General features: G+C 34.3%; 2 protein-coding genes across 2 annotated transcripts; both read right to left on the bottom strand.

Moving 5' to 3' along the window:
• Positions 1-5,789: 5,789 nt before the first annotated feature.
• On the bottom strand, positions 5,790-7,043 carry LOC129227898 (uncharacterized). The gene has a single exon (XM_054862519.1). The coding sequence runs from the start codon at positions 7,041-7,043 to the stop codon at positions 5,790-5,792; it is 1,254 nt and encodes a 417-aa protein (XP_054718494.1).
• Positions 7,044-53,116: 46,073 nt separating this feature from the next.
• On the bottom strand, positions 53,117-55,256 carry LOC129227820 (zinc finger protein OZF-like). The gene has a single exon (XM_054862433.1). It carries the CDS (start codon positions 54,884-54,886, stop codon positions 53,285-53,287), a length of 1,602 nt encoding a protein of 533 aa, XP_054718408.1. The 5' UTR covers positions 54,887-55,256; the 3' UTR covers positions 53,117-53,284.
• Between the last annotated feature and the right edge of the window lie 16,833 nt (positions 55,257-72,089).

Raw genomic sequence — 72,089 nt, 5'->3', positions numbered from 1 at the left:
TCAACGCTCAATTCATACCTGAAAACGAAGGACTCACTCCGGTTCAAAATATTGGTATGGAAAAATTCAGGAAAAAAGAAAACGAGGTCACGCAATGTTTCAAATGCCAAGGATTCGCCCATTCTTCTCATTCATTCAAGAAGACCCCGGCCTGCAGACTTTGCGCTAAACCCCATGACTCCCTCTACTGTACCCAGAAAAAAAAGTAGCTGTGCACTAACTGCGAGGGAAATCACTCCGCTTCAGATTGGAATTGCCCCAGGAAGCCAAAAGTTCCGGCCTTCCACTCCCTCCATGAACCAGTATACTGAAGTAAATCTAAGAAAACGCATTCCAGCTACCCACAAGCTCAACTACTATACTCGGATGAAGGGCCTCATAGAAGGATTTATCTTCAGTCTGAAGGATCTCAGCACCAGCCTCCCGCCACCTTAGCCTCACCCCGTGGTGTTGCTCTTTCGCCGTTTTACACCTGTTTCTTTCCTCTTTTCCCGCGCTTTCCCTTTTCCCTTTTATTTTGTTTCATTTCAGATCACAACTTCATGTCGATTAGTCGTAATAACTTCTTCACGCCGAGTAAAAGAGCCTCGCTCCGGTTGAACTTTATTTTTGTTCTGTATATGTAAATTCGTAGTACATTCCAGAGAATGTACAGTCATAGAAAAAAAAAAGAAACACTCGATCGTATTCGACAACTATTGACACTAGAGACACGTGTAAGGTGCTATTTTTTCAGGAATAATGTGTTCTACATAATTAAGTTGATAAACTGTTGTTAAGGGGTCGTCTTCATATTAAAACGAGCATCAACTTCAAATTTTTCAATGAGAACCTCCCTTTTTTATTACATATTTGTAATCAGCATCCTTTTTTTAACTTTATATACAAAATTTTGTTCAATTCGATCAAGCCGTTTCTTCAGTATCGAGTTTTGAAAAATTCCTCTCGTAATGTTAAAACGTATTTTGATATTTTTGCTCATAACACAAAAACTAGATTAGGCACGGCAAAGATTGTTTTTTTATATCAAAATATGAATCGACCCAATAATAAAAACATCATTTACAACACCAAAAATGTCAACTTAATTTTTTATGAATTATTATAATATTATTTGAAAAAAATGTGATCTGAAACCATATTAAATTTTAACAGAGAAACAATCTAGAATACCTCTTATGAGCGAATCCAAAATTTGAGCTCAAAATATTCAGTAGTTTTCGAGCTATGCTTAAAAATTCATTTTTTCCCACTTTAGGGGACCGTATACTTTTTTAAAACAGAAAAAACGAAAGTTAGTTTCTTCGTAAAAAAAAAAGAAAAAAATTGTTCAACAAAATAAGCAAACCAATTATAACGTGATTTTTCCACATTAGAGTTACTTCTGTGAATTTTTTAAATGAAAAATGTATTCGCTGTCTCTGCAGATGAACAACATAACATAGCAACCGTCAGTTTTTTTTGTGGATATTGTTCAAACGTCAATGTATAAATAATGCGAAACACTACTTCATTGTCTAATAAAAGAATATTTTATAGAACTTATAAAAATTAAAAGCTACACTTGATTTTTTTTTTCTTTCTGCGTTTAGCCATTGCCTTTTGCAAAACAATTACTCAGAAAAAAATTAACATGCACAACTTTTTCATAGAAAACATACAATAAAATCTCATTGTCTTGCCAGTCGTATTGCAAGAGGCAGCGTAGAATTAATGGCTCTTCCCGGTGATAATTTGCTAAAAGGAAAAACTATTGCCTTCTCCGAATCGGGAAAAGCACTCGAAAAATGTTCGACAGCGTGAAATTTCCTCTTTAACAGTATCCAGATGGGTCAATGGGTAATATTTGCTCTTAGATAAGTTTGCTGGTTTTTAGGATTTTTTTTTTTTTGTAAAGTGTTAGAATAATTTTCAATGTGTTAAGATCTAGGAGAAGAAATGTCAGTCGCAGTAGTGGGCCGCGTGCTTTGAGTCCGTATTCTGCACAAAGGTAGTAGTTGTGGCTATTTGTGAACTTTTTTTTCTTTTTTTTTGACTCCGTCAAAGATTTAACAAAACATTAATTTGGGTGTTAGATTAAGTTGCGTTTTTGTATATTCTTAATTGTAATTTAAATACTATTTTTCTACTTACTTTCTTGTCATTATCCGTGCATTTCACATTAAAAGCATTATCGCTAGACAGAGATAAAATTTCAAATTATTTTCTTCTTTTTTGAATGACACGGAATAATATCGAAAAAGAAAGTTATAATAAATTATTGTTATCAACTACTGAACGCGTATCTCATTAAATGCATATTTTTCAGAATCCAATATCTGAATATTCGGCTCCAACTTTATGCCATTGCCACAAATTCTGCTTCCTGATCTTATACTGTAAGCACGCAACACGCCACACAGACCAGCTTCGCGGGCTGAATGCGGCCCGCGTCTTCACTGCAATATAAATGCGGTTTGGTTTCCACATTCGAAGGTGGCTGTTGGTCCGAAGAATGAGCACAACAGGTTATATATGAACTAGGTTTAATCGAGCAATGAAGCTGATTTCATGTCATTGAAGCTGAGAGTGCCTACAAACTGGTGGATGAAGAAAATTTATCTCACCAGTGAGAGGCTGTAAACATACAGCAGATAAATTTACTTTATCTACCAGTTTGTTCGCACTCTCAGCTTCAATGAGGTGACTTCTGCATCAAGCACAATTAGTTACGATTTCAATCTGCGAAATCAGCAGCAAGGACAAAATTACATCCTCCGGATCGATTAAATCGCCTGTCGGGTATGCTACAGGTGCGACAGTCTAATGCCTGATACTACAGAAAATTTTCGCTTGCAAGTAAATGGCGCGTGAAACAAAATTAAATAATGCTAAGCTTTGCTCGCAAGTGCAAAATTACAAAATCAGAGAAATGACAAGTCTGATTTCGGTTCACTTTGGTTTAAGCTAAAATAACTTTTGTCTTTTTACGGTACTGGTTTTACCATCTCAAATCTAGTTGCTAGAAACAGAATTGGGAAATTACTTTCCAAAATTGCTTTTGAGAACTATTACTTGTTTAACTAAAACCACCAATTGTGTTATGCTTTTTTAATAATACCACGCATTATGATCTTCTGCATTGAATTTGGATTTGAAACAAATTCTCGTTTTTTGATCACAAAAATACCGCTAGAACAGTTACTGTGTTTGTCCACTGTGTTAATTCAAATAAACAAATTTTTCCCAAATAAAGTTCGAGTATGAACGGTTTGCTCATTAACGGGTATTTATATTCTGTTTATTTTTTTTTTTTTAGATTTTTACTTCGTTCATTTTATGTATTTAGAGCAAATTTTTACGAAATAAATGGACCGTGCTTCGCTCGAGTCTCCAATGTATTTAATGCTGCGTATTGTAACTACAGACTCGGCTTTTGTTTTTAAACACAATTTATTTCACAGCACAGGAAAGAAAGTTTGATGAAGATATTTACAGTGATGAAGATGACTCATTTTGATCTTATGATCCGTATATCTTAAAGATGAATATATAACACAAATCTTTTCTTAACGTATGCGTAACGTAATTCTACAAGAACGCTTATATTTTTGTTACCATTTTTTAAAACCAAAACTGGGTTGCCAGATCTCAAGTTTGAATATGATACAACGAAAACAGGAAATACAAAATTTGTTTGGAGTGACAACATCCTCCCACCTTTTGTATTGTGCACATATCGGCTAAACCAATACGAAATGAAAACCAGAAAATATAGTATAATGCAATAGACATGAAATTTCAATACTTATGAAAACATTTGACAAATAACTACTAATGAATATAACAATATCTAATACTAAACTACTTAGATATAACTATAATAATGAGATAAAATAAAATTAAAGTCTTTAGTCCAGTCTATAAGTCCAGGCGTTTCACAGGAACAACTCGTCGACCAAACCGCGTTTGTTTCACAGCCTGTAATTTTTCTTGAGGGAATGCTTCAGGTTGACAGCATTTTTCATTTGAAGCAACAGGTACTCCAATATCATCATCAATAATATCAGAAGCACCTTCCACATTTTCGGGCATATCTTTGGAGATATCAGGAGAACTAATTTCCAAGGGATAGACTCTTTGAACTGGACGGATGATTTCTCCATTAGCCACACGTAATCTAACTACTCGTTCGATGTTATCCTTACCTTGATATAGTTTGATGACACGTCCTAAAGGCCAATTTAAACGTTTTGTGTTTTCTGAGCCAATGAGAACAATATCACCTGGTGACAGGTTCTGTCGTTTGGTAGATAAATGAGGATTCCGTATAAGTTCTGCTAAATACTCCTTTTGGAATCGTTGACGGAGCTGATAACGTAGATTCTGCAGGTATCGAATGCGATTACGTAGATGTCTGGTATCTACGATGTCCAAATCCACAGTTTCATTTCCTTTTATGTCTTGTATAAAGTCAGAAGGTTTGATAACCCTCAACTCATTCGGATCATTATAAACATATGTGAGAGGACGTCCATTAACTATGCTTTCACATTCACATAGTAAAGTCACCATTTCTCGTAAGTGACAGAAGCACGGCTTAATACCTTTCTCAAAAGTTCTTTAACGGTGCGGATCATTCTTTCCCACCAACCTCCATACCATGGTGCTGTAGGGGGATTGAAGTGCCATTTAATCTGTTGGATAGCACATTCAGATGTTATTTCTTGCCAGTTGAGGGAGCTGAGAGCTCTAGTTGTTCCCAAAAAATTAGTTCCGTTATCAGTGTACATAATAGAACTACGTCCTCTTCTAGCAAAAAATCGTCTCATGGCTTGCATAAATGCTTCAGTAGACAGAGATGTCACCAACTCTAAGTGAATAGCACGATATACCGCGCACGTAAAAAGCACTATCCAAGCCTTTTGCCTTCCTTTCAAATAAACAGGACCTGCCAGATCAGCCCCAGTCACTTGAAATGCAGCTACACGATTGATCCTATCAATAGGAAGAGGAGCAGGAACAACTGGTACTACAGGTTACCTCTTACATGTCATACACTTCTGTAAAACTTCTCTAACAACTTTCCGTCCCCGAGGAATCCAAAATCGGTCACGTAGATGAGACAAGGTAGTTTGTACGCCTGCATGGTGAAGTGACTTATGAGTATATTCTATGAGTCTTCTGACAATTGGATGATCTGGCAAAACTATGGGTCGTACAAAATCTTCTGGATCTTGCCCTAGGATTAGCCTTGATCTAACTTTCAATATTTCATTTTCTTCGTAAAACTGAATTGTCTGAGAGTACTTCTCCCTAATGTCAGTTGGCCATTCTGACTGTATTATTCGTATCAGAGTTTCCTCACCCCTTCAAATTTTTTCGTATGACAGCTCCTTGGTCAACTTGGAAGAATTCACTTTGATATTCTGGCAAAATCTCAATACCCAGGCTGTCAAGCGGATGATCCTTGGATAACTGGAAAAGTATAAAAATCTATTTCTAAAATGCTCCTTTGCTTCAATATTTAGATTAACAGCTACTGACTTCCGTCGTTCTAACATCGCTTCGTCAGAAAGAATGATCTCAGTGTAAGGCCAAAATTCTGGACGTTCATAAAGCCACTTTGGACCCTCCCACCATTGACTCCGTAAAAGTTCAGCAAAGTACCCGCAATCACACGAGCGGGAAGGTAAGTCTGCTGGATTGACATCTCCAGGGACAAATCTCCAATCTTCTATGTTTGTAAGTTCTCGTATTTCTTTCACTCTGTTACCTACAAACGTATTCCAGGGTTCTGTTTTAGTAATTCATCCCAAAACTATCATGGAATCTGTCCAAAAATACGTCTTTAAAGGCAAATTAAATGTTTCTAATATTGTTGAAGCAATTCTAGCTCCAATAGCGGCTCCTAAAAGCTCCAATCGTGGAATTGTTGGTATCTGAAGAGGAGCTACTCTAGCCTTTGCTGAAACTAATGAGACTCTCACTTCTTCCTCTTCTCCACATCGTAGAAAGGCACTGGCCCTTTCGAAAGTTCCATGCAATATCCTACGAGGGATCCTACATTTCTGGATAAGATCTAAATGCTTTGCCCATCGTTGATAGCGTAACTGCATTTCGGAAGGCAACTGTTCGTCCCAGTCCAACTTATTGCGCCAAGCCTCTTGGAGTAACAATTTTGGTAACAGTGTCGCAGGAGATGTGAAACCCACAGGATCGTATATGCCGTTAACAACGGAAAGTAATTTTCTCTTGGATACAACTTCAACGGAACTTATATCAGGACCAACACAGTACAGCTCATCAGTCTTTGTATCCCACTCGAGACCAAGAGCATTTTGACATTCCTGGTTCTGATCTCCACTGTGAGCCCAACATCTTAATTCAAACGAAGCAGCATTCATTATCTTCATCGTCTGAGTCTTGAACTCCATCAACTCTTCTTGGTCCTCAACGCTGGTAGTCAAATTGTCTACATAGAAACCCTTCTTAAGTTTCTCGACAATCGGCTGAAGAGATTCAAGTTGGTATTCCTTTGAATTAAGGTGGTGACGAATACTAGCATTCAAGAGAAATGGACTCGAAGTCACTCCAAAGACTACTCGACAATGTCTCCAGAATTCTAATTTTGATCGATCTTTGAAATTCCACCACAAGAATCTTAAAAAATCACGATCCTCCGGTTTGACACTCAATTGTAAGAAAGCTTGTTTTATATCAGCAATCACTCCTATAGAACCATTGCGAAATCTTAACAGAAGTGGGGGAATCTGTTCCGAAAGACTAGGTCCAACACTCAAGCATTCGTTTAGAGAAGCATAACCTGGTCGTTTAAAGGAGGCATCGAAGACTGGTCGAACCTTAGTTGTAGCACTTGATGGTTTGATAACGGGCCTGTGAGGAAGATAATGACCAGGTTTCGAAATTTCGTCCTGCGGTACAGCTTCAATTATACCTTCTCTTTGCCACTGTCTCAAAACATCATCGTACACGTCGTAGATGTTTTCTTTTAATAGACGTTTTGTTACTGAACGTAGTCTGGATTCAGCGACATCGTACATATCATATACAGGTGGATGTCCAGACAACCAAGGTAAAGCTACTTCATATCGTCCGCCTTCTAGAACTTCTAAGGTTTCTCTGAAATGGGATAGAGTTTATTCTTCAAGAAGGATCTTATTTTTTATTTATATTGGATCTTTAATTCCTAAAACTTCTAAATCCCAAAATTTTGGTAACTCGGTATTCTGCAGGGTTAACGTGACCATGTTTAAAGTTTCTTTTCTGCTTCGCAGACCAAGTACTGTCCAACCAAGTTTGGTTTCTATTGCTGGAATTCCCGTCTTTGTAGCTTCAATTCGTCCAGTAAATAATGATCCCAGTATATCAGCTCCTAGAAGAACTTGTACAGTTGGTGTAGAATTTCCCAAATCCGTTAATCTTACTCCCCGAGATTCTAGCTCACAAATTAGATTTGTATCCCTAATACGGGGTAGAGTAGTACAAATTTTATGCTGGTCAAGAAATGATACCTTTTTTCTATATTTGCCATCTAAACTTTCAATAAGAACAGCGTATCTTCCGTGCTGCATTTCTGGAGTTATTCCTCCACCAAATAACCCTTGTGCTATGGTTTCTTGTCCAGAAGAAATGAGTTTAAGCTCTTGCACTAAACTTTTCTCAATATATGAACGATGGGATCCGTCATCCATAAGTGCACGAACACATGCTTGATTCCCTTTGTTTCGTATTCTTATCATGATAGTTTTTAAATAAATTTCATGAGCTGCTGGCTGCAAGGAAAATAAGGCTGTAGTGTTCCTTACATCTGTCATAGAATTATCTGTCTCAAAATTACGCTTCTCTTTCCCTGACAAATCCGGGCAAAGTAAGGCATAATGTCGGCGACCACAAATTTTGCATTTTACATTGCTGTGGCACCTTTGTGCCATATGACCTGGTTTGAGGCAAACGAGGCAGCATCTCTTACGCATAACTTGCGATTTTCTGCCCTCATAATTCATGTCCGATATTTTCTGACATTCCTGACTTGGATGAGAACGATCGCAGAAAACACAGCTGAATTGTCTTCCGGTTGTGCTTGAAGTTAGTGCAGCAGCTGTAGGCTCATCTCTCGGTACTGGTTTATGGGAATCTTTTTGCTTTATTCCACTTCCAAATGCAGTTTCTGCTAAAGCACGATGCTCTTCGCCTTCGACTTCATGACGTAAGAAAGTCATCAAATTTTCAAGAACCTTCTCCTTTGTGAGAACAGAATCCTCTTCTATGACTTCTCTGTTGAGTCTATACCTATCCCAAGCCTTTAAAATCTCGACAGGAAGACATGACTCCACAACCGGGAAAAGCATCGCTGCATAATTAGACGTTGTCACACCTAATGTTTCTAATGCCCGTAAATACGAACCAAGTTTATCGTATAAATCAGTTAGCTTAATGTTTGATTTACTGTTTACTAGTGATAAAAGATCCCGTATATAAACTTCTATCAGTAAATCCTTTCTACCAAATCTGGACTCTAAATGTTCAATAACTTTCGAATAATTGTCTTTAGATGGCGGATAACTTTCTACACTATCACGAGCTTTCGTTTTTGGCTTTAATGATGATAACAAATATTGAAATTTGTCTTCTTCTCTTATACTTTCATTCTCGTGAATATTACAAAATTGTCCCCAAAAAGCCACCCATGATCTAGGCATTAGTTCATATTCCTTTAGGCGTAATCTAGGCAATTTCAAATTTTCAGGTGTACATTTACTTGAAATAACAGAATTGCTTTCTTCCTGTTGATTATAATGTTTTTCATATATAACTCTCTTTTCTGTGAATCTGTCTCTGTAAGATTCCATCGTATCGTAATCTTCATCCGTGAAATTAATTACTTCTTTAATCTCTTCATCTACTTTAAATAAACGCTCCGCTTTCTCAACGACTTAGTTATACTGAGTGTGAATATCCTTTTCATTATCGGCCTTACTATGGATATCATCAAATGCATTTGCTGCTATTGTAAAAAGGCGCCGTAAATTAGTTCTTTCATTTCGTAATTTTTCTTGCTCAGCAATTAATTTGCGATCAGTCTCGTCTAATTTCGAATCTGTAGCTATTTTATTTATCTTAAAATCACCTTGAACACTAACTGCAATGAATAACAAACGATCACTCACTTACGTAATGCAGAGAACAAGGTCCTGTGACCGGACGCCAGTTATTGTAACTACAGACTCGGCTTTTGTTTTTAAACACAATTTATTTCACAGCACAGGAAAGAAAGTTTGATGAAGATATTTACAGTGATGAAGATGACTCATTTTGATCTTATGATCCGTATATCTTAAAGATGAATATATAACACAACTCTTTTCTTAACGTATGCGTAACGTAATTCTACAAGAACGCTTATATTTTTGTTACCATTTTTTTAAAACCAAACCTGGGTTGCCAGATCTCAAGTTTGAATATGATACAACGAAAACAGGAAATACAAAATTTTGTTTGGAGTGACAACACTGCGTCTTCCCACATTGTGAGTAACACTTTTTATATTCTTGTATGCGATGGCCCAAACTTCTGCCAATGTTCTGCGAAATTAAAAACGTGCAATTCCATTTTACATCAAAGACTTCCTATTCAGTCCAAAATAAACCTGTAACATACGTGCAATACATTTATCATATTCACATCATGACTGTAGGTATAAGGTTGGATATTTATATTTCTATGAGTCTTGAATGAATATATAAGCAATAAAATAAGTTCATATTAGGAAAAGTCAAAAAGTTCTATTATTTTAATTTGTCATTACTCGATTTATTAAACAACGATCTATACGATGGATCAGCCAAATCCCATCCGTCTTTCTTAAGTTAATCCAGATAGAAAAAATCAGTAAATACTTTAACCCTTTTTCAAAAAAAAACAAAAAGTTTTCGACCGTAAATCGCTTTGTGGCACAACATTATCGGCCAAAAAGTGTCGAATTACGGAAAAAAGAGAACTTTAAAAAAAAACAAAAAAGGAGTTGAGCTGGATTCCGTTACTTTATAAGCCGTGACCTTGAAAGATGCGTTTTCAATGTGGTGACGGTCCCTAAAACGTTTTCCGTTAATAACTCCTGTTCTACTGCTCGGAATGCAATGAAATTTCGTACCCTGGCTGCATTTTGCTGTCTAAATATAATTATGTTGCAAAAAGTAGGAGTTCCCATTTGAAAAATCAAGAGTTGGTGCTAATTTTGCTTTGTATATGGTCCCTTATCAAGATTTGACCTAAGTAGTTTTCAAGTAGACTTTAAACCAAGTCAGATAACACCTTTCTTTTCTTTCTAGCATGTATAATGGCCGAATAATTAAAGTGTTTCGTTTTTTTTTTCTATGACTGTACATACCGCTATAACACTAGCTAGGGAGGTCCCCCACTTTTTTTTTTTCAACTTTAAAGTTAATATTACTGAGTGTTGCACTATTTGTGGAAAGAATAAAACTGGAAAAAAAGTGACTTTCATTCTGAACGCCTATTTTACGAACAGGTTTTGATACCAAAATCTACTGCGCTGAGAGCGAAATGAAAAGTTGAAAGAGATTTAAATAGAGTCTCACTTACATTGAATTACATTGAATGCTTTTTACGTTTTTTTTTTTCTTTTTTTTTTTTTTTTGAAGCAATATGCCTGAAAAATTCATTAGGTTTACGATGGACCTAAAGGATCTTGTAATCTTAAACAATCTATTTACAGTTTGCCGTTTTCAAAGCAATTATTTAATTCCCTTGTATTCACCACCAGTTACTTTTCCTTGTCCTTTTGTTATATATATATGAGAAGCAATCATTTGCCACGTATTTAACTGCAACAAAGAAAAATACACTATTGGTGTCTTCTTCGATATTGCTAAAGCATTTGATAGAGTCTGGCATGCCGGACTAATACACAAGCTCATTCTACTTAAGTTCCCCAACTACATCATTCATCTCATACATAGCTACCTCCACAAACATACCTTTCAAAAAAATTCAGAACTACTTATCAAGTAAACATAATATCATGGCTGGAGTGCCCCAGGGGTCGGCGATAGGACCGACCCTCTACAACATTTACACTTATGACTTCCCCACTCACAACTCTCATCTAACTTGTCTCTTTGCTGATGATACCAGCATTCTCACCAGCGACCATTGCCGTGGCTTTGCCAGACATCGTCTACAAAAGTATGTTAATGTCATTCTAGATTACCTTAACAAATGGCGGATCGCCATAAATGCCAGTAAAACACAAGCTATTTGCTTTTACAATAACGACATCAAAAAATATCCTAAGCCCATCCAAGTTGGCGATGATATAATCCCTTACTCCAATACTGTCAAATACCTCGGTGTCCACCTCGATAAAAGCCTCACATTCAAACCACACATTGATAACGTTATAAAAAAGCTAACATTAAGATTGGCTATCTCTATGGTTTACTTAACAAAACAAATTCCCTTAGCACAAAAAACCGTCTCTTACTGTATACTACCATCATCAGACCAGCCCTTGTCTACAGTATACCTGCATGGGGGTATGCTGCCAAATCTAACATTGCAAAAATCCAAACAATACAAAATAAGATTCTTAGGAAAATATTTAAAGCCCCGTGGTACGTTTCCAACGCTACCCTACACAATGACTCTGGAGTCAATCACATTACTGACTTCATCATTGACACCTCTACTCACTTCTTCACAAATCTTGAAAATCACACCAACCCCCTTATTCATGAACAGGTATTATATACCTTTAACTCTGGCGGGAAAAATCTCCCGTCGGACTCGATGTTTATTCATTACACTCTCCATTAGTCTCCTATACCAGGGCTATCAACCCTAGTATAGCTAGTGACATTGTTCACTTGCTCCCCCTCGTGGGAGTTCGCTGCAAACTGCCAGGTTGGTCTGGCAGTTTGCTTTTCTCCATCTCATGACTTCGTTCATGTAAATTTTTGTATTATACTTCATACTTATTCTCAACTTCATGTTATCATTTATCCTAGTATTTCCTATTTATCCGGATTTTCATTATTCTTCTATTACACTGTCTTATCTCATGTTGTAAATATGTAAATATGTATATAGTGTGGCTCTGAAACGATTCCTTTTTTTTTCTTGTTTTTCCTCCTCCCCCCCCCCTCCCCTCATGACCTAACTAATGTCAACTCCATCACATCTTATCTTTCATACAGAGTAAAAGAGCTTCGCTCTGACTCAAAATATTTATGATCTGTATCTGTATCTGTAGCCACGTATTTAAGCAATCATTCTTTTAGTCTAATTTTTTTTCCAAGTCCCCCACTCAGGGGGACGAGATCAACGAAGGAGTTTGCTTTACAGTTCTTCCGATGTGATATCCCTGCCATGGAAGGATGGAAGTTTCAATTTGAATGAGGGAACATTTGGTTACCTCACTCTTGCGAATAAGTGCGATGCAACTCATTTAATCCGGCGAGTAAATATAGTACCGTTCTCTTGTCTCTGGAGAAGTGTTGCTAGCTAGCAGCTACGTGTCCCATTAGTTATTACAACTATTCCAGTAGCCATTTTTTTATGGAAAGGCTCATTTTTTCGTATTATGTACATTGAAATAATAATATATATCAAGAAATTTTTTGGTTTTTTTTTTCTCAAAATAATATTTCTAAGTAATGTATTGCACGGCTTCACAATCGCATTTAATATTCACTTCCTTCTTCCCAAAAGATATGTAATTTCATTTTTTTCTACGCACTTCGTTCTGCTTTTGGTTTCAATAGTTAGTTCTATCAAAAATTTTGAGTTTTCAAGAATGCTTTAGTTTTGTTACCAAAAATAATTTTTCAAAGTCATTCATTTATGTTACACATCCTCTCTTTTACTTTTACGTGAGTTGCTCTTCAGCAAAAATACGTTAGCGATGTATTATTTCCTTTGACTATTGCGTTCTACCTGTGACGTTACACAGGTAGCACTACCTTACACGGTGTGCTTCTTCAATGAATTCTTGTGTTTTATTTAATAAAATAAACGTTTGCATTTGATTTAATGCGTGCTGTCTGTAATTTTTTTACTATTTCTTAGTCTCCTACCATTTTGTGCTTTCTTTGATTCTTAAGAGATGGCGCTGCCTACACACCGAACTTCCTTTCAGACATTCTTTAGTTCGACTCTTAAAATTAATATTTCTGAGAAATGTTTATGTTAAAATTACATTTTTTCAGAAATGTTTCGTATGTATGTGTCTGCTCATTTGCTTTCAAGATTGGTTTTCAAGAATGTTTACGTTAAAATTACTCTTTTTTTTCAGAAATGTTACGTATGTATAGGTCTGCTCATTTGCTTTTAAGATTGGTTTTCAGCTTCTAAATCATCTCACGCAATATTTGCTTTAAGCATTGTATTCTTCCTTCAGCTTCTATCAGGTGTGCTAGAACGTAGATGACAGTTTTTATGGACAATGCTATGCAAATTAGTGAACCAATGATCTGTTGCAGGAAACTCAGTTTTCCTGCAGTTGCTTCAGACTCAGTTACTTTTGCATTTGTGTCAGATAGACTTGGCGACGAGCGACATGTAATCGGAATCTCACGACGCCAGAGGCGTTTTTCATCTGTACTTACCAAACTCTTACAGAATAAACTGGACCGGGAATTAGCAGAAATAAAGTCCCGCTTTGCCGATAACCGCTTCATGGAAGCGCATGAATTTAATTCATCCAACTATAACGCTGAATCTAAGTCGTGAAATCGAATGACACTTCCTTAATAACATTCATATATGTAACAAAATTTATACTTAAAATTAAAACCAATAAGAACACATTTTGAACCATTTTAGAGTAATCTGAATTGAAGGAACTCGAAACCTTTTTTTATGAAAACAGCAAAAAGTCTTCTTAGCGTCTTACCTTAAAAAAGGGTTCGCTAGGGAACTGTGGTTTCTGTCTGTGGTTTCCACTGGGGCTGTATAAAAAGCCATTTTGCCTTTACCAGACCTAGTGCGCTCCCCGACAAGGTATCACTCTTTCATGTGCCTCCATTAAGGCCCTGATACATGACTCAAGTAGTTTTGACGCATAGTTTCTAACAGATGGAGGCACTCGGGCTCTCTTCGATGCGAAACTGCACTTGGAATTTAAGATTCCGAAGGAATTCGAAGTCAATCGAATACCCATATCCACTAACTGGCCACCTCAGGTCAGAACCCGGATCGATGGCACTGAAGGCCAGCGTCTTATCATCACGCCACCAGCCGGCCCAAGGTTACTGTCAGTAATTAGTCAATACGTGAAGATTCTAACACATCGCTCATATCCTTACTAGTGTGAATGAAGCGGATATACAATGTCCTGTTCACTTTAGGCTTACTTCCCCTATATTACTCGGAAATATTAGTTTTATTAATTAAACCGAAATATCACTTGATTTATTTACATATGGGCTATTCCGTCTTATCATTAGGATTTGTAGTGACTGTTGACCCTATTTTGGGACGATTTCTTCGGTAAGAAGCTATACAATAATTTATATAGCCGGTGTAGCGCTGGATATCATTTGACGGGGATCGAGATTATAAGGGAAATGTTTGACTTTATTTAAGAACTGTTGATTTCATTCGAATTGGAATTTTTGAGAATTACCCAAACTAACATCTTTACATCTCCTGAACGTTTTCCTGATTTATGTTGTGTGATTTTTTTGATGTCTTCCCAGTTTCTCCGACATTTCATTTACCCCCTGTCCGCCCCCCCCCCCCGATTTCCAATTTTGATCATACTTTTTGATATATTAAAGGGGGGGGGGGGCAGTTTGAAATGTCGGCGAAACTGGGGACAAACCATTTTTTGGTAACTATTTGACCTATGCCCTTTGACCTATGCCCGTGTTGACTGTTAACTTGAATCGTTTGGAAAAAACTACGTGTCAAAAGTGAGCGAAGCCGCGGGTAAAAGCTAGTTACAAATAAAAGCTGAGTGAAGGAGATGATGCTTAAATTTTTCATCGTCTAGTGAGAAATAAAGAGAAGGAAAACATTACAAAGCTCAGGGTTTTGTCGGGTGTCTTTTCATCCACAAGCTCGCCTCTTTAGCTTCAAACATAAAGGTCCTCGTAACTCCGATGCATGTGTATGCAGTTCTGTACAAATTTGTCTGATTTTTTTTTTTTTTTTTTTTTGCTCTTCCGCAAGAAGGAATTCATTATTTTTTTAAAATAAAGTCAGGGGCTTTTAGTTTAAAAGTAACGATGAAGCAAATGAGTTAATTTATCAAATCTGATATTCCGTTTAGAGAACAGAAGCATTAGAAAGCGGAAAAAGGAAATTTTGCAATTTTTTTATTTTCAGATAATAAAAGATGGTTAAGTAAAGTTGTTTTGTGCCACACCCAAAATCGTTGCGAACTTTTTTTTTTTCTTCTGAAGACTTAATAACAGATCTGGAAAAGACTGAGCGCAAAAAAAAAATAAATAAATAAATAAATAATTTATATAATAATAATAATAATAATAATAATAAAGAGAATGAAGTTTTCAAAAAAAAAAAATCGTATGAATAGTTGCATTTTCTCACAATAGGTGACGCTACAGTGTCAATGATGCTAGGGATTTTGGTGATATTTCGTAGTTTGAAGCTCCATTTCTCCACTATTTTGGGCGAAATGTGGCGAAAAATCTAGTAATCCTGTGTTATGAGATAATTCATCAACTAAAAAACTAATTAGAATAGTTAATTTCTTGAATATGTTAATGCATAATGTTTTATCCATAAGGCAAATGATTAAGATTAAGATGGTCTATGCACAGAGGCACCTTCTCATGTTCAAATTTAAGTCCGTCTAATGCTACTTCACATTAGGGTGGACGGACACTGGGACATGTGCATAACGTGTCCTGCCCGTCTCATCGCCTGCAATTTAATTTATTTTGCTACATTTACATCCCGATAGTATCTGTTCAATTTAAAGTTTTACTTTTTCCCAGATATTCCATTTATTTCCACTCCCTCAAACATACCACGTTTAATTTTCTTTTGAAAATTGGCAAAAAAGATTTTAGCTTTTGGTTTATTGCCCATGTCTCTGAACAGTGTCTTAAAAAAGCAATACTGATCTAATTTCCCATTTTAGTATGGGTACATATAGATTTGATTCTCTGCACACAGCTTCAAAAAGTTGAGACCGAAGTTAATACCCGGAAAGGTTTAGGTCCAAAAATAAATAGGATGATTGTTGAAAACTTGAAGCCTAGTATCCATTAGTTGGTTTCTAAAAAAATGCAAGTTGCAGAGTTGATGACAGCAGATATTGGTTTGTTTTTGTCTTTCATTTTTCTTATTTTTTAATGTTGTCTAAAAAAACTTTAAATAATATAGCAAGTTTTATATTTTATCTAGTGAGTGAGATTTATCTAAATACAGTGAAACTTTTGTGAGCGACCACCTTTATTAACGACCGATTTTCTGAGGCACCGATTTTTCCCCCGTATATGACTAATGTTAAAATACCCCTGGGAAAGACCACTGAAGCCTCTCACAACGACCGGAAAATTGTGAACCTCAGCATTAACAAATATAGAAATTTTTGTTAGAGAAAACTCAAAAGGAGAGTGGTAACCAAAGAAAAGCAATAGAACATTTAATTTGTACACAGATCAGTTTTCTGGTTTTCTCATGTTAACGATTAGGTGAAAGAAAACCAGAGTAAGGGATAAAACCTATTCTCCTGTGGGTCCAAACATGTTCCTTCCATGTTCCTTTCTTGCCCTCTCTGTTTGGAACCTCAAAAATTTTATAAAAAGGTGGGCGTTGTTTTTCGGACCCATGTGAAGCTAAGGTGGCACGTGCACATCTCGAGGCAAGTCAAGCGGGCGCCTGTCATTGGGGGCGGTTGATCAGAATAGAACATCTTTAAAAGGTTGTTTCTTGGAATTTCTTGATTGCTTAGAGGAGAGGGGGGGGAGGAGGTAGAACGGAGCATTCCTATTTCATTAAAATGGACAAAATCTATTTTTAGCACATTTGAATAGTTCAAGAAGTCGTTTCAGTGAAATAGCATTCTGCATTTCATCACCATACATCCCAGTCAAAATTCTAAAAAAAAAATTTTTTTTAAGGTTTTTTTTTAAATTTAAATATAATTCTTATCATAATGTTCTTTATTAATACACCGCAGGCAGAAGAAAAAACAGATATTGGTGCTGCATTTGCATGTTCGAAAATGATCTCTCAGAGCGACCAACCTCCATTAACAACCACTTTTTTTACGACCACTATTTCATTAACGACTACCACGAGAAACCGAGATTGGTCGCTCTAGAGAAGTTTTACTGTATGAGGTGTAGCCCAAGGTTATGAACAGGTTGGGGGGCATCCCTGTTCTAGTGGAAGGCACGTGACTGCAAACTCGCACGGTTTGGTTCTCTGTCCTATTAATCTCCCCCCTTTTTTTCTTTTCTGTTTTCATCCTCAATTGTTTTTAACTAATGAAAAGGAGGGAAAGGGGGCCAACGTTTTCAGAAGTATAAGACCTTTGCTACTTCACAATACTAAACTCAAAATTGACGATCAGTAGAAGAATGTTGACATGGATAGATTCACGTATTTAAAGAAAGAAGAATTGACTTGTGTGTTTTTCATTCTTTTCATGTTCTTACTTGATAAAAATTTAAATGTAGCTTTGAATTGAAATATTCACTGTGGCTAACTAACAATTCTGTGAGGCCGTATTGCGAATTTTTTTTAGAGAAATTCATTTAGTCAAAAACGACGTTTAAAATCTACTGCCCATTCTTAAAGAAAAGAAGTTAACTTTTGACCCCATCAAAGCCTGCCCCCCCCCCCACACACACACACATCGCTTCCCATGTGGTGCGCAAGATTGTATCTCTAAATCCTCAATAATCCGAATATTCCTAATTCGACTCGCGCAGAAAAAACTAGAATATACCGCTAAATATCAAGTATTCAAGAAAATTTAGCTTAATCAGTTATAATAATACAGTGTTCAGTAAACGTCTTGAGAGCTGATTTCGAAAAATAAATGCAAAAAATAGTTCCTTACAGAATATTTCTCGTTCATAAATTTTAAATTTTAAATTGCACTTCATAAACATTAGTTGTGAAAAAAATCTCTTTACGCTGCTGTTCTTAATGCAAATGTTTGGTGATATTTCAAACGATGATGATAAAGTTCATTAGTAATTTTTAATATATGTGCACTTTTCTAATTCGGTTATCGGTTTCAAACAGGACATTCCTATTCATAGGCTATTATTTTCATCGGCGGTCACTAGATGGAACTACTGTACCTACATTTTAGTTGGTGCTTTATATATGAAAAGCATTCGATGAACCTAAATGAAACCTCGATTTTTGGAGAGAAAAAAAGTTCTTAATTAAAAGCAAAATCATCCATCGCACAAAATAAAGAGATTATTCTACGTTATAAATGACAAAGGGGAGAGATCAAACGGTGACGAACAAAGTGTAGTTTCAAATGCAAATCAAGAGTAAAATCTCGTGACCCTCGAGACCAACACATGCATACATACACACACACACGCACACACATGCATACATACACACACACACACACACACACACACACACGCGCACCCACACACATGCGCCTACAAAAACACACACACGCATTATCATACACACACACACGCTCATGATTGCGAAAAACGTAATTTGAATTCAAGACGCCAAAAATTCAAATTAATATATATATATTTTTTGTGTGCAATATGCGTGAAAAATTCATCAGGTTTACGATGCGCCCAAAAAGATCTTGTGATCAAACAATCTATTAACAGTTTGTCCTTTTTAATACAATATTTATTCACTTGTAGTCACCACCAGTTACTTTTCTGCCTCAACTAATTATATACATAAAAATCAGACTTTCTCTGTTGCGGTTTTATCATACAAAAAGGTATGTTGTCAGGTGACGGATCTTCCAAAAGAGAGAGGAGTCCGAAGAGTGAACTCTTGTCATAATGCAGTACTTCCGAGTTTCATGAAATACACCGCCAGCAGTTAGTCATCCAGCCGAATTGGGTGGTAATTTAGTGAAAACTTCCGAGGTTATCGGGAGCCCGAATCTCCGGGGTTTTAGCCTCCCTGGGGGTACACAATAGGGAACCCCGCTCTGCTATGCCATCTGGGGCTTCCAGAGAACGGACCTTTCGGCCGGGCCCCCTTACCCATAAGGGAACGAGATCTAAACCACTTACGACTGTAGACACCGTGGACCCAGGTACAGACCTGACTCCGGTGGTGCCCATTGCCTACTCACTGTTCCACTCGATAGCCACTGGGCAGATACAGATCTGCTCAAGCGTAAGTAAAGAGTGGTCGTTTTACATGCGTGGATGCTACACCATCGCAAAACCCTCCCCATTTACCCGGGCTTGGGACCGGCATAGGGACGGGCCTGGTCCCCCAAAGACCACACCCCACCTACGGCTGGGTTGCCTCCCTGGGGGTATAGAAAGTGCGGTCCGAAGTCGATAGAACGCCAACCCACTGACTCTACGTACGCTGTACCGTAACTCATATTGATGGGTAATGGGGGTACGAAACAGGGAACCCCGCTCTGCTATGCCTTGTAAGATTATCGCTGTTTCGCTGGCGTTACGATTTTTGCTGCATTGGATGCAACTAGCGACCCTTTATACTGAGAGATGCGACACAGGCGTACTGCGCGCTGATTGGTCAATGGCAAAAACCGTCCATCGCTCAAGTTCCCGTCCATAGGATTTACATTGCGAGCAACACGCGCTCCAAGAAAAAAGGTGAATTCCTTTTAAAATACGGAAAACTATGCAATTTAATTTTTAGTTTTACATTCTTTGACGTGTTTGTTACCTATATCTCGCCTTCACTAAGGAGAAAATTTCCCCAGGAGTTTGAAAAATTGTTTTGTTTTGACAGGCTTACGTTCAAGGTCTTGTTTTTCGTATCCTAAGCGATATTTTTGACTTTGGTGGTAAACCAATACATTTAGGATGTACTTTAATGTGTTAACTTACTTTCTTTCAAAATTCATAGTTTTTTCTTTCCTATGATATTAGTTTTAATTCTGGATTTTCCGATTCATGAAAAAAGCATGCTTTGGCGACATTCGGGGTTTAAGCATGCGCCAATCAGGTTACTGTACTCAATGTTAAAAAGTTTGTATTTACAAACAAAGCTGGATAATTAAAAGGGTTCTTTCTCTTTTACATAATTTATATAATAAAGTTGTTGCTTTAAAACCATTAGCAAGTGTACGTTTGACCTTTTTTTAAAAATTTTAAAATCTGCTAGCGTGGACTTTTGAATCAATTGCCTTCTATATTCTAAAAACATTTTAGTTCTTTTTATATCCTCCTGTTTTCGCAGGGTTTGCTGCTGTATTAGTACATATAAATCCGTTGTTTATTTTAAAATTATCATGATATTTGATAATTTCGATATTTATTTTTGAAAACATGATTCCTGCAATATCGTATATGAACATTGCTTATTCCCCTAACTTTTGAGACTATGTAGCATGGTGGATAAGGCACTCTCTCAGAGTTTGAGAGGGCGTCGGTTCGATTCCCGCTGGAAGCACGTCATTTTTCGTCAGCGCAATGGAAACTTTTAGTATTATCACTGCCATAATTAGTTTTATCACCAATTAAAATCCTATAATAATTTTTTACTAAATAAAGATTTGTAAAAAAAAAGATTTTTTATTACAAATCTTTAAAATCTTTTCTATTTAAAAAAAAAAGATTTTTTTTTAATAGAAATTTTTTGAAATGACTTGCACAAATAATGCATTTAATTATTCTTTTACAAAATGAAATTTTAATTGAGCGAAGAAACGATTTTCGTTGTAATTCAGTTCTACGGATTTCTTCCTCATACGATATTAAAAGCTAATGGGCTTGAATTCAAAATGTTCCTGCAAGAAAAAATCAAGTAGTTGAAACTTAACTCATCACTGAAATTTATTTAAAATATGATGATATTAATGAATTTTTAATATGTTAAATGCGTTTAATACATGTATAAAAAGTTCTATGGTTGGGGTCGTAAACATATCCTCTCAGCATTGTGAAGGTTACGAAGCGCTGCCGTGTTAGGTTTGCCTCAATATTATTATTAAATTTTTTTATAAACCTTTAACAAGATTTGATTTGCGTAGTGTTTAAAATGTATTTCATTCGTATAGTCTGTATCAAAGCAAAATGTGTGGCAAAAAAAAAAAAAAATCAAAATTCCGCTGTTTTAGATTTAACTACTCTCTTGACTAAATTTATTGACCAGATTGCTTGTTCATTGTAATTAAATGCCTTAGGATACTGGCTTTTCAAGTACTTTTCATTTTTTTAAGGAACGAATCATGCAATTTATCGGGAGTAAGGAGCCCCAACAAAACGGGGGCCCTAAGCGATATAGCTTGTTTAGCTTATAGGTAAATCCGGCACTGCCGAAGATTTATTTCGAAGGACTAAACAGCAATATTGTGAAATACAACTTGTCCCAAATATATTAATCCTTGAAAATAAAAATAAAAAACACGATATAATACATAAACGGCAAAATCAAGCGTGGAATATTCATTTTTGACCGCGCGAAACTGGCAGCTCTGCGCCAAACGAGCGATAACGCGCCAGGCGCGGATACCCTCGCCAATTCGAGTTGGACGGTTTTTTCGACTCGGAAGTATGCGCAGAAACACTATTTAACCCTGTGTTGCATCTCTCAGTATAAAGGGTCGCTAGATGCAACCAATGATGCAATAGCTGCGCTCTTCGGGGGGACTGGTAGTTTTACTTTTCTCTTGAAAAGGAAATAATTGAAGGAAATAATTGATGCAATTGAAACTAAAATGAAGTATTGTTGTGTTGTGTACCGTATCCTATTGCAAAACCATAAAGGGTGGACTTGACACTTATATAAAAACGTAAAATATTTTACAGTAGTTAGTAGTACAAGAACTTATATTAAATTAAAAAATTAAAATAATCGCGACCTCGATTGCCTCAGCTCATTTTAAGATGAATCACGCGGGAAAAAGCGCGCATTAAATTCAAATATTTTTTACAAGAAATGAGAAAACAAGCAAAAAGAAAGATAATCACAACTGCTGAGTTTTGCTGGCCGTAAAAGCAGAATCATGAGAGAAAATTGAAGATCCCTTACTAAAATCAATTACAAGTGTTTTGTTGGTTAACTCAAAGAAATTCACAGTGGATAAGAATTTTAAATGATTAAGCTATCTACTATTGTGTGCCAATAATGAATTCGTTACCAATCGCGTAATAGGGAAGTATCAACCTATCAAATAATCCAATTTTAACTATTGCACATTGTTGACAGGCTTACAAAACACAAAAATTCACCATGGCAAGGATTTTTAAAACCAACGATTGATTTTTTATGAATTTTTTAAAGAGCGATGCGCAAAAAAGAGGTGCGGCCTAAAACGTCAGCAGCTGACGTCATTTCCCTGTTCCGATCAGAGCTCCATTTCCATGCCGTGTTGCGCCTACCAGGAGGTGAATAGCACTGTCTTTTTCAGCCTTTTTAAAGCCTTTAACCAGCATTTTTTCCATCATGGAGCTAGGATTCACGAAAGGTCAATCCAATAACCTTCCTCAAGTAAAGTCATTCATGGTGTTCGACTTTTTTCGAAAGGACGAGAGATTTATAATGTCCTAGAAGTACGGGGAGTGAAACAACAAAGTTTCACCATTGTTATTCTTTAAAATTGTACGTACATATCCGTCTATGTTTGCAGTTCATATTATTCGCATTAGTTTTCCCTTATCAAGATTGATCATTTCCATTTGTGTGTCGATGGTTTTTTTATCTGAATATATAAATTACAATGTAAGAGCGCTATTCCAGTTCTTACTTGGCGGCTTTTAATGAGGCGCGCATTTTGTAACAACCCTACTGCAAGTGATTCCAGTACTAAGTTTTAGAGCAGTTTTTGCATGAAAATTTTTCGCTTTGTTGGCGATAAAAGTTGATCTGCTTTTTTTTTTTTGTGGAAAATTGTTTTAAATCCATTAATACATGTTAATTATCCTTGAGTTTTTGTGCAACTTAGCAAAAAAAGGAAAAATACATTTTTTTGCTCTTTTGATAAAAATAATAAATTTGAAAATGGTGTTCATTTCATAAAATAAGTACCTTTTTGCATGTGAGAGTCTTGTATATATAGAAACGCTTCTGGTGATAAACTGAAAATGTATTTTTAAATTATCAATTTGTAATAGTTAAAATTTGAAGATAGTTTGAATGTTAAAAAGAAAGTATTAATAGTTTTTGCATTGTTATTAAAATGGTAATAGTAATGCATCTATTACTTTCTATTTAAGTTTATTGTGCAGGGTTTAAATTCCTTTGTTTACTTGCATTTTTTTAAAAATATCTCATATATTATTAAACTATTTATGAACAGTTGTGAACATATATTTCAAACTGTATTTCTCACTTGACATAGTTTTTAGTTAAAATGCAGTGCAAATTTTCATTTTCAAATTTTAATTAATAAACACACTTGAAAACACTTCTTTCGAAGATCCTGCTGGGACGGAACAATAACAAATCGCTTGTGAGGAGTTTTTTTAGATGTAGATACGCATCCAGGAACGAAGCAATACTTGTAATTGATTCTACTAGCCATGACAAAGAGAATCAAATTAAAAACAATCGCAGAATGCATTAAACCCTACAGACAGCAAAGGATTTTCACTAGCCTTTTATGCGCGCTGCTGTTAGAAGGCTCTTGTTTTCCCGCGCCTTCCCCCAAAGATCGCCAAGCACTTCTTTGTCCTAGCCAACCCCGCCGCCTCGCAGAGCGGCAGTGACGTCAGTCAAAGGACTGATTTCGTTAACAAGCAAATGACGTCACTCGCGCGTGAACTTTAAAAAATTATTTAAAAAAAAGTATTAGTCGTATCGTAAAAATTTTTTCGCAGATGATGTTCATGTATGTTACTCTATCATATAAAAATAAAATTAGAAAATCGAATACTTCCCTATTGTTCTTAAAACTTACTCCAGAAAGGTTATTTATACCTTAAGTTCAATATGAATCAAAAAACCCAAACGAATTTTTTTGTAAGCAGGAAAAATGTGTTCTTTCGATTGCTATCAATGGGTCAGTCCGAACACATGTAAAATAAAATACATTTTTTTTTTTTTTTTTGAGCGATCACGAATTGCGTGCTATCCTCACTTATTTCCCAAGTTTGATGTTGCTCTGATTTTTCAGATTAAAATGAAGATGGTTGCTTTTAGTATTTATTTTGAGAGCGAAATTTTCGTCATCATAGTTACAAATCGTCAGCGGATTGGTTTTATTCATATATATATATATATATAGATATATATATATATATATTTTTTCCAGGGCCCAACTCAAGCAGACTTTATATTTAAAAAAGAAGGTTTTTGTGTAAAATTACGTTTTTTCAGGCGAAAACACCTGTATGGATGAATTTAAACAGTAAAACTTTATCTAGATTCAAAATTTCCCGAGTATTCATTCCCATCAGTTAACAATGATGAGAAATAAAAATACACAACGTAATACGCTGTAAATAATCTTCATGATAAATGTACTGGTGGACATCGGCCATAAAATCACAATCTTAATTACTGCATCCTTATCAATATTTTATTTTTCATGGATATGCCTTGTATTATTTATTCTGGAGAATCACGAGCCATTCTTGGACGGGGGCAGATTTCTTTGCCGTTTACATTCCATTTTATCTGTAGAAATATGAACTTCAGCGAGTAGGGTCCTATCGCAATTCGTGTTTGCGGAAAACTCAAGATGTCAAAATTCAAATTATTTTTTTTTTCATCTAAATAACAGAGGACAGCACGGTAAAGGAAACGTACCCCCTAAAGTAGGATCGAGGGAAAATTTTAAATCTTTTTCAAAGCCTTTCTTGCTGAAATAAATAAGTAGTATTTTGTTTATTTAACAGAAACTGGCAACAGATAAAATTTTTAAATCAGTGATCTTTCCATCGTCACTAATCGCATGCATGAATAAAAGCTTACAACCAAACGGCACGAACTTGAGGGTCACGGATTTGGACAAAATTGTAGATATAGGTCCATTCCCACAAGATATGAACGCTGGTAAAGCGGTTTGACTGCATAGGTCCTAGTTGGCTGCAACGAGGATTTGAATTCGCTAGTTTGGCTCCAAAAATGCAATGGCGTTTCCTGGAATTTCCGACTTAGGTACAAAGAACGTTCTCCAAACACATTTGGTGTCTTTTGTTAGTAGAGCAAGTGGAAGGGAGAACATTTATTTATTTATGGGCATTATTTAAGTTACTTGAAAAGTCGAAACGATCTCGTTTTTTTTTTTTTTTGGTTTATTTTTTGATGTGCCACGTGCAATAAATCAGAGCTTTTTCTCCTCTCCGATTTTTGTTGCTTGTTATATAGAAACAAATTTGATAACAAACGGTAAATATCCAGTAAAAGTAACGATAAATACTTTTTACAAGCAGACAATTAATATAAAACGAAAATAATTTAGTTTCATTTGCTAATGATAAATATCACGTAACTATGCTATTTTAACATTCAAGTTCTTGAAATTAAAAGTGGTATCCAATTGAAATTTGAGAACCACTTATTAAAAATAGTATTCAACGTAGTTAATTCAAAGCATAGTGCATCGAAATGACTCGTACTGTAGTAGAATAGCAGTAAAAGGAATTAAAATGGTAAATTTAAAGGGAATTCTATTACATTTCTGGATCCAAATTAGCAACTTTGGGCCCCCGTTGCGACCGAACTAGGGCCTATGCAGTCAAACCGCTTTACCTGGCCTCATACCTAGTGGGAATGGACCTTTATCTAGAATTTTGTCTAAATCCGTGACCCTCAAGGTCGTACCGTTTGGTAGTTAGGATTAAAATGGATGATAAGGCTTATGGATGAAAAGACATCCGACAAAACCTTTTGTCGGATGTCTTTTCCTCCATAAGCTCAATTCGTTTGCATTGATGAAGGCGTTCCTTGTAACGCCGAAACACGTGTCTGCAGTAATCTGCAATTTGTGCTTTCTGACGTTGTTACTTCTTACTTTACTTTTCAGCACAAAGATATTTATTTATCTTGTGTTATACCATGCACTACATTTCCATGGTTTTCAAAAACTGTTAGATTGATCAATGCGGTATATGTGGCAGATCCCGGCCTATATAGTTGCGACATTCTTTGTAGACGTCTAATGAATCTAAGAAAAATACGCAGATACTCCATATTGGGAAGTACCGTCACATTGTGACTTTAGGCTATACGACTGCTTTTGAAAGTACTTTTTAATTTCTAAATTCCTGTTAGTTTTAAAAAGTTTAGTTTCCACAGCCTTTAAATGCCAAATCTGTATAGAATAAAGCAGAAGAAAATGAAGAAGAAAGTGCTAATATTTTATGAGAATGATAGTTTTTTTATTTTTAGCCTACTTTCCCAGTAAAAGTCAGAAAAAGAAGAAAAAAGCATGAAAGAAGGCTTAACGCATCTTTAAAATATCGCGAAAATAAAAAAGAAGTCAAAAATAAATAAAGTAATTAAATGAATATCGAAAAAATAAAAATTTGAAAGTAGGGTATTGAGATGGGAAAAAATGTCTGTCGGTCCGTCCCCCCCCCCCCCCTAATAACTTTTGAATGAATAGTCCGATTTGAACAAACTTTTTTTTGTTCGAAAGATCTCGGCGAGGACACCTCATTCCCATATTTCACTTTTTGATTTGAACTATTTTTTGTTCAATTTTGAACAGTTCAAAAAAACTTAACATTAGCGCCTACGGGGTAATTCAAGGTAATTCCGAACTGTGAGGCGAATTTGCTTCAAACAAACTTAGTAGGAAAAAGCTTTTGATGAAAAACTTGTATACAAAATATCTTTTTGATTTGAACAATTTTCCGTTCAATTTTGAACAGTTCAAATCCCTCAACATTAGCGCCTACGGGGAAACTGAAAGTCAATGTAGATTCCGTACTTGAAGGCGGATTTTTTTCAAACAAATTTTGTTGGAAATAGCTCTTGACGCCAAACTCCAGACTCCGACTCCTGCGAATCCGACTCCTGTTCCCGACAATTAATCGAACTCCGACTCACGACTTCGACTCTGACTTCGTAGCTTTGGCAAAAATTTATACACGGAGGACAAATGACTGACTCCGATTCTAGGATATTCGTCTCCGACTCCTTTATCCCAAAATGAGATTGACTCTGACTCCGACTCGGCAGCTATGGTTTTAACTGTGAAATAATTATTGTTGATATGATTTGTTTTTATTTTCACGCTCAAGTTTTAATTTAGGTATTCAGTTTTCGGCGAATAAACTCGAAGTCAATTATGTTTCTACATAAAGATATGCGCAGTCGATATTCTTTTTTTTTTTTTTGACAATGAATGAAAAGTCTTTCTTTAATTTGACATTTTATTGTTTTTATTTATTTTGGTAGGTGTTCATCTAAAAATTTATTTTTGATTTAATTAATTAATGATAATTTTATTTAACAGGGGAAAAAGAAACGATTTTTTTTTATTGATGTATTTATTTTAATGAGCTTATTAATTTTAATTATTATTTTTTCGTTTTGAAAGCTGTTAAAAAATTTTCTTTTAACTGGAAAAAAGCGTATTAGCTGCTTTGTTTAAAAAGTGCTGCTATTTTATTTGTTCTTTTTTTTTTACGCACCTAATTTTTTAGATGAGTGAGGAATATTTTATTCCTTGACATTAGCTTAAAATATTAAAAAATATGTTTGAAGCAATTTGCGATTTTAGATATTTTTGAGAATATTGATCAGGTACTAGAAAGTAGTATGGGTATCTGGGAAAGTAGGCTTGTATAGTTCTAGACGGAACTTCTTGTTGTTATCCTTAGATAACGTTGTCGTTAAACTTTCTAAGTGTTTATGATTTTAAAATAATTAATAATAAAGTTGGGAGTTTAAACATAATTTCTTTTAATTCTTTCCAACTATTTCTTTACACTGCAAAAGAAATAGTTCTCAAAAAGATGAAAATATAATGCGATATGTCACAAAGCTGTTTAAAAAAAAAAAAAAAAAAACTCCGAACTGTGTAAAAGGAAAATTGATAAGTTTTTTCTTCAGTAAATTCTTTTCTGACGATCGAAAAAAAAAAAAAAAAAATCTGTGATTCAAAAATAAGTATATACCTCATAATTTTAGCTAAAAACCTAAGTGTTTTTTTTTCTTATTATTTCTGAAAATGTTAGTTTTTTTAAAATAAATTTTAGGAAGACAACGCAATACTTACAAAAAAAAAAAAAAAAAAAAATCTGCTGAATATTTTGAGAAAGAAAACCTAAAACTTCCTTGTAGAGAAGAGATAAAAAGAGAAACATACAAAAACAATACTGTGAATGTAAAAACACTTGTTTTGGTTTTACTTTAATTTTCGCGAGCTCATTATTATCGCAAAAATTTAAGCCACACGAAATATTTAAACTTTCTATTCTATTCACATACAATTCACTAAATTTTTTATCTTGGAAAGTCACCGATACGTTCATTTTCACAAAAATTATGATTCGTGTAAATACTTTTACAGCAGGTAAATGGTTAATAAATTGAAATAAATCTGCATTTGTTTAAGAAGTACTGTATTAAATAATCCTACGTTCTCGATGAAAAATACTAGCATTTTTAACCATACAATTAAAATTTTAATCAACAAATTATCTGTTTATTCTTACTCTCATTAAGCGAAACAAACAAAAAACAAAGGGAAAGAAAAACATATCTCCGAGCGCTCCGAGCGATGGAAGTTCCCTTTCCTCTCCTCCTAATAAGTCTTCTCACGTCACCCCGAGTCAATGTAAATGATGCTAAGTTTCTCATTTTTTTAGAGGCAGCTATTAAAGCAAAAAAAGAAAAAAACTTCTGGAAATTGGTTGTAATAATGGGCCAATATAGTGGACGATGTACGGCTTTCGTACACAGGAAGTTAGCGCAGTATTTTGATGGAAAAATTTATTTTATTTTTCATCACCAACTTGCCGAATTCGTCTGCTATTAATATTGCGCTGTGCGATGTTTTATTTTATACGAGTTGGAATTTTTCTATTCCTGTAAATAATTGACAAAATGAGAATGCAGTACAATTATTTACGTAAATACATTTTTTTTTTAAATTAGTTGTAAATTTCGTGACATGTTTCGAGAACTAATGAAAGCGAAATAATTTTTTGCTTTCACGACCTTTAACAGATAAAAATAAATGTTAATGTTCTATTTACTTAACTTCAAGCAGATATTGATTATAAAAATTTTATTCATGTATTTACTCACTGCTTAGACATAATTACTATCATTGCTTTTTATTATTATTGCATTTATTATCGGGGGGGGGGGGGGGGAAACGGAAAACCTTTTTCATTTAAAAAATATATGTTCAATAAGAGTAAATCTTAATTTTTGAAAACTTGATTAATTTCAACAGAAAAAAATTATTTCGCTTTAATTAGTTCTCGAAACATGTCACGAAATATACAACTAGTTAAAAAAAATGTATTTACGTAAATAATTCAACTATATTCTCATTTCGTCAATTATTTACAGGAATAGAAACATTCCAACTCGTAAAAAAAGGAACATCGCACAGCGCAATATTAATAGCAGATGAATTCGGCAAGTTGGTGATGAAAAATAAAATTAATTTTTTCATCAAAATACTGTGCAAACTTCCTGTGAACGAAAGCCGTACATCGTCCATTATATTAGCCCCTTATTACAACCAATTTCCAGAAGTATTTTTCTTTTTTTGCTTTAATAGCTGCCTCTAAAAAAATGAGAAACTTAGCATCATTTACATTGATCTGTTGCGATTGACGGGAGCGGTTCGCCGACAGCGCCCTCTAAAAAAGTGAACAATCGTTGCCACTTCTAAATAGGAAAGATTTATCTCCTCCCTTCTACCTCCCTGTTCTTATCTATATATATAATAACTAGTATGTTGTGGCCATCACGAAACTTTCTTCTATATTTTTCTTTTTTTTTTCTGATCCCTCCCCATGCTTGACGAGGAAGCAATATTCCCAACAAAAATGAAATTACACATGCAAAAACTTGACCACCATCCCAATGTCTGAATTATTGCAAAAGCAAAGCAAAGAGCGAAAATTGAAAGTTATTTTAAAAGCCTTGCTTTAATTAATTACAAATATTTTATTTGTTAACAAACATAAGATGGCAACAGTTAAAAATTTTAAATCATTGAGATAATATTTCCGATTAGCCCGATCGGTAGAGTGTCGGATTCGGGGCCGGAGGGTCCTGGGTTCGAACCTCGATGGTCGAAGACCCACCGTCGTCATTAAAGGGGACTGGGCGACGTTAAATATGCTCGTGGTCTCAATGTCCTCCAAGTGAAACGATACCTCTGGGGGTGCTAGTACTAGGTAGCTAATAGCTCCTGGACTAGTTCTAAATTCTCATTAACTGTTCGATCCGGTGATGGTGTTGCCATCTATTGGTATATAAAATAATGGAGGCAAGGCACTTAGTATGCAGTCCTCGACAAAAATACAGTTGTAGTCAGTTGTGACTCTGAGTAGGAATAGGAATAATATTTCCGATCATTTCCATACAATTAAAATCACGAGAAATACGGAGACGACAACCTATTACGATTTATCTTTCTTATTGTTGCATTAATAAAACTATTTTTATTCGCTAAAAAATAATGATAATAAAAATAAATCAGCACCTCTTGGCGCGATTGGCGCCAAAATTGAACCAAAGCCTGTTTACATATGGATTCACATATATTCCAAGTTTCAACCAGAACGTAGCATTACTTCTTGAGATAGGGCACTCACAACGGAAAAAAAGAACGGGCCGATTGCGCTACCCCCCCTTTTTAGCTGTTGACACCAAAACAAAATCAGCTCTTATACCTACTAAGGGCTACTTGCCGATAAATTTTTCTTTCATTCCGTTCATTATTTCTTGAGATAGAGCAGTCACAATTGACGACAAAAAACGTTCTATAGCTCAACCCCCCGTTTGAGTTATTGACACCAAAAATTGAATCAGCACCTGTTCCTGTTAATGGCAACATATGGACAAAATTTTGTTTGATTCCGCCAGTTACTTCCTGAGGAATAGCAATCACGCGTAACGCAAAAAAAACGTCCCATTGCTCCACCCCCCTTGGAGGAATTCGCGCCAAAAACCAATGGGCACAAGTTCACATAGGGGCACATATGTGTACTAAGTTTCGTTCGATTTCATGCGGTAGTTTTTGCTGTAGAGCGGTCACAAAAAACTGGTCACACACAGACTTGACACACATACACACACACACACACACACACACACACACACACACACACACACACATACACACAGACGGACAGACATTTTCCAAAAATAGTCGAAATGGACTCAGCACACCTCAAAACGTTCGAATCCGTCAAAATTCGAAATTCGAAAATTTGCACGAATCCAATACTTTCTTCTATATATTAGATATAGAAGAAAGTAAAAATGAATGTTTGTCTGTATGTCATCCATGAACTCAAAAACTACCCGGCAGATTTGGCTGAAACTTTCACCATTTGTTATTTATGGTACTGCACTGGGAATGTTTATAGACCAGTTCGAAAAAAATCCGATCGATAGTTCCTTTTTTATTCCAATTTAAGTCACAATCCATTGGATAAATACGAATAAAATTATCGGCTGCAGAAATTAATTCGCGTGAAAGATATCATTGATAAGAAGTTAGCTGTTGCCATTTTTCTTGAGTTTGAACAAAATAAATTCTTTCTTTATTGTTTTATGGATTTTCATGCAACGGGGGGATTTAAAACTTTTTCTATTTGATATTTTTAGCGTTTGATTGATCTTGCAAACTGCGTGAGTACAAAATTTGAGTATAGTCACGGCTTCACTTGATACCAGGACCGATTATTGAGCAATCACGATTGCTTTACTGTCCTTGACGTTACGGTTCCTTTTTCAGCTTGGACCAGGGCTGCAGCACCATCGTCCACCGGCGCGGCTGGTCCTGAGCACTGTCCACCGGAATCCACTTTTGCTGGGCGGTGGCGTCCATGTCTTACACACGCATGGTCATACACACTCCCCTACGTGCGCACGCCTTTACACACATACACACGCCTACGTGCACACACGTAAGCCTACACACACAACTATTCGAGATAAAAGCTTATTTTTTCGACAATAGGTCGAGTTAATTCTGGAGTCAAAAAGGTCGCTTTTTCCAATGACGTCAAAAAGAAAGCTGTGGGACAATTCCTTCACTTTTTATTGATTTATTTAATGAAGAAAGTAGTACCTAAATTTCAGCTAAACCTAAAAAAATCGAGCTAAAAACGCAAATAACTCCCTCTGTAAAAAAGTTAGGGCATTGAAACAAATAGAGTAGAACGAGGAAAATTCTACCCTTTCGAACGATATGTAATATTAATATGTGCAAATAATTTTTCTCCCCCATATTCCGGAATTTATGTGAAAATTGATCCTAAATTGGAATAAAAAAAAAACTATTCATCGAATTGGCTTTCGAATTGGTCTGCAAACCTTCTCAGGACTTAAAGGAACAAACTGTTAAAATTTCAGCAAAATCAGCCGGGTAGTTCTCGAGTTTTGCGAGTTCAAACACACAGACGCTTTTTGGAGACTTCATTTTATACTATGTAGAGATTTAACAGAAAAATTCTTTACTTTTATTTAGTATAAGAATAAAAATTTGGCTACTTTTCGGCAACCATTATTGCCAAGACAAGGGTTGACGTGAGACCACGTAGAAGGAGAGGGAGGAAACTTCCATCGCTCGGAGAAATGTTTTTCTTTCCCTTCGTTTTTTGTTTGTTTCGCTTAAAAAGAGTAAGAATACACAGGTAATTTGTTGATTAAAATTTTAATTTTGTAGTTAAAAATGTTAGTATTTTTCATCGAGAATGCAGGATTATTTTATGCAGTACTTCTTAAACAAATGCAGATTTATTTCAATTTATGTTTTTGTATGTTTCTCTCTTTTTCTCCTTTCTGCAAGAAAGTTTTAGGTTTTCTTTCTCAAGCATTCAGCAGATATTCTTTTGTAAGTATTGTGTTGTCTTCCTAATATTTATTTAAAAAAACTAACGTTTTCAGAAACATTGAAAAAAAAAAAAAAAAAAAAAACAATATTATATAAGTTTTCAGTACTGTGAAATGTTGAAAATGTTTTACGGCCCCGTTCAAAGAATACCAGTGAATAATATTTTTGCTGGGGAACATGGGGCAAAGTGAAATGGTAAAATATTTACTCTGTTTTAGCTCCACCTGTCTGGTATTATTTTAAATACGTCGTAGTACTTCATTTGCTTACAATTCTTAAAATAGTCTATTCCAGTCAGGAAAAAAAAAATACCCCGAAGATTAAAGCATTTGGTCAGATAGGCAATTTTAAAAAATTGGTACTCATATTGTAATATTTTGTTGTAAGTCAAAAATTGTTTTTGTTACTATAAAACGATAAAGTTCTTCTTGTTAGATTTGAAATATTACTTTAGACCTCCTAACATTCAATGCAGCAGAAATTTAGTTATTATTGAGCTTATTTGTAATTTAAATAAATTGTGCAATTAGTCAAGTACATACGGAGCAAAGTGAAATGTTTCATTTACTCACTCAGTCTTTTGATCTAAATCACTTACATTTTCATTTATTAATTAATTCATTTAGTAATTCACTTCTTTATTCATTCCTTCACTCATTTTCTTATTCATTCATTCTTTTACTCGCTCATTTATTTTTCTTCATACATCAATTGATTTATTCATTTAATTATTCTTCTTTTGTGTTTCATTATCTTTCCGTTGTTCATTCAATCATTTATTTACTGATTCTTTTGATCAAAACTATGTTTTATAATCGAATAGAAAATATTTCATTAGAAAAAATCTTATTTTTAACTCTGCCCCATGGAAAAAAAGTGACAATTTTCCACTTTTTTTTTTTTTTAAGACTCAAATTTTCTCTCAAAAATGAAAAATACTATTTCAACGCAAGTTTTATAATAAAATACAATGTTCTTTCTTTACGTACTGTAATTTTAAAAAGAAATTTCCGATTTGTTCATTTTGAAAAATCTCAGTCATCTTAACAATTTTACTTTGCCCCTCAATCCCCTATTTAAAAGTAGATTAATTAGCTTTAAGGGAACCTAAAAAAACATTTACAAAGTAGAGTCAGGTGAAAAGTAAACGGATTCACAGTAGAGCCGACCCTGTGATTAGGACAGATCAAGGTACGTCTATGTTAGAAGATAAAGCCTAGCAGAGCAACGTGTCGGGAGCCTGGGTCCCAATTTTTATACAGTCAAATTTGCTTATTCCGAGCCCCGATTTAACGAAAACCGGGATCTAGCGGGAAAACCCGAAATATTTGGTTGGTACAATGGGAGCATAACTTGCTTTTAACAAGCAAAACCCGCTAAAAGCGAGCAATATTTTTGGTCATAAAATTATAATTGATATGAGTACCAGCTCCTCACATTCTTTCTCAGAAAAATTCCTTTGACACTCTGAAGTCATCCGAAAGTTAATGTTGAGTCAAAAACCCTGAAAAAAAAAAAAAAAAAAATATTTGCCCTGCCTAATCTAGTTTTTGTGTTACAGTGAAACCTGTGTAAGTTGACCACTTGCGGTGCAGTACTTCGGTGGTCAACTTAGACAGGTGGTCAACTTATAAAGGGGGTAACGTTTTTTTTTTTTTTTTTTTTTTTTTTTGTAATTCTTGCAATTGACACCCACTCTTTCTGTTTAACTCACTTTCATTGTTTAGCATTACTTTGAAACAATAATTTAAGATGTCATTCAAATATTTTTAGAGATTATTTTCCCAGAATGACGTATAATGTGTCGTGCAAATTTAAAATTTCAGTAAATTGATAAAAAAAGAAAAAAAAAGTCTTATTGTTTGTGAAAAGTTGCTCATTTTATAATAATAGTTCCTAAAAATTTATAGCTAATCAAAAATTACAAATTTTTCGCTTAACAACAGAAGAAAAACAAGTTTGGAGAATAAGACTGTTCTTAGTAGTTTTTCCATGTGGTTAAACTCAAAAGGAGGTTTAGTTATGCTGCTGTTTCATTTAGTTGGTAAAATGCTGGTCTGGCATCAGAAATATTCTTGGAAAGCTTTAAAAAAATAATAATAAAATAATTTGCTAAATAAAATCTTAAAAAATAAACCATGTGGTCAACTTACAAAGGGTTTTTACAATACTCCAATCCAAATTTGGTGTTCATTAGTGGTCAAGATAGACAGGTGGTCAAGATAGAGAGGTGGTCAAGTTACAGAGGTTTTCCTTCATTATAGGACTAATTCCGTTCCTGACAAAAGCGGTCAACATAGACAGGTGGTCAACTTACAAAGGTGGTCAACTTTACAGGTTTTACTAGCAAAAATATCAAAATACGTTTCAACATTACGAGAGGAATTTTTCAAAACGCGATTCTGAAGTAGCAGCTGGATCGAATTCAACAAAATTTTGTATACAAAGCTAAAAAAGGATGCTGATCACAAATATGTATAAAAAAGGACGGTTCTCATAAAAAAATTGAAGTCGATGCTCGTTTCAATATGAAGACAACCCCTTAACAGCAATTTTTTAACATAATTATGTAGAACTTTTAATTCCTGAAACAATAACACCTTACACGTGTCTCTAGTGTCAATAGTCTTCGAGTACGATCAAGTGTTTCGTTTTTTTTTTCTATGACTGTACCATCTCTGTATAGAAAAAAAAGTTTTTTTTCCCAGAAGTACATTTGGAGGGAGCACAGCAATTGTCTGGGGAGGTTTCGCTGCGAACAGAAACTAACCAATAGTTTTTCTGCTAACCAATAGTTTTATGGCAGCATGAATTTTGGAAGTTATGTAAATATACGGGGCTATACTCCTTCCTTAACAAGCACAGTTAATTACGAGCGGAGACAACTTGTTCAAGCAGTATAATGCGCAATTTACATGTTTCTCAAAGTTCAAAATCATGAATTGAATAATAAATAATGCAAAACTGATACCCAATATAAAAATAAGCTAGAACTCATTTTCACTATCGAAAAAGCCAGGACAATAATGTCTACGATAAATCTTCAATTACAAAAAAAAAAAAAAACTGCTCGAGGTCATTGTGTGAAGGGCATACAGTACAACTATGTATGTTACCGCCCTAAGCCAGGGCTAAAGCAGAAATAAATAAAATGCACCGCCAGCTCAGTTATTCCAACCCTAACTTTCTAGTCTTCTATACCTAGTTTTGCCTTCAATCTTTGAGTTGAACAGCACCATTGCTGCGGTCACTCGTCTTGTGTGCAAGCTTGTTTGGCTCCCTTGGCTCCTTTAAGAGGTTTTCCGCCTCCAGCTCATTTTCTTCCTATTTCGGGCTGATGAGAGCTAAAAAGCACGAAACTGCAGTCCTCGGTATAGAATAACTGAGCTGGCGGTGTATTTTATGTATACAGTACAACTACGGACAATTTAAAAGTATGTAGCAATGTAGCCCGCTAAACGTTTGCTTGACTTACAACAAGATTTTCCCCTTTCTCAAATTCTGTGTTTTGCAATACAGAAGGCGCTAACTTCCGTGCCATTTCTAACCACCGTGCTTCCGATCCCCAGTGGCACATTTTCTTTTCTTACTGTCACGGGGTCTCGGTCGTAAAGCGCAGCATTTTTTCTCGTCCTGCTTCGAGGAAAACTCGGTTTATTCAGCGTCTTTCCACGATCCACGATTGTGTGTTGAGGTAGGAAAAGATTTGATTTAAAGGTTAGAAACTATTAAGTTATGCAGGACAGTTGTATGCGTTTTAATTCAAATGTAATGCTTGAAATTCTTTGATATGCTTTCTAAAATTAAAAAACGGAACAACAAAACAAGTTTGTGTTATTTGTGCAAAACAGAAAATTACATTTTTCACTTCGCAATCGCAATCGGTTACGTTTCGTTGCAGCTGGCTTCAAGCGTGTATTTTCAAAAAGTGTGCTAATATTTGCTGATCTACAAAATTGCCATTAGGCATATCGCTCTTATAGATGACGATTTTTTAATCTACCCCTATCGTAGCTGTAATCACTTTGGAACTACTTTTCGGCTTGAGGCGGAATCATAACCGCAATCTACTTCATTTTGTTACTTTGCTCCGTGAGAGCGTGAATAAATAATTGGAGAAGTTTTGATAAAAGGAGAGAGAAAAAAAACTTTTGCTTAGATAAGTACTGAAGGTAAAGCAATTTTGCTCTTTCCGTTAGTAGTTTCTTTACTTTACCTACCAGTTTGTTCCGGAACAATTTTTAATATAAATATAACGGCTAAGTCCGGCATTACAACATTAAGGCCGACAAAGTACCGCATTTTAAGAGCAAGATCACCCTATTGGGGAGGATCAAGGAAGTTAGAAACGCTCTCTTCTTACTCGTGCAGGTATTTAGCTGAGTCAGACAGCCCTTCATTTCCAAACTCACTCCCTATGGAAGTGGATCATTCCATTACTATTGCAGGTGGGGAAAGGAGGAATATTTCTTCCTGAATTTAAGATAGTGGTGCCATCTACTGTTGTCAAATACAAGCGTCTAGGGGCAGGACAAATCTTTATGTTAAAGACTTAGTCGTTTCTCCTCATCGCCGGGTAGGGAAAACGGATTTCTGGCTCTTGGTAGAAAAGGGAAAAGCTTCATGATGTGCAGAACAAGTTCTGCCACTGCGTGATGGGAACGATGCTGACTGGGGGTTTGCCCGGTTTTGATGAGAGTGCGCGCTTTCGTTTCATTAAATAGGCAATTATGCGAAATTGCGACATGCGTTAATTATAAGACGTCTAACTGGCTTGATTGGTCTTTAGGCCTCTCATTTCTTGTTGGATTTTTCTCTCTCATATTTTATCACTTTTTAAGTCTTCAAAAACAAAACGAACATATTAATATATAGGGGCGCCGCTACGGTGAAAGGGGGAGGGGGGAATCTAACTGCTTCATTTCAAAAAGGTTCCCCAAAAGTTGAAAATTACAGGAACTCTGTTAAACGCAGTTTACATCCACACGAGAGAGGGAGGGGGGTGCGTTTGCGCTGGGAGACACCCTCTGAAGGTGGGCTGGTACCAAATTGGATTTTAGAGTTTATGAAAAATATAGATTCTTTAGTTCTAAAAAATGTCTCCAACATTTTAAATTATATTCAATCTCTCAAACGCGGGAGAGGGGGGGGGGGACATTTGTGCCAGCTGACAGCCTGCTGGAGAGTAACACCCAAAATGTATTTTAGAATTTCTGAAAAATATAAATGCTGAAATCCAACAATTCCATTTTCCTCCTCACTTTGCTGCCATCGGCCCTACACGCGTCTAAAAGGCGAGTTAGATAAAAAGCTTACAAAACTTTTATTTATTTTTTGTGCATTAGCCAAACTTAAAATTTCGTAAAACACAAATGTAGTTGTTTCTGAAAATTTTATAAATTCCATGATCACATAGAACATTGAAACTTTTTTTTTTTTTCCTGCGTTTGCGGGGGAGGGTTATTTCATAAATTACCCTCCTGGTGTCACAAATGCTAGGTACGCCACTGGTGTACATATGTAAAATACGGGCGATGCCCATGCCCCCCCTCCCCCCATGGTATTATACCCACTCTTTCCAAAAAAGAAAATAATATCCCTTCAAATACTCGCAAAGCAAGTTGATGGCACAATCTGCACCATTGACCTCCTCTCTCTCCAATAGGCGGCTCGTATCAAGGAGGAGGGCATCTGTTCCCACACTTTTCAAAGTTAAAAATTAATGACTAATTGAAAATTAGATCTCATACAGGGTCGATTGAGTTTTTTTTTTTTTTTTTCAATTGATAATTCAAAATAAGTGGACTTTTTTAAATGTCATTCATGTGAATTGAACTTTGAATTTTTGGAGGGTCTAGAGGTGCCTATCTCCTCTAAGAGCAACTGTGAACTCCCCTCCCCCACCCCCAAATACCACAATGACCTCAACAGAAGAATGAGAGCGAGAGCTCCCCAAAAAAGAAAAATATACTCCTATTAAAAGCACCCCCTAAAAATTTCAATAGTAGTCTGCTCCATGCCCCCCCCCCCGGATGGGCACCCCTGAGAGTGTCTACGGTCGCCATGCGTCCCAATTTTTGAGGTCAATTAATCAGTAATGTTAAAATCTTATTATGTCTCCAAATATTTTTTTTTAATGGGGGCGCTCCCCTATACTCCCATTTTTTGTTCCCCTATTGTGACCACCTCTAATGATATCCATGATGATATATTTTCAATCTTAGATAAAGATGCTTCACAGAATTATTTCCAGTGATTAGCATAAAACCCCAAAGTACGCATACATTGTGTTATAGTAACTAAAGGCCACCCGAGTTTTGTCGAATCACTTTTCATCAAACAAAATGAACCACGTGTCGACAATTTTTAGCATATTTATATTTTTGACATTGTTTATATTTTTTAATGGCAAAGATTTTAAAACAAAATGCGCAAGTATTTTGCTGAGCAGGCCCGTTTGGTGAGAGGAGGGGGGAAGAGCAAGCGTTGGAACGTTGTAGTACATGCAATCAGGATCGTCATTCCAGCTTCTTTCTTGGGGGCAGGGGGAGACAAAGGATGTGCACTCAATGCGACAATGCGAATTTTATCGGATAATAGCAAAAACCACTCCCACTTTTAGCACATCATTTTAACTTTTCAAAGCCACAGAGCGGAGGGTCAATTGACGCCCCTAAATAACGGACCTGCATACAATGATGAAAGTTAGGGTTTTAAATAAATGTCTCACAAAGGTATTAGCCCTTTTTTTGCATGAAACCCACTGATAGATGTAAGCCAGAGTTAGGTTTTGAAGATTCACTCACCCTCTTCTTTCTCTCTCCCCCCCACAAAAAGTGCGTTTTTTTTTTGGGGGGGGGGGGAGTGTTTGTGAAGTTTTAATCTCTTATTTGATGTGAAAATAATGTTTGTTGTCGCCTGGTTTTGTTTCGTAATATAACAAAACTTTACATTTCATTTAATCAGTGGCGCACACAAGGGAAGGGTCCAGGGGGTTCAAACCCCTCCCACGGCCCTTGAATTTTTTTAATCGACTATAATCCTATGTTTAACAACAAAAATGACACAATCTCAGAAATACAGAACCGAATAACGTTGGCAAACAAGGCCTTTTTTGGACTACGCCCCATCTTCAGATCGTCTTTGATTTCAAGAAAAACAAAGATCTTGGTTTATAAGACTCTTATTAGGCCAGTTCTAAGTTATGCTTCTGAAACATGGCCTTTGACTAAAACCGGAGAGCACAAGATATTAATTTTTGAGAGAAAGGTTTTAAGAAGCATTTTTGGAGGCATCAACGGTGAGAGACATGAGAACGGTGTCTGGAGACGACGATTCAATTTTGAAATTTACAGATTGTTTAGAGAGCCTGACATAATAAAAAGCATAAAAATTAGGAGAATGAACTGGGCGGCCCATGTCTCTCGAATGAACGAAGAAAACCCAGTAAAAAAAGTTTTTGCTGCAAAACCTGTGACAATTCGAGGAAGGGGACGACCAAAAATGAGATGGTTGGATTCTGTTGAATCTGACTTCGATATTCTCAAAGTTAAAAATTGGAAAACCCAGGCAAAAAGTAGGACGTCTTGGAAGATTCTCCAAAGGAAGGCCTTGGCCCACCCTGGGCTGTCGAGCCAACTATGATGATGATGATGATAATCCTATGTACGTAAAATAATTCCAAACAAGGGAAACAATAATATTTCAGACTTAATAGATGGAAGAAGCAAAATTTATTCTCTCTTTCTTCCCCTACAAAATCGAACTGTATGTGAACATAATTTTTTCTAGAATAATGATTTTGCTTCGCTGTTTTTATTTTTAACTATGAGAAAAGTACATTTACTCTTGTACTTTCTGGTACTTTAATCAATTATTAGTCATTCATAAATTAATTTTATTAACAAATGAAAATAAATTATTCGATGAGTGGTTTTTTTAATTGTTTTTTGTTTTCGACAATCGATTAAATCAAAAGAATATAATAAACAAAGAATATAATAAAAGAATATAATATAACATTGTATAACATGTTTTTGTTCATTATATATAATAATTGGATTCATAAGCAATGCTTCATTACATTAACGTTGAGTTTAAAATATATTAAAGTACAAATAAATTAAAAATAATATGTGATAAGTGTTTACCAGTTTCATGTCTGCAATGTTATTTAGTTGAAAAAAAAGGACATTCAACTTTCTAACCATTACTTATTAACTTAGGAAGTGAATGTACATTTTATTCACTTCCATTCATTTTATCCACTTTATAATTCTGTTATAACCTGCGTTCTCCAATAATGTAATGTAAATAAATTAAAAATGTATCTGCTTCCTAATGTACTGCATTAACTACACTTATCAGTAGTTAGTCACGATTTACGCATATAATGTGTTTCTGTTTTCCAGAAGATAAAATGTATCAGAATTATTAGATGAATAATAATACTAATTTTATAAATTAGCTAAAATGATGTAAAAAAATATTTGTTTCAAAATAATTAGTCATTTCAAACATTTTCTCTTTAGTATTTTGATTTGAAAATGAAGCACATATTAATATTTGCTGCTCTGTGCTGGTTTCATTGTCAGTGTAAAAAAGAATATACCCATCTTATTTTGATTATATACAAACTTTTATTTTAGTATGAAATTGAAAAGCATGTTTTTCCTTTGTATATATATATATGGACTTTATAAGCAATGCTTCAATCTGTAAATATTGTGACTTAAATCTATTTTTAACTACAGATAAATTTGCAAATATGTTATGGTACTTTTTATGACTTTAGCTTTGTGGACAACATTTATCTTATCAAACAATATGTTTTGAATTAAGATTACAAATATTCATGTTGGTAATGATAATTATTTGCTATGACATAGGTTCTTCAACAATCTAAATAAAATTATGTGAAATATTTCATGATTTAACTATAGTACACTCGTATGACTTCAGTCACGAGTTACATATATGTGTTTCTTATACATATATGTTTCATTTAGGAAAATAGAGTCAGTTCATTCATTTCTTTAAATAATACTTTAAAAAAACTTTCATTTTGAAATAAGTATTGAAAAATTTCCACTGCCTTTGTCTTGAAGTAAAAATTATATGATAGTAAATGTTGCATTTCAATGTAAATTCTTTGGTCTCAGTTTAAAAAGTGGATTCATGTTTACTATTTAAGTCGGAAAATTTTCGTTTTTTTATCAATATGTTTTGAAGGCAATGTATTAGTGTGTTGCCTCTAGTTGTTTAATACTAAAAACAAAAGCTCTTCTATTAATAATAATTATTTTATTTACTCGACATTTAAGCACTGCAGCAAGTTGTTCTGAAATGACTATTACTTTTTATTTGAATATAGTTATCGGTTTATTAAGTTTGTTTTGATGAGAATAATTAAAAACTGATTTACTCAAATGTTTTTAAAAAAATGCTCAAAAGGCTGTATGTATGTGAATGTATGATTAAAAAGTTAGACATTGATTTCCTTTTATGATTTATTTAAAGAGTCATGAATGTTGGAGTTATTGATTATCTTAAAAAGAAAAAGGACATAATTAATGTATTGAAAATAATTGTAACTTATATGTGAAGTTGTGAGGAGCTGAAATAACTGATAGAAATGTGCAAAGGACTTCTTCATGAAACATTTGAAAATAAAGTTTCAATTTTCAAAAAAAAAAAAAAAACAGTAACTTATTGTAATAATACTTATCAGCCATCCATAACTTTATTGAAGATCAATTACAATAAAAATTAAATCAAAAATGATCAGAGGTGCTTTGTAGTAAAAAAAAAAGATTAAAATGAAAAACAGTGAAATAAAGCACGCAATTTTCAAATCCTTCATGACAAACATCAATTCTTTGACAATTTGTGATTCATTAACGTTGTTTTTAGTTTTAATCATATAAAAGAAATTGCTATGGAATAGTATGCCTTACTGCCGCCCCCCTTCCCCCCACACAAAAGTTGTAGTTAGATATAGTTAAAATGTGTGTTTTAACGTAATGTTATTTACTTGGTTGAAAAAAAAGAAAGAAACGATAAGGAAAACTAAGAAATGTTAGTTGACAAAAGTTTTTCCAACTTATCCAGGTCATTAATTGATTATATCTTTTAACTTGAATGAAAGGATATGATTAAAATTTGCATAGTTGCTGAGGTTGAATTTTCTTTAATTTAGTAATATCAATAGTTTGTCCTTTCTAATGCAATACAATTTTTTAGAAGGACATTGTGGTGACCAAGAAAGATTGTTTTATGAAAAAAGAAATTTAAAATTGCCTTACTTTATGAACTGGAAAAAATCATATCAATACATCTCATATGACTTTTAAATTTAAATTTTTTTTCACCCATTGCCAACAATATTTAATAAGAAATTAAAAAATTGCAAAAATAACTGTGACTTTATAGGTAGGTACAAAAATAAAATGAGCTAAACCTTTAGAAAAACCTTTTTGCTTATATATCGACATCTCAGAGCAACAGTAAGATATCTTAGTGTTGTTTCTGGGATTAGATATCTTACTGTTGCTCAGAGGTGACAATATAATTGTTTATCATCAGTAACATGTTTACAAGTGTATCTTCCTGTGCATTTAAAAAATTTCATCATTTCGAATAAACAAACTAATTAAAATGTGCCAAAAAAAAAAAAAAAAGGGTCTAGTGACATAGACTTCTCAACAAAAACTATTTTATGGATATTTTTGGCTCAAGAAAAAAAAAAGCTTAAAAGAGTGGTCTTGCAGACCATACAGCTAATAACTGCCTCCCCCCCATTTTGACAAACATAAAATACTTAATCTTTATCAAACATGTGTGTTTTTGACATAAAATATCTTATTATTTGATCTATTTTTGCAGAATACTTATTCAATATTAATAAGAAAGTTAAGTTAGATTAAAACTTTACCAATATTTAAAATAGGGTGGAGGGGGGCGCAAGGACATGCACTCCAAAATATCGGTGACTGAAATTATTATTTTTTTTTATATGTAACAAAGTCTATGAATTGCTGCATAATAGCACATAAATTAATTTTCATTCATTTTAACAAAATTCGAGACGTGAAATGTCTAAATCCATATAGGTTTCTAAAAAATATCCAATCATGTGGTTAAAGAAGGTTATAACTTTGTTTTCACCTCAAATTTACATTTAGTAACTTGAATTATCATTTATTGCTCAGTGTTTTTTTTTTTGGAAAGTACATAAAAAGCTAAAATCATCAGCCTTACTTGAATGTAAACAATCATTATATTATTTGCTACACGGAACTGACCTTAATTTTCAGAGAAATGAGATTTGTTGATATTTGAGTGAGTAATTGATTTATCTAGTGAAGTTCAAACCAGTTTATGAACGTTTCTGTTATTAAATTAGTGAAACAAACATTTAAATTTGTTCTACAAGCGTGCACGAACAGTGAGGCAGTGAGTTGACTTCGTCGTACCATAAAGAAGGAAGGCTTCATTTCCAGTGTTGCGCGCAGACACAAAACAATCCCTTTTCCCTTACGGAAGAGAGTGACTACCGTAGATTTTCCCTACCCGCTGAAGTCGAGAAATGGCTAAGTTTTTAACATTAAGGATTTGTCCTGCCCCTAGACGCTTGTGTTTCAAATTGAAACAGCAATATTGCTTTCCAAGTTTTTTTATATTTTAAAATAAAATTTTTCTACAAACTGAGGTGACTTCACTCCTGGAAAATTTTCCTTATTCGGCAAATATTCTCTAACGACAATTTGGAGACAGCTTTACAAGATTGATTTCAAATGTCAGAATATCCCTTTTTATAAGATCGATATATGTGTAATCGTATTTTATCATTTGGCACAATTTGAAATTCTGTTCCGCAAATTAAGAATTTCTGCCCTCCCAAATTTAAGTTTGGGGCGCCCTACCTACGAGTTACATTTCAAGCTACATTTCTTTTGTTCTAATTGTACTTTTGAGTCATTTTTATTATAAAATCACTTTCTTCTCTACTTAATTAATTTTTTAGTAAAGCAAAGAAAAAAAAAAGAGCAAAAAATGAACTGTACCTTTTGCTTACTGAAAATTATTAAATCTGTACTCGGTTCATGTTTTGAATTTTTTAGCAAGACTTATGAATACTTGATTATAGTGAACACTGAGTTTAAGAATTTTATGAAAAATTTGATTTGTATTTGTGTTAGCTGTATTTTAAAGGATTGATCAATTGTCTTTGATTGATCATTACACAGAATCTACTGGAATATATAATTAAAGATATTATTGATTGAATTTATCTAAATTTAAGATTTTTTTTTTTTTTTTTTTTTTTAATGAATAGCTGCCCAAAACGTTTTCATCACTAAAGTTCATCCAAATTATTTTATACACAATCAAATGTTTAACTAAAGATGCTATCTTAATTCCTTTTAAAGTAAGCATTCTGCATCATTAATCATCAACTTAATGCAAATATATGTTATATTGCATGAGGTTCTGCCTTAGCCCTGTCTTAGGTGCAGTAATTTACTGTCATAACCTTAATGTTTCAGTTCACTTTCATTTAAATTTGGACATTTTGCAGAGCATTTATAAAAAATAAAATTCAATTTTTGTGAATGAAACAGGGCCATATGCAAGGAGGTTTATAGGGCTCCCCCCACCCCCCCCACCGAAGTTTTCGGAAATTATTTTTCAAAATGCTCATTGTTGCACTTTTTTTGCTTTCAATTTCATTTCAAAAAGTAATTTCTTTTTTTCAACTTCATTCGAAAAATGAAATTAGTATTATGTAAAATTTGCAAACTTAGTGTTGCACCTTCCGTATTTATTTTTATTGCAACTATAAGGCAAAAAGGTAAAGAACATAATTTTTTAATGAAACTACAGCATTTTTCTTCAGATTTAGAAAACCTGTAGATAGTTGGATTTGAATGTACAGTAAAACCCCTCCTAACGGACAACCCTCAAAGGCGGACATTTTTTTATTCCCCAGTTCCAATGCAAATAACTTTATTAAACCCCTGTCCTGCGGACACTTTTCTATTGCGGACAAAAAAGTTTGTCCCGTTAGTGTCCGCATTAGAGGGATTTTACTTTAGTCTGTTTTCTATTTCCCTAATTTTGTTTTATATAAGTTCTTGAGCATGAGATTTTTTTTTTTTTGCAGTTTTACATTTCAAGTGATAGCATCGAATTTCTTTAAAATTGAACGTACAATGCTTGATATTTAAAATGTTTTATTTATTGAATAGGCATTGATTATCTAATAAACACACAAGGGAGTAGGGCTGCATGGTCCGACTTTACTGATTATGAGCTATAAGAGTCAGAAGCCAAGGCTCAGATCTTACCTCTAACTGTTTGTAATATAAAAACTACAAAATCTGAAACTTACCCCCAAAACAAAACTTTGGTTATGGCCCTGGGTTTGGTTATAGTTATATATGCTATATTCATTTTACAATAATAATTTGATAAAATATCCTTTTCAAGTTACACACAATTCTACCATGTAGTAAAACATAGTAGAAAATTACGTTTCATTGAAAGGTTTGTGTGTACTGAAGACCCAATGTTAACCCAAAAACTCTCCTACAATATTAGCAGTATACTCTTATTCTATTTAACTGGAAAGTTGCTAAAAAATTAATAAGTTAGAAAAAAGTTAATAGTTCGAGATCCATCAAATAGCATATTTTGCTGAATACTGAACAACGAATATTAGGTTAAAAATCTAACGGGACATTCGGATGAAATCCGAACATTTAGATCTAAGTTTTTAACTGTAATATATTTATTTCATGCCATTTAATATAGAAAAGGTTTATCTATACTTTTTTGTAAAATGTCGATGCATTTCCATTCAACTCCTAAATTTTTCCACATTGAGTATAGTTGTTAATTTAAAATAAATAAAAAATGAAACATCTTTTAAATTAATGAATTAGCACGTCATTGGAATTCGTGGCTTACAGAATTACCGATTGGGAACGGCCAATTTGCGTGAGGCATGACTCATAAATAGAAGACACAATTTGCTGATCCCTCCTTGTGGAAGAGACCTTGAACAAGACTAAGAAATGGATAGGGTAGGACTGAAGATTAATGGACCACCTATTTTAATACATAAGTAAGTATGTTACAAAACTCACTGGTAGTAAAATTAACATTGGCAATCACTACCGAAGCGCGAAAGAACCATGGATGAGGTGACCTATTTAAAGGAGTCTTGTCCCGTTGTCCCCATACGTGCTGAACTATCCCGTTTTCTGAAGCGACAGAATAGAAATATACCAATAAATATAATTGTGCATAATTTTTTAACCTATTTTATACTTGCCTGTGCCTAATTCAGTCGTAAAACGGGTAATATCGCTTATTACTAACTTGTGAACCATAGGAGAAGAATATTTGCAAAAACTCAGGTCTATAAGCAATGCTAATTTTAAAAGTTCATTGCACGAAAATACCTATGCCAAAAATTTCATTTTTATTTAAATTTAGTGCGAAACGTATTCAAACAAATTTGTTATATCAAAAAATTGCAGAAATGTTTCTCTTTTCAGTGTTCACTGTAAAAAATATCCGTACTATTTTGAACCAATTTATGGTGCACTTGTACAAATATCGCGAAAAAGAGGTTCAACTAAAATTTTTCAGAAGCGATGATGGCTCGAAATCATGGTGCAACCGCTCGAAATTACGGATCTCACCGTATTTCAGTTCAACTAACGAAGTGAAGTGAAGTTACTCACCGGCCGTCATCTTTATTTACTTTCCGCGGCGCAGCACAGAATTTAAAGCTGCAATCCAAAGGTTTGTAATATTTTGATGTACTTGATGTTACTATGATTACTTTATGTTTCCATATTTTAAATATCACAAACGCAGATAATTTAGACTGTAAAATATTTGCATAACCTTCATTATTTTGACTTTAGTAATGCATTTAAAGGTTCGCTTAGGCTTAGCTGTATTATATTTAGAGCTTTGCTTATAGTAAGTGTGTGCCTGTTTGTAGATTCATGGTTTGAACAGTGGTTGGAAAAACTACTTTTTTTTCGTAGAGAGAACTACAACTACTTTATTACAAATGTAGTTACCTTCAACTACAACTACTTTTTTCAAAATGTAGCAGCTACAAACTACTTTTGAAAAGTAGTCGCTACTTCGCTACTTTTAAAAAAATTAATAAATAAAAGCATACACATATACACCGTTTGAGGATTGAACAAAAAAATTCAAAAAGTGGTTTAGATTAATAAAGTGGCTCATTTGAACATGGAATATAACAAAGAATTATTTATTCTTTCATTCCTTTATTGAGCCAATACTGAGCCACTTTGTCATTCCAAACATTTTCTACGATTTTTACAAATATTCGCTACAAGATAGGATTGAAAAAGTTGAAGGAATTCAACCTTCAAGTTTTTAATCCTTTCCTGACAGTGAATATTTCATTCAAGAAGTGCAAAGAAAATGTAAATAAATGCAGTCATAATTTGATTAAAAAAATGTTATGTAGGCATACATACTATATTTACATAAAATTGATTTAGATGATGAAAAACATCTTTTAAAAGAGAAAAACATTAATTTTCATTATAGGAGTTAATTTTATAGGAGCTTATATTTTGCAGGAACTAGTTAATTGATTTTGAACTTCAAGCTAGGGATCCGGACCTGGACACCATCTCCTTTCTTACGCTGCTGATGAAATGAAGTAAGAGCAGTTTTCAATTTTACCGAATGACCTCAAAAACTGACAATATTTTTTGATAATTCACTTTTATTTAGCTGATATATCAACACTCCACCAGTAAAAAAGAAAATAAAGAAATAGGAAAAATATCCCGAATGGTACCAGTGTTTATAATCAAATATTAATAAATATACGAAATATGAAACATAACTAAGAATGCTTATTTTACTTCAATGTGCAAATTTAAACTGCAGTGGACTCTCGCTCCAATTTGATTCGACTTACGCGAAATGGATAAATAATGAACTTTTCTCGAGTAACGAAATTCGGAGCTCACGCGAATTCCTCATCCCGCAACACGAAAGTTTTTGGAAGGGAATCGCAAGGCTTAGGTATCACCTTCTTTATTGGGTACTAAATATGAGTTTCGTAAATGGACTTTCCCTTGACCATCACTGAAAGCAAAAGTACCCCGCACTGTACTAGTTGAAACATTGCTTTGTTAATTTACAAATCGTCACTCCGCATCTTTTTCATTTTAAATATGAAGTTGATGAAACATAATTCCACATAAGCGGCTGTTTATCTAAATTTTTAAAATGGAAGTAAAAATAAGAAGTTTCCGACAACTAAAGAAATTTAAAAAATGTCGATATGCTTGAACAACTAAAAAGTGCGTCGAATATAATTACTGTGTCTACTGTACAGTACTATTGTTGTACTGCATTTTATTCTTGCTACATACTATATGTACCGTCTAATTTTATTCCAGTCTCTCCCATTGATTTTGTGCATTCTAACCTTTTTTTTATTCAATAACAGAGCATTAATTTAAATACAGTAAAATTTCAGTTCTCTATGTTTAAATTCGATAATAGGAAGTTAAGAAATGGGTTAAAACAATTTGATGTCTAAAATAATAGTTATGTTCAAAAAAAAAAAAAAAAAAAATCACATAGATACCCTTTTCCAAACATTCAAGGTTTTGAAGCACTTGAAAATGAAATTAGTTTTTTCAAGAACTTTCCATTTTTTAAGGAACAAATCATGCAATTTTTTTGCGAGTTACGGACCCACTTCAAAGCAGTAGCCCGAAGCTATAGCTTGTTTATCTTATAGGCAAATCTGGCCCTATATGTAATTCACTCTTACCAGCAGATTTTTGTAGTTTTTACGAAAATTCATCAGTTTTTACGGTTAAAGGATTTTTACAATTTTACCAATCTAAACGTGTGAATTCCAATAGGTTCTTCAAAATCTTTTGTCCGTAACAACACAAAATATCTAGTTTTTGAAATCACGAAAATTGAAAATAAACATTCTGAAAAGAAAGAAAATAAATCATAATGAGTAGGTCATTCTGTTAGTGCAAATGGGGGAGGGGGGTTCCCTTTGTTTTAGGTTCCAATTTAAAAATAATCGTCAATTATTATAAGTGTTGCAGCTGAATGCATAGCTCGTTTAGCCTATATTTTCATTTATATACTTGTCCAAATGGTTTTTAGTCCAAAATAGTGAATATAGGCATATTTTCAGCATCCCAGTGAAAGCTGTACTATTTATATTTAATGTTTTTTTTTTCTCCCATCAGAAAAGGACATTCGGTATTCTCTTCATTTTCATTGAACTATTCAAAAAAGAAAAAAAAATGATTTTTTTGTTTAAAGATTTTGGAAGATGTGTTGCTACTATTTTAAGTCCTCCCAAAACTGGGGACATTGCCCCCCCATGCCACCCCCTCCTATAAATCCACCTATGCCCTTCTGAACTAGTCAAAAAAGAAAAAAAAAGACTGATTTTTAAAAAAAATTTCGGAAAATGTGTTGTTACTACATAAATTCCTCCCAAAACTGGGGGAACATTGCCCCCCCCCCATAAATCCGCCCATGAGGGTAGGGTGATTCAAAAGCTGCGCTTCCTTTTAAAAGAACATTTTAAAGCTATCATGAGCAATGCTAGACAAAGGAGAGGGACGAAAAGGTTCCCCATTTGTTTTTAGTTTTTAAGGAAACATTTCTTTCGCTATTTTACATATGAGATAAAAGATAAAAATACATATACTTTTTTTTGACAGTGATAACGTCAGATTCAAAATCTACCGTTATTTCGATACTTATCGACAAAACCGTCTGCTGACAGGTTCTAAAGAACGTTATAAAAATAAGCAAACTAGCAGTGTGACGTTGATAAGTATTACCGAAAATTCAACAAATAATCAAGCCAGCTGTTTGCCAATTGCAGTTATTTGCAAATTAGTATGTAGTTATGTATGTGATCGGAGCAAGTGGCCCTATTATTTTTTTTAATGTAAGGAAAGTCCTTGAAAATTAAAAAAAAAAAAAAAAAACAGGTCGGAATCGGTAGGTTCTTAAGCGACTCCGACTGAGAAGCCCTGATAATTTTAATTAGCTTCAAGAATTTAGAAGCAGTTTTATTTTGAAACTAGCAGTACCCGCACGACTTTGCCCGGAGGAGAAAATTAAAAGGTCATTTGATTAGCCTGTATATTTAAATAATGGATGATGAATTTCTCGCCAATTGGCTATGTTCATTCGCTCTTCCCATGTTAAGATTCCACGTCATGATAATTTCGTATTTTACTCGTCCATCTTATGATAATTTTGCTTCGGAAACAGTTTTTAAAATTGAAATAAAAAAAGAACAAAATCGAATTTTCGAAAAATCGCTTCGAGGTGCACACCCCCATGCTACAAACTAACTTTTTACCAAATTTCATGAAAATCGGCCGAACGGTCTAGGCGCTGTGCGCGTCACAGAAATCCGGACAGAAAACCAGACACAGAGAGACTTTCAGCTTTATTATTAGCAGAGAAATAAGAGACGCGCAGCTATTGAATACTTAGGGGCCATTCATTAATTACGTAAGGATGATTTTGGCAATTTTTGACCCCCTCCCCCCATGTAAAAGTACGTAAGATTTTTGACCCCCCCCCCCTATTTACGCAAAAATCAGAAAATATCAAAAAAATGGACTTAACCACATTGGCTTCTGAGCGGCTCATATCTATATATTAGCACTTCAGAATTAGTTCTATCTGAAATGAGTACTAAAACACTAATTATACAACTAATCATTCACAAATAAATATGCTTTACAATTACAAGAAAGTGAATTATCCTGCACTTCTGCCAGCTTCATTGTTTGCATAACAGCTGCATTTTCAAGAGCCATCTGATATTTTCTGCTTACTGTGAATATTAATTTTCATTTAAAAGCTTTGAACTAAGCTGGAATTGATGAAAAACTGTTTCAAAATTTAATTTTCCTAACTATTTTTATGTTAGCAAGGCAAAACAAGGATTTTCTAAACTTAAAAACCTATTGCTTACTTCTAAAAAGTTGTGCGGTTTATAGAGAATTGCGTTATATGGGTCGGCGTTATAAAGGTATTCTACTGTATTAACCACTGAAGAGCACAGCAAATTAATTTTTTTACAGCGAATTTCCTGAAGAGTTAAACTTAAAACACTTCTGTAAAATTTCATTTCTTTGTTTTGTGTTACTCTTCTTCCAAATGAGCGCTGTTTAGTCAGGTGTAAGACTGCAAAAGGCGATATGGTACACATTCACATAAACATGATCAAGATCATTCCCTAGTGTGGACTTCCCTACATAACTTTTCAAAAGAGCAAGAAAATATTTCGGAAAAACTTCACATGAATATAGGTTTTTACCATTATGGCAGGGCTGTAAGAGTTTCGGCCAGTATTAGTTTCAACCATGGTTGAAACAGCTTGGACAAAATAACTTTTGTCCAGTTTTTTTCCATTGGACGTTGATATATAATATTTAAAATCAAAATAAATGAGTACATAATTAAAATAACTATGAAACATCAATCCTATAATCAGTCACTATTCATTATTTAAGTAAACAGTTGGTTTTACTGCTTGTGCAAGTAATAAATTATGCAAGTACGGCATGTCCCAATATGTTAATCACATCATAAGAGAAATATGTGATAATTTTTTTTTAAATATGTTTCGAACAGTGTGAATAACTCAATATACTTGTTTCATAGTTTTATGCCTACAAAATGAATTTCAAATTTGATTAAAGTATATTACTTTTTTTTTCATACATTGAGTACATATTGCAAGTTTTATGAAGAATAGCTACTAGTTTATAACGCAGACTATTTAGTATTCCAAATAAAAGTGTCCTTCGCCTTTCTTGTGAACAATTTTTAATGTTAATATAAGAAAAGTTGAAGTTAATCACTAAAACAGTTAAAAAAATATTTTAATTATGCCTTTATTTTAATTGTGCATTAAAATGTGCGACATTATGCTTACAAATTGTATGTGTACACATAGTGTGTTTTTATACAATAGCTTCGGCTAGCTCTATTGGTTAAATCCATTTTTGCAGGTTTTGACCGGTTTTTCAAAGTGGCATGGCCAAAATCGGTTTTGTCCAACCAAAACTACAACCCTGCATTATGGATCTTCAGGTGCGTCCTCAAGAGAGATGATTGAGAAAAAGTCTTTGAACAGTGTTCACACTCATAGGGCTTTTCACCGGTATGCACCTTCATATGTCTCCTTAAGAAAATAGCTCGAGAAAAAGCCTTTGAACAACTTTCACACGCATAGGACTTTTCGCCAGTATGAACCGTCATGTGTCTCTTTAAGTATGAAGCTCGAGTGAAAGTCTTTGCACAGATTTCACAGGGATACGTCTTTTCACCAGTGTGAATGTTTATATGCTTTCTCAAGCCTGAAGGTTCGGAAAATGCTTTTGAACAGCAACCACATGTATACGGTTTTTCGCCCGTATGCACCCTCACATGTTTTTTCAACTGCGCAGCACGATGAAATGCCCGTGAGCAATGATCGCAGACAAATGGCTTTTCGTTAGTATGGGTCCTCACGTGTTCAGTCAGGCTTGAAGACTCAGAAAATCCCTTCGAACAGAACTCGCAAGTATACGGTTTTTCGCCAGTATGCATCCTCAAGTGTCTCTTCAGCTGCGAAAATGTACAGAATCCCTTCAGGCAGAGTCCGCAGACGTGTGGCTTCTCCCCCGTATGGGCTCTCATTATATGCCTCTTTATTGAGGATTCTCTTGAAAACGACTTTGAGCAATATTCACACGAAAAACGTAGAGTACCAGTGTGGGTCCTTACATGCTGCTTCAAGTATCTTACCAGAGAGAATGTCTTTGGACAAAACTCGCAAGCAAAAGGCTTTTCCCCGGTGTGTATTCTCGTATGGTTTAACATGTCTGAGGCTTCAGAAAACGTTTTTGAACAACGTTCGCAAGCGTATGGTTTTTCGCCAGTGTGGACTTTCATGTGCCTCTTAAGATGTGTAGCTCGAGAAAATGCCCTTAAGCAATATTCACATGAATGAAGCTTTCCATCGGTATGGATTCTCGTATGTGATTTTAAACCTGAAGCACGAGAAAAGGTTTTTGAACAGTATCCACAAGAAAGGGATTTTCCAGTGTCACGGCTACTGTTTCGTACATTTAATTGCAATGCATCAGAAAATGCTTCGGAACGATATTCATGTAAATCGTGATTTTCACAGGAATGCATTACTAAACTAGAAGCTTGAGAGAATGTCCTTGAACATTTTTCACACGAAAATGATTTTTCAGTGTCATGGCTACTATCATCTACCTTTATTTGTGCAACGTCAGAAAATGCTTCTAAACAGTATTCACGTAATTCATATTTTTCACAGGAATGCATTCTTAAACTTGAAGCTTGAGAAAATGTCTTTGAACAGTTTTCACACGAAAATAAAGTTTCAGTGTTATGGCTATTGTCATCTACATTTAAATGGGAGGCATCAGAAATTGCTTCTGAACAACATTCACGCAAATCGTATTTTTCACAGGAATGCATTTTTAAATTTGAAGGGTTAGAAAATTTCTTTGAACAGTTTTTGCATGAAAATAATTTTTCTGTGTCATGGCTATAGTTATGTACCTTTAATTGTGAAGCATCAGAAAATGTTTCTGAACAATATTCACGTGAACCTTGTTTTTCACTGGCATTAGTTTTCAAATCACACGACATCGCTGAAGTCTGTCTTCTTTTCTTCCTGCTTGAGCTAAACTCATTCAAAGGTAAAAAACTTTGCAAAGATGGACTTCCAAATTAGCCCTCAGCCATCAAGAATTAGAACATGCTTTTGGTTGGAAAGGGCAAGAAGGCATTGCTTTTTTTTCTGATTTTTAAAATCTGATATTTGTTGAAATGGAATCCATTAGCCAACGAAGATAGAAAGCATGAATCTGATGACGATGTTTTCGGCTTAGCAATTTGACTAATGGTGTCTAAACAATGCATGACAGCATCGAATTCTGAATTTGTAATGACTCGCAGAAGTTCTCTGGGTCAATTGCTTCAAAAGAAGTCTTCAGGTAAGAATCACAAGAATGTTTACCTAAACTAATTTTTGGGCATGTCGGTAACTGTGCTTCAAAAACAAAACTAAACTTTTGCAGTAGTAAGTTTTCATATATAAATGAATAGGTGAGGATGTGCATTGTCTGGAAACATAGATGTTGGAATCCAATGTGATACAGTTCTGATTTTTAAAATCTGATATTTGTTGAAATGGAATCCATTAGCCAACAAAGATAGAAAGCATGAATCTGATGACGATGTTTTCGGCTTAGCAATTTGACTAATGGTGTCTAAACAATGCATGACAGCATCGAATTCTGAATTTGTAATGACTCGCAGAAGTTCTCTGGGTCAATTGCTTCAAAAGAAGTCTTCAGGTAAGAATCACAAGAATGTTTACCTAAACTAATTTTTGGGCGTGTCGGTAACTGTGCTTCAAAAACAAAACTAAACTTTTGCAGTAGTAAGTTTTCATATATAAATGAATAGGTGAAGATGTGCATTGTCTGGAAACATAGATGTTGGAATCCAATGTGATACAGTACAGATCATTACTAAAAAGAAAAGAAGAGAATTAGTGTGACTAAAAAATAAAGTGTAAAAATACACATGGAATGCAGTAGATAAAGCAAAAGAAAAGCGTGTTAATGGCGAGAAAGGATGGAGAGTAAAGACTCATCTGCATACACAAGCACTATACTACTGGCCTGGACTGGTAAAGGAAGTACAGTCGAACCTCCATATATCCAACTTCCACATATCGAAATTTTCTACATATTGAAATCAAAGCAAATTTCTATGTTCATTATATAGAAAAATTGTTTCTACATATCGAAAAAAACTCTATATATCGAAAAAATTTGAGACATTAGTAGATTTTTTTTTTCCACTTTAGACTGTTTGTCTCATGAAAAATGAAAATTAGAGGAGAAAATAATGTTTACTTAAAGTTGCTATGGAACTCATAAGGAATCTGTGGTTGAAGTGTGTGTAGTTAACTCGTTGTTCGGTACTGAAGTTCTTAAATTTCCTCAAATTTATTTCAAATTTTAGTTGTAACCAGCAACACTGTAAAATCAGTTTCAAGTTATCCTATTTGTCTGTTGATTATCATTCCTAGTGTCTTCTTAGCTTCAGTAAAACTCTTTCAAGTTAAGTAGATTGATTATTTACTTTGCTCTCGATCACATTGTTAATACGAAAATCCCCTAATGTTACGATCAGGTTGAATTGCCGAAGAATATGAAGATGTATCTTGGCGTAAAAATGTAATTTCTGTTAATTTTTTAATCATGAACTTTCATTTAATCCAATGCTCGTATAAATTACAAAATGGGTTTCATGCATTCAATAAATTAGCTTTTATTTAAATGTTTTAGGATACTTTTATGATAATGTAAGATTCTTTCCATATATCGAAATTTCTATATATCGAATTTTTCTCCGGAAATTTGCTACTTCGATATTTGGAGGTTTGACTGTATCTGCAAATGCTTTGATTTCTTTTTTTTTCTTTGCATTTTGAAGTCTGTATTATTTTAGATTTATGGTACAAACATGTTCATTTGGTTGCCACTAAAAACAAAATACTTTTTTTTTATCAGTGGCAATTAGCAGTAACTGCTTTTATCACTACATTGTGCAGGTAAGCGGCAGATGTACTTACTGCTCTTTACCTGCCCAGAACCGCTGTCCGAAGAATGGAACATAAATGAATCGCACAAAAACTTGCACCAGGACGCAAAAACCGTTTTCGTAATTTCCTTTGTAGCTCCACTAAGCCCAAGTAGGGGGATACAATGGGAGGCCACAAAAGGTGACCTGCCAAAAATTCTCTTTATATTCGGTAAATTTAAAGACAATATTGCAATACAACCTTTTTTAAAATGATGCCTTGTCGCTTCTCATTAGTAGTAGGGTGCCTGCCATGTTGTATTTTATCATTTGGTAAAATTATAAAGTCACTCTGCAAATTGGGAATTACCCCCACCAAACAATTTAACTCTGAGGCATCCTTGAGGGCATGAGATACTTACAACTATTATTTCGGGAAATAAACACTTTACTTCAAATAAATTCAAAGAAAACGTTTTGTAATTTTATTAGACCTGACATTTTTTGAAAAATTTTCTTTTATTCTTTGTATCTGTGTTCTAAAAACAATAAATATGTTTACAAACAATTATTTCTTGCTAATATACAGTTATAAAAGATAACATGAGAGGAAACACAAGCAAGGTTTGGCTCACAACAAATAAAGATGTAGCAAAAGAATGATTGATTCTATTCTATTTGTTTTGTTATTTCTTTTGAATAAAGTTATTTTCAACTAATGGACAATATTTTTCATAATTCAATACTAAACTGCTGATCTTTTAGTAGCTTGATGAGAGCCATCATTAATGCACAAAGAATTTCAAGCGCCTAAACTTTCAAAGGGATTTATTGTTTAATTGCAAAGTGCAAAACTTTAAGCAATTTGTAATACAGTAGACCCTTATTTTATGTGGGTTTATTTTACGCAGTTTCGATTATACCCGGTTTAAGATTTGACACGGTTATTTCATTTTACACCGATGAGTTTCGGTTCTATGCGGATGCAGCAATGCAAACAGATAAAAATTTCCCCTCTTTCAAAATTCAAACTACTAAAGATTTCAGATTATACATAATAAACTGCATTTTGGCGGAGTAATAATCGATCTTGGGTCACTCGAGACATTGGTTCCAGAGCTCTTTCCAAATGTAAAGTTATCAAACTCACACAGTTCAGAGCTCACAGGAAGAAGAGCTTTCAGGAGTGACAAAGGAGGCCAAATCCAACGAGGATACCGACGTTGGTGACGCACAACCAAAAACGTTCACACTGAAAATTTTGAGCCATTGCTAGAGTTTAGAAATGATTTTTCTGATTTTGTTAGTGAAGGACGATTCTATCATAGAAATGATGCAAGTGATCATGGATGCGTTAACGCTTTGCAAAGAATTAGAGAAATATTCTTAATGACTGCCAAAAGACTATCATAGTCAACTCCTCTTTATAAACAGGACACCAAATTAATGTTTTCTTCATGTATGTTGTGCATAAAAGTAGATAGAAGTACACATTGAACTTATTATACAATTAGTCATCCCTAGAATGAAGTATTTTGTTATCTACAGAACCAAACCCCATTTTAACACTAGTATTAGGTCTCAATTTACGCGGCATTTCCATGGAACGCAACCCCCGCATGAAATCAGTGTCTACTGTAATTTTAAAAATCGCTAATGAACATTCCAGTTGTCAAGTGACAATGCAAGAACAAAAAAAGAGTGTTTGATGAACTCCAAAAAGAAGTTCGTTTCAACTATGTTTGTTTAGTTAAGAAAGTATTTCTGGTATCTAAGTAGGAACATAAATATCTATACTATTAATTTCTGTGCATATCTGACTATGTGTGTGTGTTTGTAACCTTATTTCCCACGAACTGGCAATGTCAAAAACTAGTACCATTGGATCTAGGACAACAAAGGGAAGCCATTCGGCCTTGTCTCACTCCTCTAAATCTTAAGGGGCCGGACATCTAGGTGTAAAAAAAATTAAAACCATCTATTGTCACTTGCCGCAGGTAGCGAATGGGGGTTGGCGAGAAAAGTGAACCGGGGCAGAGTCCCCTAGTTATTGCATTATATTTATATCAAGATGATGTAGATCATTTCGTTCAATGCATATTAAAGTTGTACATTTTTAATGTTAAACTAGGGGGCTGCACCCCCCCCCCCTTGTTTTGCTCGCCAACCCTGTTTTAGTTCTTCTCCTATAACAGGAAAATGAAGATGAAAACTACTTCAGTTGACAGCAAAATTACTATTACATCTCACATCTGGGATCCCCCAAAGTGAAACCATCCTATAAATATAGCAGAGGGTGCAAAAGCGTAACAGGTGGTCAAGAGATCTCTAACATGGCGCATAAGCAAGCGGCATAGGTGAAAGGCGATGTTGATATTTTGCATCTCCAAAATTCACTGTTTGAATATTTCGTAGGACGGCAAGTTCACAATTTAGGGTCAAGGCATAGTAACATCTTAACCAACTCATTAAAATCATACAATTTAATACAACATTTGAAAAAAATAAATAAACATCTCAAAATTCTTTGAAATTTCTCAGTTTTAAAGCATTGTGGAAAATTTGTTATGAAAAGTACTCAAGTTACGTATCAAATTTAACAAACTCCAATAGAAAGCCACTATCGAATTGGATCCCATTCTATGGTAGCGTTACATTGAATGAGGCAGTATATCGAAAATGGAGTAGGGGAAGGTTGCCGTCAATGAACCACATAACACTTTTGACCTTTTTTTAGGATGTATTTCAGACTCAAACTTTATATTCATGATAGGAATAATTACTCAGTATATTTCTCCTTATTCATATATCCTTCCTCATATATCCTCCTTATTCATATTTCCTTCCTCAAAATATTCATTTTTATGTTAAATGTATTCAATAAAGAATAAAAATTAAAAATAAGTATTTTAGCATGTGGTCCGTTCATGGGAGCCATTTGCTATGGTTGTGGCATTGAGTTTCCATTGATGGACCATATTCTAAATAAGAAAATCAAACCGTAAAATATAAATAGTTACTACAAGAGATGAAAAAACACTACAAATAATAGTAAATTGTTCAAAAAGATATTTTTTTTTAAAATTATTTTTTAGCACAGGAGAAACATAAAACCCCCTCAAGACTCACACAACACAGCTGTTTTCACCACACCTTGCTCACCACTTGATATTTTCTAACACGTGATTTACTTTTCTTAGCTAAAATTTTATGAGGCCTCTTTTGAACAAATAGGAGAATTGTTTCATCCAAGTTAAAAAATTTTGATCCACAAAAATTTTACTTGACAACAAGGATTTTGCTATAGCACGTTCCAGGCCGCTGTTATCCAATGGCTTTATTTTACATATTTTGGTATTTTTCTCCAACTACAAACGTACGTGAAACAATACTGAAATTTACTTTAACAAATACTGAATCGACTGCACAAGTTTTTAATTTGAAAATATAATAACTGAGGGGAGTTTCCAAAACTTATTTTAAAAATATTTTTTCATCACTATCACACTTATTTAAAAACACTGATCAATTATTAAAAAGATAATTGTAAGATTCCATGAATGAACCACTTTGTTAGCTGGTTCATTCATAGAAACACCTAGTAGTTCAACGATAACAACTGCTTCATTTTGAATGTTTTCATAGTTGTCACTGCTGTGACGATTCATGATGAAACTTTAAATATGGGGAATTGTACTTGAAAGCGCATTCTTTACAGTCAATGTTCCCATTTAGTTGTTCAGTAATATTCAAAGCATGTAAAAACAAAATGTAAATGTCAATCATTAGTAAGTGAACAGTAGAAGTTTTATTTGAACGTTTAACAATATGATGTATTGATTCAAGCTCCTTGAAGATTCTGCATTGGACAGTTTTGAGACAAAAGAAGACCCTAAAAGTGATTTTGCACCTGAGAAAACTCTGATGGGGAAAATATCTTTGAAGTCCAGTCATGGAACTGGTTCATTGACCGCAACCTTCCCCTAATACAAAAATACACACATATGCAGAACAGTAATTTGAAGAAGTTAAACATGATTGAATTTAACAATGAGCGAAACCTGCCTAAGTTCAAAATGTAGGGTCAAGTGGCGAAAAATCAAGCTCTAAAAAGAAAAAAAAAATTGAAAAGACCCTACAATCCAAGTATTAAAGTCATATTAATGAAACTTTTGATGCATTTTATATAGGGGAGGAGTGGTGCTCAGAAATAAGGAGAACGGTGACAACAATATTTTATTTAGCAGTAATTTACTGCCCCTAAGCCAGGGCTAAGGCAGAACTAAATGAAATATACCAGACAGTCTGGTACATTGTATGGAGTTCTGCTTGGGGGCGGTAAGCTACTGCTAAATACAGTAAGTAGCAGTAACTTACCGCCCTTAAGCCAGGGCTAAGGCAGAACTAAATGAAATATACCAGACAGTCTGGTATATTGTATGGAGTAGGGGGCGGTAAGCTACTGCTAAATACAGTAGCAGTAACTTACCGCCCTTAAGCCAGGGCTAAGGCAGAACTAAATGAAATATACCAGACAGTCTGGTATATTGTATGGAGTTCTGCTTAGGGGGCGGTAAGCTACTGCTAAATACAGTAAGTAGCAGTAACTTACTGCCGTTAAGCCAGGGCTAGGGCAGAATTAAATGAAATATACCAGACAGTCTGGTATATTGTATGGAGTTCTGCTTAGGGGCGGTAAGTTACAGCTAAATGCCAAAGTTTTGCCTTCAATTCACGAATCGAAAACCCCACAGTGCTGCGGAAACTCTCGCTGGTGAGATAAATTTACTTTATCTACCAGTTTGTTGGAACTTTCAGCTTCGATGACGTAACATCTGCCTCCAGCTCGGTTATTCACTAAACCAGACTGATGAGATCTAATAAGAACCAGAGGTGTAGGAACTTTGTAAAAGTAGGGGGAGCTGGGACATAGTATAAGAAGTGTCTGGAATCTAAAGGGCAGAAGAAGTGGTGCAACCAGAAAATAATTTTTTTTTTTGGGCGGGGGGTCACTTAAATTGTTTTCCCCATAAAAAATTAGCTTCGAAGCTTCCATCTCTTATTTAATATTGTATATATACAACTGTTTATGGAGATAATCAGGTGATTAAACTTCTGGTTTTGAAAGGGGTTTCTAAAAGGTTAGTAACGAAGATGAGCACGTAGAAATAAAGGAGTTTCGGGGTGCCCTCCCCCGGATAATTTTAAAAATTCTTGTTCTAAAAACGAATTTTTAGGTGATCTTTGGTAATGTTTAGGGGAGAAAAGGTTCGAATACCCTCCCTGAGAAATTTTCAAAATTAATGTCTTAAGGCTGTTCCGGTAGAAAAATATGCTAAACTTGACTCTTTGGGAACAGCGACAAAAAAAATCTAATCACCTGATTGCAATGAAACTTTTTACTATATCAGATGAATGTGTAAAAAACAACGTGCATGAAGTAAATTGCTGCTGAGTTACCTACATTTATCACAAAATGATATTAAAAAGTACTTTTTGTCAAATATGAAATATTTCTCTTGAACACATTCATGAAAAATCATCTAAACACAGAGATTCGAGATTTTTTTCTCTGAACCACAGAAACAATGTAGACGCATTGCAATTGAAATATTTTGTAAATATCATTAAAAAATTTTTCAATGCTCACGTGTTCTGAAACTTACTCGATTCTGTCCACTAATCTTATAGTTGCCTAAAGTGCCAATAGATGGCGTCAAAAACTCGAATAAGTAAGGATACGTGAAATTAAGGTCTATTTTATTAATAGCTCGGCTTTTTTCTCATTTTTATGCTAATAAATGATTCCATATGGACCATAAACTTTCTGTAACAAGTTTCATTCCTTCATATTCTTCATAAATCAGTCTAGATTTTTTTTTCTCTAAAACCAATTGTTCGTGATCGCGTGGGGATCCCGCCGGACAAATATCGCCATCAGTGAGTTTTGCAGATGAACTAGATTTTTGCGAAAAAGTGAGGCTTTCCATGCGTATGCCTGAAGTGATGGCCAGTGGTATCGGATGTCAGTGCTTGTAGCTTGTGCTTGAGGCGGCAATGATTGTAGTCGAGGAAAGAGAAAGGGGGGAGGGAGGACGTCCCCGTGTGTATTTTCCGTGTTGTTAGAAACAGGTGGGTGAACAAGAAGTGGAGGGTTGGCCTACGAGTGCTCGCCACAGAATCTTTCCTAATCCGCAATGAATATCTTTCTAAATTGACGCAACAGAGATCATTAAAATTTCGTGATATTTTATTTCAACAACGATTTTAACTATTTTTCAAGAAGTAATTAATATTTTCTAATGTTAACAAAGGACAAAGATGATCTGAAAATAGTTCTTATTTAATAAAAAAAAACCTTGCTCAATCCATTTGCGCAGGTGTGACATCTTTGTGCATATATTTGCCCTTTATAACAAAGAGCAAAGTATTATGTATGATAATATATGAACTTTCAAAAAAAAAAAAAAAATTGAACTTGAAAAGTAAAGATTTTTACATATTGTGTGCGTACGCGTAATAGGCTCAAATCATTACCTTGTAGACACGAAACTTTTTTAGAAAGTAGGTACTTCGTATATTATGTAACGTTTAATGTTTTTTATATTTGAATGTATCAAAATTTTAAGACAAAGCTTAAAATTCTGGGAATAAATTGCAAATACAAGAATAAAAATGTCAAATTTGTGCAAATGGATTAAGTAAATCTTCATCTCAATTTTATACTTTAAAGTTTTAGACTTGGAAAAGTAACAGATTAAGTAAACATTATATTGATAAGCGTTTATTTAAATTGCACAAGAAGTATTATAGTGTGATCCGCGAGTTACTGACCATCAGCCAGTAAGTTGAACTAACTTGTAACAAAGGTTTTGATTTGACCATTATGAAGGTTACGTACGATATACTTACAGAGACATCTAGAAGTTTTCAAGGAAGTCACTTTTCTTACTGGTGCAAATTGTTATCAGATAAAATGTTGAATCACCTTTTTCTAGGTTAAATTTAATTTTACAGGTTCATTTACTGAGATATGCTGATCAATGCTTATTCTCAGTGAAGGAAAAAAAATGCATTTAATAACTATCCATTTATGCTGTTTGTTATTGAAGGTTGGTCGATTACATGCATTGATCTAAAATGCCTTCAACGCCAGTAATTGACAAACACGATCTACCTGTAGTAATGACATAGTTAAATGCTAGTTTTAAAGCTTTTTTCTTTATACCAAAGTAATTACAAACATTTTTATGCTAAAGATATGAATGTGTATAGTACAACTTTTATTGAGAAAAAAAAATATTTTAACCATTAATTGACTAGCTTGGTTAATTACTAATGCTCCAGATCAGCGGTTCCCAACCAGCATGTTGTGACTTCCAAGGGAGTCGCGAAGAATTTCTTATAAGAGAACACATTCAAAAACATATCATTAAACAGTTTAAAAACTAAAATATGTAGAGGAAAAAAATCATTTTAGAGAAGCATCAATACTTGAGCGTAGTGGCGAATTTAAAGAGCCTGATGATCCCTCAGCATTATTACATTTTGGTTTACGGACTTGCATCCCTACAAATTGCCGCGAAAGAGTCGAAAAAAACCTCCCTATAACATTATCTAAAATTGTCTGAAAGTTCGTTTTTGGAACTTCAATATCGAATTTTTTTGTGAGACAGTCTCTTAACCCCAACCCTCATCCTGAAAGATGTCATGTAATTGCGTTTTTAGGACTTAATTTTGGAAATATTTCGAGAAGTTCCTAGAACCCTATCCCATTCCCTAAAAATAGCAAAGAAATGGATTTTTAAGCTTTCAATTTCGGAAAAATTTCACAGGAGTGCCTTCTATTCCTTTTGCATAATTAAAGACCGTACAAACATTCCTTTTCAGGATTTAAATTTTAAAAAAAATTCCGGGTGAGGGTCTCCGATCGTTTCGCCTTGCCATCAAAGATAATCTACTATTCAATTTCTGAAACTTAAATTTCCAAAGTTTCCTTCATATTACCCCCAATCATTCCCCCCCACCAACCACTAAAACTTGATTAAAATACGTTTTGGAGACTTCAATTCCGGAAAAATTCCGGGGGAGAGGCTACCTATCCAAACATTTGCCTAATATTTAAAGGAACAAACAAAAAATACGAACAAAAGACTATTTTTTTTTAAAAATATTTCTAAAATCCAGGGGGTTCCAATGGCCCCTCCTCACCCTGATTTCCCAAATGACGGACCTGTAATAAACTTTGAAACGAAATCCAGGAAGGATAGATCGTTTTATTGATTTTTAAAATATTTTTGGGGGAATACCCCATTGGATCTCCATGCTACATATTTTCCTGGTTTTCACCTCTCTAGCCCTTCCGAAGAATGCTCGTAGTCATAGTATATATTCCATTCTCCTCCAAATAAAAATGATGACAATCAAATGACTACTCATCATCGAAGGGGGGGGGGGGGGAGTTCACTAATCTTGCTAAAACAAAAGGAAAAAAAAAACAGTATTTAGTTAAAATTTCATCACGTTTGGGAAGCAGAGAAGTGCTTGAACTAAATCCAATAAGTAACTTTTCTAACTTGGTTGTCCGTTTTCTGCTCAAGTCATTGTGGCAAAACAAGACGCATGTTTTATTCTGATCAACGTTTTGAATACAACCAACTTTAAACTATAATACTCAAAAATATACTGTCGTGAAATGTATGATAAATTTACATTTTCCCCAATCAAAATTGAATATTTATATCTCTCATTTACAGTCGGCTTCCGCTCCAAAGCGATTCAACTTACGCCAAATGCCTATAACGCGAGTTTTTCTCGAGTAACGAATGTTAGAGCTAACGCTAATTTCTCACCCACAACACGAAAACTTTTGGAAAAGAATGATGGCGCAAAATGACGGCTTCGCTATTTACTACTAAATATTAGTTTCGTGAATATACTTTCATCCTTTTAGCATCACTAACTGCTCTAGTTCCCACCCAGCGCTAGTCAAAACATCGCTTTGTTAGTGTGTATAAATAACAACTCCACAATTTTCTTTTAATATTTTAAATTCTAAATATGAAAGGTGATGAAATATTCTGCACCAAAGCACGCTGTTTCATGCTATGTTTGTGAAGATAGAAGGAAAAAGTGAAAATTTGTGACAAGATAACGAATTCTTGAACGCTTGAAACTCTAAAAAATGGTTCGAAGGCAGTGGCGGATTTACCAGGAGGGTGGTGGAGATGACCGCCCCCTCCGTAACTGTCATTTTCGAAAACCAATAATATAGAATTAAAGGAATTACTAGCTTTCGCTATTAATTTCAATTTTCAATACATTCCACAAATTTGCTTTAAATTAAGTTGAGACAGTGTAGTCGAAGATGGACAGCATTACCTACTTTTTAATTTGAAACCGAAGCTCGCCCCTCCCCTCTTTTTTGAACATTAATTATTTTTATATTTCTATATGTATCTTCCAAGCTTTTTCTTCCATGGACTACACTATACTGGTATGATGATACATTTTGCTATGATTTAGAACAGTGGTTTCTAACCCTGGGGGTGATAGCCCCCAAAAGGGAGATTTAACTCTTGAGGGGGCGATAAGTTTGTGAGGGGCGATAGGGGGTGATTAAAATTTAAAATACAGGCTAAAAGGGGGCAATTGATTCCCTCCCCCCTACATAGTGGGTTGAGGGGAGGAATATGGCTTTCACGTTTTTCAACCGCCACCCCCTTGAAAAGAATGTAAATCCGCCACTGATCGAAGATAGCACAGCAATACTGTATAGTACTATTACAGTGTAGTGCTTTATTATTACTGCATACTGTATATGTACCGTACTGGTTTTTTTATTTTTTTCATGTCTCTCTCTCCCATTGATAATTGATATTGTGCATCGTTTGAATACTGCTGTTTTTTTAAAAATACGGTAAAAATTCAGCTGTTTATGCAAGAAACGGTAATATATTGTTAAGAAATGGTCTGGAACAGTTTAAAGGGTGTTTAAAAATGTCTTAAATAATTGGATAAGTTAATACAAAATTCGTATATTGTACACGTATATTTGTATATAACACACACACAAAATCAACTCCTTCGAAGTTTCAGTAAAGATACTAAAGTTAGTTGAAATCTATGATCTAATAAACTTTAATTTTAAAAGCACCAGCTTTGATACGGTGCTCCAAAACTTGAATTTGTTTATATATATATATGTTTTTTTTTTAATTATAAAATGAGAAAAAGCTTACTGATGATCAATTGGGCGACGGAGAATTAAAAACAGCAACAATAGTGATAATAATAATGAACAGAAATTTAAAATTAACTTTAAATTTCTTTCTATTAGAATTATGTTGTCTGAAAATTAATTTTTTTTCTCTCTTTTTTCTTCAAGTCCTTATTCTATTATACCCTTCTCAAATAGTTTCAATTATGCGTGCTCAGTCATTTAAAACGAGGGGCATCATGACCGGATAATTGGACAGTTCGGGCAATTAGAGTTTGGATAACTGGAATCCTACTTTGATATAACACAAATGTAATGTATCTTCAAATTCAGAAACCTGTAATTCTGTTATGGGGGAAAAATTCACTTCAGAGAACTCATAATTTAAAAATATTGATTTTATTTTAAAAAAACCATTTTTTGTGAAGTTATTTCTGAAATTAGATTTTTTTGGAGTTTTAAATAATAAAAAATGTAATAAACATCCATGGAATGACACAGCCAATGATTAAAAAAATTATAATAACGAAAATTTAAAAAGAATCGCCGTTTTTGGTTCTGGACCAAAAATGGCCGCCAGGGGGGGGATTTAGGAATGCCTCCCCTTTGTAAAAATTTTTGTTTATACAATGTCTACAAGCATGCCGAGTTTCATAATTTTATCACAATTTGCAGTTTCTTCCCCCGTAGCCCCCCGACTATTTCCAAGTTAGGCGAAAACCAAGATCGATCTCGGGGGGGGGGGGGAGGGGGGGTCATGAACAAAAGGTAAAATTCCTCGTAAAGATTAAAAAAATGTGACCTTTCAAAGACAATTTTCTTTTAAACTGTCCAAGTCTGATTTAACAAACTTTCCAGTCTTTTCTATTACTATTTAGCAATTTCTATAAATGCAGCATGAAGGAAACAAAGCTTCTAAAGATTAATATTAAAAAAAAAAAAAGAAACTTCATTAGATTGACAACTTTTATTAGTAGATTTAATAGCCAAAAAGAAGACATTTCTAAAATATGTTGCGATAAATTTACCGAAGTTTCCGCGGTTAAAAAGATGAACCCTTGGTATAACGAAATCATTTCTGATCTAAACTTCAAATCGAAGTAAAAATGCTCTCATCTCATTTCTCTGCAGCGGTTTTGTTTGCTTTTCCGATTCCTTCGCGCTGTCAATGCCTGAAGGCACTTGAGGGGTGTGTTTCGAACAATGAATGACATTCCTCACTGACTTCTCTGAAGAACAATATCTCCTCCACACAAATTCCGGTTTGTCCCCTTTTCTGGATGTCGCGTAAATCCTGTCAGTTGTAAAACTAGTTTGCGGCTAAAACGTACAACGAGCATGATGCTTTCGTCACAACCAGGGTGCAACATTTTGCGCCATCTATTGGGTAAAGGAAGTTTTTTTCATAAAATGGGACACTCTTAAAAACGCGATTATGTACCATATTTGTTGCCTTTAGTGAAAATATGACTCGATGGCTTGTCCTCGATCGATTTTCCGAATCGATTTACATCTCTATCCCAATATTTCGAATTCGAAGTCCTAAAAACGTAATTGTAGACAACCTTCAATGATGTCAGGGGAAAAAGCTGTACTAGGGCTCTACTCTGGAAATTTTTAAAAAATTGGAGTCCTACTAGAGAGCGTTTTTCAATGATGTAATCAGAAAAGATTCAGAGGTTTCTTCTTTTTAACTTTTTTGAAATTGTAGTCGCTGAAAAACGCGACTGTGGATCATGTTTGTTGGCGTTAGGGGTCCAGCAATTTTTTGAAATTGAAGTCCCAAAAACGGAACATCACATAATCTCCCATGTTGTTTGAGGGCAAGTCATTCAGGGACTCTCTTCCGGAAATTTTCAGGGAATTGAGCCTTGAAAACAAAATTTGAGGTGCTCTGTAATAATTTTGGAGGAATGGGGAGGCTTCGACAGCGTAGTATTTAGAAGACTTTCTTATTTTCTGAGAACTAGAAAAAGGGGAATAGATGAAACAGGAGGGCGGAGAAAGAGAACGTTGGAAATGTGTTAAAATGAATTGTTCATTAGAGTCATTCCATAGTGACTAACGTAACATTCGCAGCTGATTTTCAAACTCTTTCTACTTACACCGGGAGTAAAAATGAATGTATTTTGGTTTAATATGCAGATTTAAAATGTACAAGGTGATTATTTTTCATTTCCACCAAGAATTTGAAGCAAAATAAGCGCTGGCAGGTGTTTTTTCACCAAAAAAGGCATTGTGACTAACGTAACATTTTTGCAACCCTGAGAAACAATGCTTATGTCACGAGGCAAATTTTTCTGAAACTTACGCAGGCATTTAAAATTGGCCGATATATTTGTAAGAGGTAAACAATCTATTTTTAAAAATGTACTACAGATTTGTTACAGATTAATCTTTTTTGGCCCTTAATGGTACTTTTACGAAAAACTGTGTGTGACTAACGTAACGTGACTAACGTAACCATCAAATAACAAACAATGAATGCATATAAAAAACTTTTTATAATTGATTTCTTGCTCTTATATTACTTTTACACTTTTTAGGAACCTTCTTTGTGCTGCATTATGGTTCTTTCTTTACTTTTTTTTTCTATAATAGTGTAAGAAATTGAATGGAAGGATTCAGTTCAATTAACTCAATTTGAATGTGCGAAAAAAAATAAATAAAAAAAATTGCTTTTACAAACTGAATAACATCATTCTTGGGCTAATTAAATCCTAAATATCTCTCATTTAAAAAATTAACTTTATGCAAATTGACAGTTTCACCGAATTCTAGTATTCTGCCGATATACTAGTTATCGTCATAAGAAACTCCGCAGTACATTTCAATGGCATATTTATATTTAAGGTTTACTGATTCATCGAACGAATAGTGTTGTGCGCATGATTTTGAATTAAAATGTAATATTGAAAAAAAAAATATTCGAACGTTTTGCAGAATGCATTTTAATTCCAGATATCACCGCAAATGTTTGAATTTCTAAATGATCATTCTTGCATTTTCTGAAATATATGGCAGCAGCGCTTATTGTCACTGTATCATGTAACATCTTCAAATGTTTTCCAACGAGCAGTCATTACTTCATTTTAATAATAGGTGGACATGTATTTTCTAAAAAATAGAGACGTTCTTCTTTGTTAAGACTGTATTTCTATTAACTTAATTCTGAAGCTTCGATTCTTGTGTTGAATGCACATTTAGCAGAGTACTCCCCTTTTTTCTCTTTAAATAATTCTTTAAATTGGAAGTATCTTTATAAAGACCTTTAAAAAAGTTTTTTTTTAAAGTAAACAGAAGGTCTATACAATGTAATTTTACTGGTATTTTTCACCCTTTATATTTTTAATCAATATAGAATGCATGTATATTCAAAATTCTACATGAAAATGTACATTAAATTAAAGAAGTTTAAATATTAGCAGTCATTTTAAAAATGTTACGTTAGTCACATGCAAACTGTTACGTTAGTCACACCTCAAATGTTACGTTAGTCACACTAATTATTTTATATCTACTGATACTGAAATAAATATTTTGCACTTTTTAAGAAGATATGATACAGATGTAAGAAAATAAAAAGTGCTATTTGGTTCAATCATCTGGTTTAGTTTTTAAGCAGAAAATAGTACATTTTCGTGACTAACGTAACGTAAATATTTTCAGTGAAATAACCAAACTAATTAAAGTACTTATCTTATAATGTATGCAAAAATAACAGTCAATTTTATTGGGTCAACATCTAATCATTTAGAATAAACATAGTTCTTTTAAAAATTTGCAAAAAATTTTACATTACACAAGAAAACATAGACGCATGTTTTTTGCACATGCTAAGCCTTTTCTACAACCTCGCACGTTTAAAGCCAGATGAAAAATACCGAATGAAATTTTTGCAAACTGTTACTGGATTTATGTACTAGAAAGTATGCTGAATGAAATGATAGGTCACAATTAGGGCTTTGGGGAAAAAAAATTTCTGAGGTTGAGGTTGACATTTCTATGGAATGACCCATTATATATTATATTGTTCAGATAAATTTTTGTAAAAGTCTTTGATAGAAACTTTACAATATTGTTGGCGTTTTTTTTCTGCAATATTAGATGAAAGGTAACAATTTTGGTATGAAAATATATATAATTTTGAGAAAGCAAAAAAAACAAGAATAACAGTAACTTCGTAAAGTATAACCTGAGGGGTCAGATAACTTAAAATGAGATAAGTTTTTGGAAAGTTGAAATTATTTGAACAAGTTTAACATTATTTGAACAAGTGCAAACAACCTTAGTAACCTTTTTTCAGTTATGTCTGGCGCACCTTCCATTTTATTCATACGTAAATGCCAAACTGGCTCATTATTATCTCTTTTTGTGATCATGGGACAAAACGAGCTGATGTGTGTGCATCACATGACTTCCTTTTACTCCAATTTAAAGATAATAGTGCCTCGGAGTGAGCAAAAAAACACTTTAAACACTTTCATTCCAAGTCTGTTGCGAACTGAAGCAAAGAAAACGTTTTATACACATAAATTTTCCCAGTGTTGGCACTTTTAATGTATTCAATGGTTAACTCTATAAATATGGCCAAACTGAAACCAGATTTAAAAAAAAAAAAAACCGCTAAATTCGTCGCCAAGTTGGCAACAAAACTTTGCGACCAAAAACTTGGCGATATATTGCCAAGTGTTTGCCAAATTATAGCACCGCTTAAATTTACATTGAAATTAACAATGATTTTACCCCAAAAAGGTGTAAAAGACCCCCTTTGGAACATCCGAATGCAACCAAAAGAGAAGGTGCACAACTAGACCCCACTTGGAGTCTATGTGCCAAATTTCAACTTTCTAGGACATACCGTTCTTGAGTTATGCGAGATACATACACACATACCCACATACATACTTACATACGGAAGTCACGAGAAAACTCGTCATTAACTCGGGGATCGTCAAAATAGATTCTTCAGGTGTCTGTACGTTCTTAGGCATGTATCCACGTGTGGTCGGGTTGAAAAAAAAAATCAATATTCAT

Source organism: Uloborus diversus, chromosome 8 (genome assembly GCF_026930045.1).
Source record: "Uloborus diversus isolate 005 chromosome 8, Udiv.v.3.1, whole genome shotgun sequence".
NCBI lineage: Eukaryota > Metazoa > Arthropoda > Arachnida > Araneae > Uloboridae > Uloborus > Uloborus diversus.
This window is presented reverse-complemented; position numbering and strand designations above follow the sequence as displayed.

What these genes read in the sequence shown, in the direction of transcription:
- LOC129227898 (XM_054862519.1), bottom strand. Translation starts at nt 7,043, where the DNA reads ATGTACGATGTCGCTGAATCCAGACTACGTTCAGTAACAAAACGTCTA.
- LOC129227820 (XM_054862433.1), bottom strand. Translation starts at nt 54,886, where the DNA reads ATGTCGTGTGATTTGAAAACTAATGCCAGTGAAAAACAAGGTTCACGT.